This window comes from Humulus lupulus, chromosome 6 (genome assembly GCF_963169125.1).
Source record: "Humulus lupulus chromosome 6, drHumLupu1.1, whole genome shotgun sequence".
NCBI lineage: Eukaryota > Viridiplantae > Streptophyta > Magnoliopsida > Rosales > Cannabaceae > Humulus > Humulus lupulus.
In genome coordinates this window covers 185,457,700-185,510,091 of record NC_084798.1, presented here as the reverse complement: position 1 = coordinate 185,510,091, position 52,392 = coordinate 185,457,700, and the positions used below count along the sequence as shown (strand labels likewise).

The window sequence follows — 52,392 nt, the reverse complement described above, 5'->3', positions numbered from 1 at the left end:
AAAAAGAGGACCAAGCCCAAGGCCGGTCCCACCCCGGACGAACGATGTCCGGGGGTATATAATAAAAGGGACCAAGCCAAGGCTCGTCCCGCCCCGGACGAAATGGTGTTCGGGGTTATATTAAAAAAGGGACCAAGCCTAAGGCTCGTCCCGCCCCGGACGAAACAATGTCCGGGGATATTAAAAAAGAGGACCGAGCCCAAGGCCGGTCCCACCCCGGACGAACGATGCCCGGGGGTATATAATAAAAGGGACCAAGCCAAGGCTCGTCCCGCCCCGGACGAAATGGTGTCCGGGGGTATATTAAAAAAGGGACCAAGCCCAAGGCTCGTCCCGCCCCGGACGAAACGACGTCCGGGGATATTAAAAAAGAGGACCAAGCCCAAGGCCGGTCCCACCCCAGACGAACGATGTCCGGGGGTATATAATAAAAGGGACCAAGCCAAGGCTCGTCCCGCCCTGGACGAAATGGTGTCCGGGGGTCTATTAATAAAGGGACCAAGCCCAAGGCTCGTCCCGCCCCGGACGAAACGATGTCCGGGGATATTAAAAAAGAGGACCGAGCCCGAGGCCGGTCCCACCCCGGATGAACGATGTCCGGGGGTATATAATAAAGGGGACCAAGCCCAAGGCTCGTCCCGCCCCGGAAGAACGATGTCCACGCCAAGGCTAGAGACTTGGAAAATTTAGTTGGGCCTGGTCCCGGCCGTTGGAACCAGGACTAAAACCCCTTGCAATCAGTTAGTCGCGGCAACAAATCGAAATCTCTACTGAACAATGGAAGGAAGCTTTCTTAAAAGACAAAAGAAAGTAGCAAGGTTTTAAGTTTAATAACAAGCCAAAAACAGTAACAAAAGTACAAGGCCAGGACACGGGCCTACAACGCATCCGCCCGGAGGTCCGTATCCTCCCTCTCCTTGGCCTCGTATTTGGCACGCTTCGATTGCGGGTCAGGGAAGACGAGGAGGTTCATGTTCTTATCCTTGCACCAGGCCATATAGATGGCCTCGTCGAAGGTAACATCCACCAAGTTATCGGCCTCCTCCTTCTCCTGGCGGGTCGTCTCATGCGCCGCCTTCTCCTGAAGCAGGGAGTCGCCCAATTCGCGGACTCGGTCTTTCAGGGCCAGGATCTCCTCCTTGTCCAGGGCGGACTGTGCCACGGCCGTCTCCAAGAGCGTCGCCCTTTCATCGGCGACTCTTGTCTTCCGGGACAGCTCCTCTTCCAGCCCAGCCTTGGCGCGGCCAATATCCTCGCGCTCCGCCTTCAGGCGGGCCGCTTCTTCCTGGAGATGGGCCATTTCCCGGCTGAAGGTCTCCTTGACGGCCTCCCTCTGGTTCACAGCTGCCTCCAGCTCCAGCTTGGCCGTCTCCATCTTTATGGCAAGCTCGGCTACTAGGTCGGCACTCCTCTGGGACAGTAAGTCAACCTGGAGCAATGAAAAGTTAGAAAATAAAACAAACAAATGAAGGAAGGAATATAAGTGAAGCGAACATTACCGCGGTGGCCTGGTGGCGGAGAGCCTAAGAGATGAACAGCACGTCCGGGTTAGCTATCGTGGCGTACCTCTTCAGTTGAAGGTTGGACATAGTGCTCCCAACCTGATCCAGCAAGTCAGCAGCCATGGGGGCGATGTCTTGGCCCAGCTTGGGGCGGAAGCCCGCCTCGGCGGCTAGCCGGTCCACGATCGGCTGAGGAGCGCTGAACTCGGCAGGACGGTCCGAGAATTCGACCTGACGACGGATTGTCAGGGCCTTGTAAGCGTCGTCCCTCCAGCACCGACCATTTTCCCAGGTCCGGTTGATCAGCCGGGACTGTTCGTCCCGCAGGGCGATCTCCCCCTCCTTGAGAAGAGTTGGGCGGAGGGGAAGGACTGGCGGAGCAAGGATCTCCTTCGTGGTTAGCCGACTCTCCCCATGCGACTCCTCAGTTGTTTCCGACCGTGTCGTCCGAGGCCTCTTCCCGCGTTCGCCTTCCCTGGCGTCGTCTTCCGGGCCCCTCTTTCCTGAGCTCCGGCTTACGGCGTCGCCCGCCTCCAAATCAATCACCGGGGGCCGGTCCGAAGGGACGTCTGCGGCCGGCTCCACGGCCTGGAAGGGGACCACTGCCAGAGCCTCGCTGGGACAGGGTACTGGCCCGGGTATTTCACTGGTGGGGAGGGGCTCTGAGCCTGCCACGACGTTTGACCTCCTGGCCGCTTTCTTTGCCGACCTTTCCTTGATGAGCCTCCTCATCTCGCTGGCTGGGTTAGACATATCGGAATCCTCTGCAAAAGTACAGGAGAAAGGAGTTAGTATGATAAGCCAGACAGGAAAACACAGCAGTAAAAAAGAACAGCCCGGGACGAACCCTCATCTGGGCCCCGGGCGAGACTCAATTCCCTTAAAGCGAATGAGTGTATCCGGTCTCCTACGTCATCCGGGGTTAGAAACCCCCCATACTGGAGGAACCCAGACAGGAACATTAGGATCCCTGATCCTACAGGGACGGGAGATGAAGGCCTCATCTCCCCATCAGCCCCAAACGCGGGGCCCGGCGGCTCTAGCCTATCCCTAGCTAAGTCCTCGACTTGGGGAGCATAAGTTAAGATTAAAGGGGAGTTACCTCCCCCCGATACACTAGCCCCGGGAGTCCCGGCGTTTGGTAGGGCATCTTCGAAAAGCTCCTCCAGCTCTTCCGAGGTGGCCTCTTCCGCCGGAAGCTGATTCTTCTTACGCTGGGCTACCGTGGCCCGCGCCGCTCTCACCACCTCGGCGATGTGGTCGAGGGCCAACTGCTCCTGGACCTCGTTGTCCTTCTCGCACGGGATGCCCTGGAAGCTGGGGACGACAATGGTCTGGGTGGCCGCCAGCAACCCTATTAGCCGGAGGTTTTTATCATTGACGTAGCCCCCAACGTCCAGCTCCTCCGCGGTCAGCTTGGCATAGAACCTCCTCCTTTCCAGGAGAAACTCGGTAAGGGGGGTTTGAATGAAGGGACCTGCGACCTGGAAGATACGATAAGAGGTGGAAGCAAAAGATGAGTAAAAGAGAGGGTCCAGGGGAATACTTACCCACTCACTGGAAGTCTAGCAGCAGCGTGGGGTTCTTGTCAATAAGGAACCCGGATGTCATGAACCAGTAATGCCTGACATCCGGAGGGTGCTTCCAGGTGCTGGTAGGAGCAGGGTAGCCACTCCGCGGCTGCAGCCTGTGAAAGCCGTCCAAGCTCTTGTTTTTAACATTGACTTGCGGCACCAACTTGTAAAAGTACAAGACTTCCGCCGGAGTGGGTTCCGCGATCTCCTTCGCGACACAAAACACCTTCCACCCAGCAAGCAGACGGTACACTTGCGGCAGCAGTTGGAAAGGTGCGATCCCCACGTACGTCAGGAACCGCACGAAGTAGTCATGAAGCGGGAGTGTGGCTCCCGCACTAATATGTCCGGCGCTCCAAGCCCCGAATCCATCCACGGACGTATGCGCCCGTTCCTCTAGCCTAGCCATGCGATTGTGGAAGAGGCCCGGAGTCGATTCGATGCCCAGCTTCGTCTCCAGGAGCAGCATCATCCGGTAGTTCCGGAACGAGTTGGCCGTTACGTCCATTTCCCACCTGTTGCCTGTGGGCGTCTTGGATCTGGGAGCGACTACAGGGGCCCTATTGACCTCTTCTTCTGAATGGAGTGTAACGCCCGTGGCCATGGTTGACGATCTGGGAACAGAGAAAGAAAAACCAAGCAGTCAGTACCTAAACCCAAAAAAGCCGGTCGAGGTACAGGGAGTCTCCTAAGGACTGCTTGGAGTCCCGTCGGACCAGGCCCGGGACCCTGATCGGGAGAGAAAGCTACTAAGGTCCACCCCTTGTCCGGGAGGCATCCGAGCACGGTGCCACCCAAACCAGGCAGCCTCCCTAACAAATTCTAAAGCACAGGGCCTAGGTGCATGCATCTAGAGAGCATAAGTTCACAAAGTTGGTAACGGAATTAGAAAAGACTTACTGTGTGGTGTCGACCGCTGAGGATGGTGGCTGTTCGACCGTAAGGATGGCAGAACTTCGTTCTTGAAGTGGCACAGCCGATGCAGTAGTTCGTCGACGGGACAAACCCGAGAAACGCCGTCAGGTTGAGGAACGAAGGTTGAGGCTCTGGGGAACAGGCGGTGGCGCAGAACTAGCAAGCGGCGGAGTAGTTCTTCGGCGAGGTCGGACATGCAAAGCTCTAACAAGCGTTTGGGTTTTTTCTTAAGCTGGTTCGAAAATGGAAAAGTGCCAAATGTTGTTCTCTGGGAGTCTTTATATCAGCCCCCAAATTCGGGCCCACGATCCAACGGTCAGGTGCCTCTCCATCCGACGATCAAGAATCGCGCAGGGGGCATTTATGAGTCCTTTTGGTCTGGATCCTCGACGTCTCAAATCCGACGGCCCAGGAGTGGCGAATGCCAAAGGACGCACCATCCTACGGTCCACCTCGTTCCAGGGACATTAATGATGACTCCCCCCCCCCCCCCGTGCGGATGTGACGCCTCGTGACGTGCGCTGACCCCTAGTCTAGGCCTAGCGGTCTCTGGGAGGCCTAGGCAACTCTTCGAGGCCCTTGCAACAACCACATGGCGACACGTGTGTCGTTTTTCTTAAAGCGGGCCAAGGGTAAACGTCCCCGGATCACGGTGAACGATCCGGGCTGAGCAACCTGCCACTGCCACGGCCTTTCGGCCAAGCCTCCTAGCTTGGGCAGGAATGGGGGAGACAACTTGGCGAGCGCCGCGAGGATGATGCAACCCTCCTCCCGGCAAGCCCGGGTGAAGGCTTGGGGGGTAAGTGTTATCCCCATTTCCTGGAAGGGCTTTGGGCCTTCGCCCTGGCCCACGGTCAGAGGTCCGACTCGGCATATGGGCCTAGCCCAAGGTCCCTTGGTCTGAGTATCGCCCAAGGGAATTGGTACGGACCGGGGACTCTAGACTGGGCCCATCTGGAGGGGTCCGGGACGTACCTCCGGGTTCGTCGTCACCTTGAACGGTCCCGGAGATGTCCAGAGCGCCCTGACCGTCGCGGCCTATGCGTCCCTATCCCGGAGCATGGTATGGTCCGGGCCCGAGGTAAACGGAGCGGGCCAATGGTAAACGGACCTGGATCACCTCCTCCCCAGTTGAAGGGCCAGGCGTCTAGAATCCTTAAACCGCCTCATTTCGCGTGGGCATTGTCCCCCACTTTTCACCTGCAGAAAAGGTCGCCTCGGGATTGCCCACTGGTGTGTCAGGACTGCGCAGCCAAGTACCCTGACCGGTCTTGTCTCCTTAATCGGCCTCGTGACTCGAAGTGGTCAGAGCCAAAGCGCCGTTTTGTCGGGCGAAGGCTTGTGTCACAGATCAACTAATTAGGCCTTAGCTGGTTTGAATTTTGTGTATTGTATACCTTTTTATATTGAGCCTCCGCTAGAAAAGCCCCTGGTGCACATTCCTCTGATGGGCCCAGGTCGGATCCGGCCCAGACCCGGTGTCCCCCTCAGCTTATAAATATAAGTTGTAGAACAACGTAAAAGGGGGGAAGGAGATGGCAGAAACTTTGTTCAGATATAATTAGAGAACTCCATTGTAAAAGCTTCTTCTAGCTCTAATATATGGACTCGTGGACTAAGGCTAGTTAACGCCCCAACCACGTAAACACCTCGTGTCGATCTTCCATTTTTGTTATTATTACTAGTAAATATCATTCATTAATATAGTTGCCGAAAATCTCGGTTAACAATAACAGTGAAGTATATATATAATAATATATATTATATAGTTAGATAAATGAACTAAAAGAAAGCATAGATAATCAATTGGATAATTTATCACAAAATATAGTAAACGCTTTTGACGAACATCATATCCAGTTATTAAACGAAGAATATAATATTAGCTATAAATTTATATCTGGTCAAATAACTTTATTAGAAAGTATTAAAAGTAACATTTTCAAAAGTAGAAATCAGACAGTCATAAATATTATTGATTATTAACCTACAATAACTAACATCTGATATGTACAACGTATTCAGCTACTAATATTATATTATAACGTAACATTTATTATAGACTACTATATTTGACATTTGTAACTATATTTACTTGATTCATCTACTAACATAATATTTATTACAAACTTACTATATTTAACATTTGTAACTATATAATATATATATTAACATTTGATATATATAACGTATTAATATTCTAACACTATAACATAACATTTATTACAAGACTACTATATTTGACATTTCTAACTATATAATATATATTATTATATACATATTTCACTTATACGTATTAATCTTCTAACACTATAACATAACATTTATTATAAGTCTACTATATTTGACATTTCTAACTATATAATATATATTATTATATATTAATCTTTATAAATTTTCTTTTTATTATTCTTATAATATAATAGATCTTGTCTTGTATAAGATTTTGAGATTTAGCTAACTTATTTATCTCACAATCTTTACTAGAAATATGATAAGTATGACAGTTATTAGAAGAATCTTTACTATTGTTATCAAGTAAGCAATATTTTTTAATTATATTGTTTGTATCTGTTTTCATAAATTAATTTTATATTATTAAAAATTAATAAAAATTGGACTTCTTTTCTTTTTTAAAATTGTAAGCAATAAATTTGGAGAGAAAGAAAGAAAATTGAATAATTTAAAAAATATATATTTAAAGGAGCTATAAAAACTATAAATGTAGAGAAGGAAATTATTAATATAAATGATTTAATAATTTCCTTATCTACATTTATAGATTTTTTAGAACTTCTTTAAACATTTAAACAAAATATTTATTCAATTTTATTTCTTTTTCTCTCCAAATTAGCTAGATATTTAATCATTATATTAATATAAATAAAATGTTGTAAAATATTTTTATTATAATAATATATAATACATAATTTTAATTTTTATAAAATATTGGTAGAATAAATTTTTAATAATTATATTATAAATTCAAATATTATAAAGTATTATAATAATAATATTATTTAATACACGACTACATATTTAATAATTATATTAATATAAATTTAAATGTTATAAAATTTCATTATTATAATAATATATAATACATAATCTTAATTGTTATTTGAAATTTAATTATTTATATTTAAAAAAGAAAATATGGTACTTTTTTTATTGCTTAATCTATCTTATATAAATATATATGCATTCAAATTAAATAACAACAAAGATTATAATTACATTATATATAGGTTTTGTGTGTGTACAAATAAAATGATTGTGTAACTATGTAAGAAAATAGAATAACATTTTTATTTTATTAAGAATAAACAAGTTTTTCTCTCCATTGAGGCATTAACTTATCATAAATGTTTTATACATTGAATATGGTAGTTTGTGATATACAATGTTTTGGTTTAATTTTCTTTTTTAATATATTTATGTCATTCTTATATATATAATATTGTTTATTTTTAAAAAAAAATTATATGACAATCATAAAAAATAATAAATAATTTTTTTAAAATAAAACTAAACAAATATGTGCCGCTTATATAAAACTATACATGTAATTCACTTTTATATGCTAAACTTACAGGCCAAAAGTTGTAAGAATTTTAAAAAGTAGTAAAGAATTTCATTAATCTATTAAATAATTTCATTAGTGTCCAATTATGATACATTGAGTAATTAGTGGGAAAAATAATAATTTATTTTTACACAATTTCGAGAAAACGTAAGAAATTGAAACTTCTACATGTAATCCTAGATTACAATATAAAGAACATGTAAAATGAAATTTTCTAAAACAAATATTTACTGCTATACATATTTGAATTCTAAACAATTAAAACAAATTGATTTGTTTCCACATGAGAAATTGACCCAAAACTCGCAATTACGAATCTACTAGTCAAAAGAGTCGTCTGAAAATTAGCAAACCAAACCTAACGTTTTTTTTTCTTTTTGTTGCGACTACTTTTCTATAAAAAAAAATATATTTAAATTTTTCTTGGTCAACTTAGTTAATGGTCTTTAAGTATGCCAATATACATAAAAACGGATCACCAAATAACTTGGCCAAATAAAATTTTGTTATACTAAAATTTCAAGAATAAAATAGTGGTCTCGAAATGTAGGCTTGCAAGTGGAGAGATCGAAATTAAGAAAAGTATTCAGTATGATTACTTGCGTATGCATTGAAGATATATTTAATTGTCACACTGCGGCACTTAAGCATGCAATGTGAGCTCGAAAGTAGCGGTTCCCATCGAAGGACACTCTCGGAGGACTGACCAATGAGGAGGTGATGTTAATATTATGTTGAGCTCGAAATATCATGCAGGCTCAAAAACGCGTTGGATCAGCAATGTGTATACGGTTATAAATCCCTACTTTTAGTTGAAGCGTATGTAAACAACTATATTCTTAAGGGATGTTTGTTTAAGTAATACATTTAATGGTATTTATTTAAATTCATTTCTATTTCAAATTCAAAGGAGATATGTTGTAACTTCCCTAAAATTAAGAGAATAATATTCTGTAAACTAGGTCTATAAATAGCCTGGACTATAGTCATTTAGGGGGAAGCACAATCTTGTACTTAGAAACTTTGTGAAATTGCTCTCAAAGCTTTGACACATGTGGACGTAGGTAGATTTTAACTATTGAACCACGTAAAAAATCTCGTTCTTTTCTTTTATTCCTTTATTTGTTTATAAGTTGCTTAATCGCTCTTATTCTACTTAGTTGACGAAAAACAGTGTCAACAGTTTGGTACTTTCATTGAGAGGATTAAGCATTCTTTCAAACTTCCCGTTTATAAAAAAAAAAAAGAAGGATGTTGTGAACATTCCTTGATCTAGTGGACGCCCATTACCATCGAATCCATGAGGAGAACATTCTGTGCACTGAGGAGCATCATCGAAGGCCCGAAAAACAGCTAGTCAATGATCAAACTCCCGATGAGGGAGTGCCTCATCAACACTAGGCGAGTGAAATCCACCCCATGACCCTGGACAAAGTTCTAGACCAACAAATCAAGATCACTATAATCTTGACAAATACGTACCAATGGTGGAATTAGAGAATCAAAGGTTGCGCGAGAGGTTAGCCAAGGCTACTCTACTAAATGAAGTGATGGTGAGACGGGCAGCTGAAGCCCAGACACCCCCACGAAGGACTAGGGGGCGACCTCGAGTAAGTACGAATGCTAGGATGGCTGAGTAAAGGGCCCAAAAAAATTGGCCAGGAAGGTCCAAGGCTAATGTTGGAAATAACCAGCCAAGAGTTTCATCTCAAAACCGTATGAGGACCAATCAAACAAGGGAGATTCCTACAGACAGTGGGAATATTAGAGCTCCCCCACAGGCAGCTAGGAGAAACAACCTAGAACCGGCCAGGAATAACAACGCAGAACCTGTCAGGAGCAATAACCCCGAGCTTGCAAGACCCAATAATGAAAGACTGCCTCCATCTCCAATTAGACATCCATCGCTCCAATAAGGCATTCTTCACCAACTCAAGACATACCACATCAAGCTCCCAGTGCAAATCGAGCTGGGGAAATGACACCTCAGAGGCCTGTCCGTAGTGCCAAGAGTGAAAGCTGAGATAGAAAATCGCAAGCTCAAAATGAGTAGAGGTACAATCGCGAGGTCCCAATAGGGGAAAATCAGAGGCATAAACAAGCAAGATAACCCCAGCCATCTGGGAGTTATATGTTGAGGTCGCGTGCTACCGAGGTTAGAGTACATTTGAATAATCCACCTCGAAACTATCCTCAGCAACATCAACAACAGCCTTAGAGGACTGTTAGTTTTTTCGAAGACAGTCAGGATTATAGTATGTTAGTGAGTGTCTAGAATACCGAGCCTAGATATTATGAGAATTACTCAAATGATAGTCCCGATCTTTGAGATCACCTGAACAAAAACCAGGGGCACTTTAATCAGCCAAACCTGGACTTGAGGGCACATTTAAATGCCCAAAGAAAGCGCTTACAACCTGTATACAAGAATAACTACAACTCGATACTACAACAAGGAGCTGGAGTTCCTTTGAGCAATAAACATCTCCCAGTAGTGTAGGCTCCGCCACAAGTGGACATTGTCCAGGAAAGAATCAACCAACTAGAGGAAGCATTTAGGCTCCAATGAGAAGGAAAGGACAAAGAAAAGGCTTATGACTGAGATGAGGAGCTTGAGCCCTTCACTCCTCATATTTCAAGCACACCTTTCCTGATTGGGTTTAAGATACCCCACTTGGCACCATATGATGGGACTAACAACCCTGGAATCCACTTAAGCACCTTTAACACTATAATGAGAGCAAGTAATGTTGGCCTCGAGCTAAGGTGCATGCTTTTTCCAATTACCTTGAAGGGGCTTGCCAAAAGTTGGTTCGACAAGTACATTTGATCTCATCATGGGAACAGTTGTCTAAAGACTTCAAGAAACAATTCCAGGCTGCAAAAAGCATCAAACCCGAGGCTTCCTCCCTGGAAAATATCAAACAACATCCAGAGGAATCACTTAAAATTATATGGCCACATTCAACATCGAGGCGGCCCGAGCCCGCGATGTTGACGATAGTGGTCACATGACGACAGTTTGAGTTGGAATCCTACCAGGTGGTCCTCTTTGGGATGACATATAATGAAAGCCCATGTGTACCATAGCCGAGTTTACTCTTCGAGCTCAGAGAATTGTCAATGTCGAAGAGGTGAGGTTGGTGTTACAATTAATGCCTTCCCCCCTCAATAACTACAACAACAAATGTTAACTCAGCTACGAGCACATCGGCACCATCTATGGCTCAACCATTTGGATATAACTCTTTTAAATGAAAGAAGAGTGAAGGAAATAACTCGGAGAGTGGAGAAAATAAAAAGAAAAAGGGAGATAAATATTTCTCCATTTACACAGTATATATCGAGCTCACAAACATTTGGGAAAATATATATGCCGCAAATGAGAACCAAGTCCCATTTAGACGTCCTAAGGAAATGCATTATCAGCTACTAAATGGGATGCAAATAAATACTGTCGATTCCACAGAGATATCTGTCATACAACTAAGGAATACAGGCAGTTAAAAGACGAGATAGAAGGATTGATCTCGAGAGGCTACCTCGGACAATACGTCCAAAATAGGAACAATAACCAGGCGCAAGCTCCACCTAACCAAAGGGCAGCTCCTGCCCAGCTTGTACAACAGCCTCATTCCGCAGCACCCCCTACAAAGGAGGACAATTGACCTCTTGAAATTGATGGAGAAGATGTAATAACCATCACAGCAGGACCTCATATTGCTGGAATGAGCAAGAATGCTCAAAAGAGATATGTCTAGGAGTTGAAAAATGGGAAATGGATCTCCCTATGTTCCAGAGCCTCGAGCTCGAAAAAAACAAATGATCGAATCCCAACCTATAACCTTTACAAAAGATGATGCCTCTCATGTTCAATTTCCCCACAATGATCCATTGTTTGTCACCGTCCAACTTGCTAATAAGAGGGTTCACCAAGTCCTAATTGACAACACGAGCTTAGTAAATATCCTCTACAAGGCGACACTAGAGAAAATGGATATATCTGTTCGAGACTTGAAAGCATGTGCAACCACCTTGTACGGATTCTCAGGAGAAGGGATTTCCAGCACAGGGTCAATCGAGCTCCCAGTAACATTGGGAGATTATTCAGTCTCAATAACTAAGATGTCTGAGTTCATAGTTGTCGACACCCCATCGACCTACAATGTATTTCTCGAGAGACCAGCCCTGATTGGGCTTGGGGCAGTGATATCAGTAAGGCACTTGGATTTAAAGTTCCCAACACCAAGTGGTATTGGGACATTGAAAGGAGATCAACTAGTAGCTCGAGAAGGATACAATATCTCCATGAAAGGAAAAGGTCAAGCAAGTGCACAAGCATTAATGATTATCAAAGAAATTGAAAAGATGATTTACGAGGTCGAAGATGAAATCAACCCCATAATGGAAGAAGACAGGACTGATCTCGGTCCTATAGAAGAGCTAGAAGATATTCAGCTCGACGAGAAAGACACCACTAAGGTTGTGAAAATAGGAAAGAACCTCACTAAGGAAGCGAGATACAAATTAATACGCTTCCAAAGGGAAAATTGGGATGTTTTCGCATTGTTGCATTCAGACATGATTGGAATTAGCCCCAATGTCATAAGCTGTAACGCCCTGGATAGCCAAGACCGTTACACTGTGTGTTTATAAAGTGCCAGACTTGCTAATCAAGTCATTAAAGTAAAAGCGTCCTATTGAAACAGTAGAGGAACTAGGGTTAAAAGTGTTTTGGTCTCAAAAGTTACGTTTTCATTACTAAACATTGTTTATTTACATGGGATCCCAAAAATGACAGTTTAAAAGCTATTTACAAAAGTTACAAAGTTTAAATACATTGACTGGCCATATTAAGGCAAAAACGAGCAGTTAGGTAATTCCCTGTCCTGACACACTCCTCGACCATGGTGATCGAACAGCTGGCTATGTACATTTCACCGCTGAGCTCTCCACCTCAGGCCTGGTCCAGCTTGCTCTTGCCCTTACCTGCACCACGAAGCACCCGTGAGCCAAGGCCCAGCAAGAAAACATAGCAACAACAGAGCATGAACAACTAGCAAACAAGTCAATTACACATATAGCATCTCATAAACTCAAGTATATCATCAGTCAAGTATTTCATATACTAAGCATCTCAGCTCATAATACATAATGCACAGACGATAACCAGGGCTAGCGCTCACAGGCTGCTCCCTCTGTTATCTTATTGTTTCTGGCTCCCAGTGGCCAATTCGCACCCCGTGCGCTAAAATCATGTACGGTACTCTTAGACCGCTTTTACGTGTCCCTTGGCATAATACCAACATTGACACAATACAATTCTCGGGAGCACTTAGTCCCATTACAATCATACATTCGGGTGCAGTTTTCTTACCTTTCAATTCACTGGTTTTCGATGCCACGTAGCCGCAAGCACGGTCCTCTACCCCGAGCCTCTCCAAAGTCCTAATCACAACACAAATAAAACATTCTTTGTCACTAACCAATCCAAAACTACCTTCCCGGAACCTAACCCACACTCTCGGAACCCCCAAAACCTTAAAACTATACCCCGGAGATATCCCCCGAACCCCCGGAGCAAAGGGCCAAAATTGCCAAAATTGATGTCCTGAAATTGGCCTTGTGCCGCGGCACAGCTTTATTGTGCCGCGGCATCCAGCAAGTCAGGGGCCCCGTGCCGCGACACACAAAAACTGTGCTGCGGCGCGCCTTCGCAGGCCAAGAATTCTGGGTTTTCCTTCGCGTTTTTCCCGAGCCTAACTCACTCCAAATCACCCCAAACTCCATCCTAAGTCCCAAAACCAACTCTAGATTCTTAATAAACCCCACAGCAACCTAGAAACATCATACCCAAGCCCATTCACACAACTATTCCCAAGATTCACTCTTGAGTTTCATGCTTTGTAACTCAAACTAGAGAATTAAAAACAACTTGAACCCAAACACAAACCACACTCCAAACTCCCTGAATCTTAACAGAAATAAGCCTAATAATTACACAAAGACCTTACCTTGAGTGGTGAGTCCAACCTCTAGCTTTAAACCTCCTTCCCCCTTGATTTCCCAATTCTGAATTCATACAAAACCAGCCACCAACTTGCTTCAATTCACATTCATTATCTAAAAATTCAGACTTAAAACTTAGATATACCATAACCAAAATCTTACCTCTGAGTATTCTTGGTCTAAGCTTGCTTGACAACTTCAATCACTCCTTAATTCTTCTTCCAAAAGCTAAATTCAGCCTCTCCCTTCCATCTTAGTTTTGCTCTTCCTCTAGGTCTCCAATATTCAACATAAAGCCCCTTTCTCCAAGTGTTATACGTATTGTATTTTCCTTCAGCTCCTACTCATCTATTCCCTGCCAAAAGACTAGTTTAACCCTCCATTTATATCCCTTACTAACTAGACCTCAAGGGCTTACTTGTCCTTTTCCTAACTTTACAATTCTACCACTTTCCCAATAAAACCTGTTACTCTCTATGGTTACTAGCAGTTACACAGGTTACCAAATCACCAGTTACCATTGTCTAGTTTCCTAGGACCGTCTCGGCACGTGCATCACATTGGTATCACATCACCCACGTGGTACGATTCACACATCATAATTATCACGAAACATAATTCACATAATCATATAACATGCTTAAAATCATAATCATGCATCTTAATCATAAAAATCACACATAACTCCCATCATGCCCTCCCTGCACACTAATCAAGGCCCTTAAACCTTATTAGTGAATTTGGGTCGTTACAACTATCCCCTCCTAATGAGAATTTCGTCCTTGAAATTTACCTGAACAACTCCGGATACTGATCTCGTATAGCTGTCTCAAGCTCCCAGGTCGCCTCCTCGACCTTACTGTTTCTCCACAGCACTTTAACCAAGGGAATCGTCTTATTTCGCAACACCTTGTCTTTCCGATCTAAGATCTGAACTGGTCGCTCATCATAAGCCAAATCTGCCTGTAACTCCAGATCTTCATGCCTCAACACATGAGTCACATCTGAGACATACTTCCGGAGCATGGAGACATGGAACACGTCATGAACTCCAGACAACGATGGCGGCAAGGCTAACCTGTAAGCCACCTGACCAATCCTTTCTAGGATCTCGAATGGTCCAATGAATCTAGGGCTTAGCTTGCCCTTCTTACCAAACCTCCTCACCCCTCGCAGAGGTGAAACTCGAAGAAAGACGTGATCACCAATGTGAAACTCCACGTCTCTACGCTTAGGATCAGCGTAGCTTTTCTGCCTACTTTGAGATGCGAGCATCCTAGCCCGGATCTTCTCTATGGCCTCACCTGTCCTCTGAACCATATCTGGCCCCAAGTATTTCCTCTCACCCATCTCATCCCAATGGATAGGCGATCTGCACTTCCTCCCATACAACATCTCATAGGGAGCCACTCCAATCGTTGACTGATAACTATTGTTGTACGAGAATTCAATCAACGGAAGGTACTTACTCCACGAACCCTCAAAATCAATCACACAAGCTCTGAGCATATCCTCCAGCACTTGGATCGTCCTTTCAGACTGTCCATCAGTCTGAGGATGAAAGGCTGTACTGAACTTCAACTGAGTTCCTAAAGCTTTCTACAAACCACCCCAAAACTTGGAAGTGAAGATAGGATCCCGGTCTGACACTATAGACTTAGGAACCCCATGGAGACGTACGATCTCCCTCACGTACAGCTCAGCGTACTGATCCACAGTATAAGTTGACCTCACTGGAAGGAAATGGGCTGACTTGGTGTATCTATCCACTATCACCCATACTGAGTCATGAAATCCTACTGTCCTGGGTAACCCTCCTACGAAATCCATAGTAATATCCTCCTATTTCCACTCAGGAATACCCAATGGCTGAAGCAACCCCGCTGGTCGCTGATGCTCAGCTTTCACCTGTTGACAGGTTAAGCATCTGGCAACGTACTCTACCACATCCCTCTTCATCCCGGGCCACCAATACAAAGTCCGTAAATCCTGGTACATTTTTGTGGTACCCGGATGAAGCGAGTACGGCGTCGTATGAAACTCATCTAGTATCTCCCGTCTGATCCCCTCATCAGCTGGAACACAAATCCGCCCCTGGTACCGAAGTAAACCAACCTCTGAAACAGAATAGCCCTTAGCTATTCCTGCTAAGACATCCTCTCTAACCCTCTGTAACTGAGCGTCTGTCAACTGCCCCTCCCTGATCCGCTCTAGCAGGGTCGACTGTAGAGTAATATTAGCCAATCGGCCCATAACCAATTCTATCCCTGCTCTAATCATCTCGTTAGCCAACTCTCTCGAGATCTGAACAACACTATATAACTGACCTGGACCTCTGCGGCTCAACGCATCAGCCACCACATTGGTTTTCCCTGGATGGTAAAGAATATCACAATCATAATCTTTCACCAACTCTAGCCAACGCCTCTGTCTCATATTCAGGTCCTTCTGTGTAAAGAAATATTTCAGGCTCTTATGGTCAGTGTACACCTCGCACTTCTCCCCATAAAGATAATGCCGCCAAATCTTCAAGGCAAAAACCACTGCTGCCAGCTCTAGGTCATGAGTAGGATACCGCTGCTCATACTCCTTCAGCTGTCGTGACGCATAAGCTATCACCTTCTCATTCTGCATCAACACACAGCCTAAGCCCAACCTCGACGCATCACAATAAACAACAAACTTCCCCTATCCTGAAGGCAAACTCAACACTGGTGCAGTAATAAGTCGTTGCTTCAATTCTTGGAAACTGCCCTCACACTTGTCTGACCAAATAAACTTTAGATTCTTTTTTGTCAATTCTGTCATCGGTGCTGCTATCTTCGAGAAGCCCTCTACAAACCGCCTGTAGTAGCCTGCCAAACCAAGGAAACTTCGCACCTCTGAGGCGTTCCTTGGCCTCGGCCAATCTCTAACTGCCTCTATCTTAGATGGATCCACCTTAATCCCATCTGCACCTACAATGTGTCCAAGGAATGTCACTTCAGGTAACCAAAACTCGCACTTCTTAAACTTAGCATATAACTGATGCTCCCTCAATCTCTGAAGAACCAGTCGAAGATGAAACTCGTGTTCTGCCTCCGAACCGGAATACACCAGGATGTCATCGATGAAGACTATAACAAACTGATCTAGAAAATCTTTGAATACCCTGTTCATTAAGTCCATAAAGGCTGCTGGGGCATTGGTCAAACCAAAAGACATGACCAAGAACTCATAATGCCCATACCGCGTCCGGAAAGCTGTCTTAGGTATGTCCTCATCCTTGATCCTCAGCTGGTGATAACCAGATCGAAGATCAATCTTTGAGAACACTACCTTACCCTGCAACTGATCGAACAAGTCGTCAATCCTCGGTAGGGGGTACTTATTCTTAATGGTCAACTTGTTCAATTCTCGATAGTCGATACACATTCTCAGAGTCCCATCCTTCTTCTTAACAAATAAAATTGGAGCACCCCATGGCGAGTAGCTAGGTCTGATGAACCCTAAATCTAGAAGTTCCTGCAGTTGTATCTTTAACTCTTTCAGTTCCGCCGGTGCCATCCTGTATGGTGCCCTTGACACTGGCTCTGTCCCTGGTGCCAACTCAATAACAAACTCAATCTCCCTACGCGGCGACAACCCAGGCAAATCCTCAGGGAACACATCTAAGAACTCACAAACCAGTCTGGTCTCCTCCGGTCCAACTGGTGAAACTTTGGTGGTATCCACCACACTAGCCAAGAAGCCTATACATCCACCCTGTAACAAATCTCTGGCTCTCAACGCAGATATCCTGGGTACGCGGGGTCCACGCACTGCTCCCACAAAAACGAAGGGATCCTCGCCCTCTGGCTCAAAAGTCACTATTTTCTTTCTACAATCAATGGTAGCTCCATATCTAACCAGCCAATCCATACCTAGAATCATATCAAAGTCCTCCATACTTAACTCAATCAAGTCCACTAACAACTCCCTACCATCAACTAACACTGGCAATGCCCTAACCCATCTCCTAGACACTACCAGCTCTCCTGTAGGCAATATAGTCCCAAACCCTGAAGCACTAAACTCACTAGGTCTACACAGTCTATCAATCACCCTATCAGATACAAATGAATGCGTAGCACCAGAATCAATCAAAACAGTAAAGGAAGTGCCAGCACTAGAAAGCTGACCTGTCACTACCGAGGGACTAGCCTCGGCCTCTGCCTGCGTCAAAGTGAACACTCGAGCTGGAGTCAAGCTGTCCACCTTCCCTGTCTCCCCCTTCTTCGTGGTCGGGCAATCTTTCCTGAGGTGTCCCACCACCCCGCATACATAACAGGCCTTAGCCTGTCACTCGCCCAGATGGCGTCTCCTGCATTCTGGGTAAGTCCTCCACGAATTACCGCCTTCCCGACGGCCACCCTGAGTACCCCGACCTCCTCTATCAAACCTAGGAGCAATTGGGACATCAGGAGTCTTTCTCTTCAAATCACTGATACCTCCACCTCTACTAGAACCAGAATATGGAGGCACCGGCCTACGGCCCTCCCTTCTTGCTGCACTATCCCTCCATATCCTATTCTCTGCTTCCTCAGCAGTCAGAGCCCTCTCCACAGCCTGGGCATAAGTAGTCACCCCAGGAACTATGGTAATCCTCACATCTTGAGCTACCATAACATTCAGCCCTCTAACAAATCTGTCTAGCCTGGCTACATCGGTAGGCACAAGATCTGGTGCAAACTTTGCAAGTCTGTCAAACTTCAAGGCATATTCTGTAACGGTCATACTGCCCTGAACCAGTCCCACAAACTCATTCACCTTCGCTGCCCTGATAGCAACGTTATAGTACTTCTGATTAAACAAATCTTTAAACTCTTCCCAAGTCAACGTGGCGACATTTCTAGCCTGTGATGCCACCTCCCACCAGATTAGGGCATCCTCTCTCAGCATATAAGTGGCACAGGCCACCCTATCATGTCCTTCTACTTTCATAAAATCAAGTATGGTGGTAATCAGGGTCATCCATTGCTCAGCTTTTAGTGGATCCGGTCCACCCTCAAAGATCGGGGGCTGCTGCTTTCTGAACCGCTCATACAACGGTTCCACTTTATTGCCAACATCAACGGGCTGTACCACAGGTACCAGTGCCGGTGGTCCAGCAGGGGCAACACTCCCAGATGGAGCCTGCTGCAGAATTCTGATCAATTCCTCTTGGCTCTGAACCCTAGCTTGCATTTCTGCCATTAACTGTTGCCAGTTCTCAGGGACTGGCGGAGGGGTTGGGCCCTGGTCATCCTCTCTAGCCCCAGACCTGCCGGCTTGTCGTGTGGATTTCCTTGAACGCATAACTATTCAAGTCAATCTGCAAACAACGACTCGGAAATTAGGCTATGATGACAGGGTAATAATCTCTCCATAATCCACCACCGAAACTCCAATCATTCACAAGCAAACAAGTATAGCAATTTATCCAGATATTCATCCACATACACAGCAATGCTAATAAGCACGCCTCAATAGCATCATGCAATAGTCAAGGGCCAGGCCCTATCAAAATCTCATGCTCCCTATTCATTAGACAGATATCAACATTCATATCTCAATAGGCACATAATCATGCATATACAATTACCAAACCCTGAGTTGAGCTTGTCTCCCGCAGCGAATGTACATACCCAGCCAGTCTTCAAGACCCATAAACCTAGGACGCTCTGATACCAAGTTGTAACGCCCTGGATAGCCAAGACCGTTACACTGTGTGTTTATAAAGTGCCAGACTTGCTAATCAAGTCATTAAAGTAAAAGCGTCCTATTGAAACAGTAGAGGAACTAGGGTTAAAAGTGTTTTGGTCTCAAAAGTTACGTTTTCATTACTAAACATTGTTTATTTACATGGGATCCCAAAAATGACAGTTTAAAAGCTATTTACAAAAGTTACAAAGTTTAAATACATTGACTGGCCATATTAAGGCAAAAACGAGCAGTTAGGTAATTCCCTGTCCTGACACACTCCTCGACCATGGTGATCGAACAGCTGGCTATGTACATTTCACCGCTGAGCTCTCCACCTCAGGCCTGGTCCAGCTTGCTCTTGCCCTTACCTGCACCACGAAGCACCCGTGAGCCAAGGCCCAGCAAGAAAACACAGCAACAACAGAGCATGAACAACTAGCAAACAAGTCAATTACACATATAGCATCTCATAAACTCAAGTATATCATCAGTCAAGTATTTCATATACTAAGCATCTCAGCTCATAATACATAATGCACAGACGATAACCAGGTCTAGCGCTCACAGGCTGCTCCCTCTGTTATCTTATTGTTTCTGGCTCCCAGTGGCCAATTCGCACCCCGTGCGCTAAAATCATGTACGGTACTCTTAGACCGCTTTTACGTGTCCCTTAGCATAATACCAACATTGACACAATACAACTCTCGGGAGCACTTAGTCCCATTACAATCATACATTCGGGTGCAGTTTTCTTACCTTTCAATTCACTGGTTTTCGATGCCACGTAGCCGCAAGCACGGTCCTCTACCCCGAGCCTCTCCAAAGTCCTAATCACAACACAAATAAAACATTCTTTGTCACTAACCAATCCAAAACTACCTTCCCGGAACCTAACCCACACTCTCGGAACCCCCAAAACCTTAAAACTATACCCCGGAGATATCCCCCGAACCCCCGGAGCAAAGGGCCAAAATTGCCAAAATTGATGTCCTGAAATTGGCCTTGTGCCGCGGCATCCAGCAAGTCAGGGGCCCCGTGCCGCGGCACACAAAAACTGTGCCGCGGCGTGCCTTCGCAGGCCCAGAATTCTAGGTTTTCCTTCGCGTTTTTCCCGAGCCTAACTCACTCCAAATCACCCCAAACTCCATCCTAAGTCCCAAAACCAACTCTAGATTCTTAATAAACCCCACAGCAACCTAGAAACATCATACCCAAGCCCATTCACACAACTATTCCCAAGATTCACTCTTGAGTTTCATGCTTTGTAACTCAAACTAGAGAATTAAAAACAACTTGAACCCAAACACAAACCACACTCCAAACTCCCTGAATCTTAACAGAAATAAGCCTAATAATTACACAAAGACCTTACCTTGAGTGGTGAGTCCAACCTCTAGCTTTAAACCTCCTTCCCCCTTGATTTCCCAATTCTGAATTCATACAAAACCAGCCACCAACTTGCTTCAATTCACATTCATTATCTAAAAATTCAGACTTAAAACTTAGATATACCATAACCAAAATCTTACCTCTGAGTATTCTTGGTCTAAGCTTGCTTGACAACTTCAATCACTCCTTAATTCTTCTTCCAAAAGCTAAATTCAGCCTCTCCCTTCCATCTTAGTTTTGCTCTTCCTCTAGGTCTCCAATATTCAACATAAAGCCCCTTTCTCCAAGTGTTATACGTATTGTATTTTCCTTCAGCTCCTACTCATCTATTCCCTGCCAAAAGACTAGTTTAACCCTCCATTTATATCCCTTACTAACTAGACCTCAAGGGCTTACTTGTCCTTTTCCTAACTTTACAATTCTACCACTTTCCCAATAAAACCTGTTACTCTCTATGGTTACTAGCAGTTACACAGGTTACCAAATCACCAGTTACCATTGTCTAGTTTCCTAGGACCGTCTCGGCACGTGCATCACATTGGTATCACATCACCCACGTGGTACGATTCACACATCATAATTATCACGCAACATAATTCACATAATCATATAACATGCTTAAAATCATAATCATGCATCTTAATCATAAAAATCACACATAACTCCCATCATGCCCTCCCGGCACACTAATCAAGGCCCTTAAACCTTATTAGTGAATTTGGGTCGTTACATAAGCCATGCCTTAAACATTGATAAGAACTTCCCTCCAAAATAGCAAAAAAGAAGGCTCCTTGACAACGAAAGGAAGATAGCCTTGAAAGAGGAGGTCGACATATTGAAGGTGAATCAGTTCACAAGGGATGCATTTTATCCAGAATTTATAGCCAATCCGGTGCTGGTCCCAAAACCGAATGGCAAGTGGCAAACCTGTATCGACAACTCGGATCTAAACAAGTCATGCCCAAAAACTGCTTCCTACTGCCTCGAATTGATCAGCTCGTAGATGCAACCTCGAGACATGACATCATGTCATTCATGATGCATATTTTTTATATAACCAGATAGCAATGCATGCACCCGACCAAGAACACACGAGTTTCATGACACACAATGGACTATATTGTTACAATGTGATGTTGTTCGAGCTCAAAAATGCTGGAGCTACATACTAGAGACTGGTGAATGGAATGTTTTCAGAACATATTGGAAATAGCATGGAAGTTTATGTGGACGATATGCTGGTTAAGTCCAAACACAATAATAACAAAATGAACGACCTCGCAGAATGCTTCACCGTACTATGAAAATATAACATGAGACTTAACCCACAAAAATGCTCTTTTGGGGTATCTTCAAAATAATTTCTAGGATATAGAGTGAACGCTCGAGGAATCAAGGAAAACCTGGATAAGATCAAGGCTTTAATGGATATGCCTTCACCTTGAAAGCATAAAGATGTCCATAGTTTAACTGGGCGAATGGCAGCCTTAAATAGGTTTATTTTGAAATCCACTAATAAGTGTCTGCCTTTCTTCAATCTTTTGATAGCGGGAAAGAAATTTGAATGGATAAAAGAGTGCAAGCTCGCTTTTCAGGCTCTCAAAAAGCATCTCGCTTTTCAGGCTCTCAAAAAGCATCTTGCCGAGCCACCAATCTTATCCAAACCAGCAACAGGAGAAATACTGTACTTATACCTATTAGGAAAAACAGTTTTGCCTCAATGGAAATGGTAAGATAATTACAACTCTAAATTAAATATTACAAATAAATAATTATTGATTAAATAAAGTTACAACTCTATGACTGAAAATACAAATAAATAAAAGAAGAAATAGAAGAAGAGAAATAGAGAAATACAACTATATGCAAAATAATACAAATAAAGTAAAGTGTTTAAAACAAAAAGAAAAGAAGATTACAACTCAAAACAAGAAATACAAATAAACAAAAGAAAATAATATGAAGATGAAGAGAAATAGAATAAAATTAAAGAACAAGAAAACAAAATAGAAAGAACTCTCACTCACACTACCAAAGTGAAGAGTGTTGGGCATCACCAACTTGAACAACGTTTGAAACCTTTGTCCAAAAGCTTATTTCCCCTAACTCAAGCACTAAGGGATCTCTCTCAGATTTTTGGAAATGCTTTATGGAATAATCAAGCCTCAAGGTGTTTCTAGCCAAGTGCTCTAATGGATAGAAATGTTGTGTCTTACAAGTGAGCATTAGGCTCCTATTTATAGAGTTTTGAGACACCTTTTGAAGTTCAAATTTCACCGACCCCCATGGCTGTTACCAATGATTAATTGGATGTTTATGGAATTAAAATAGAGAATTTTGGAGTTATTTGGCTGTTGGAAACGTTCAAAATTGGATAAAACCGAAAATTGGAATATGTTGTCAGCCACTTGGGCCGCGACCCTCAGAATGTTTCTGCCACTTGGGCCGCGGCCTGACGAACAGGTGTCGCGGCCCTAGACCTTTTCCAGCAACCAATTTTTCAAATTTTTCAAAACGTTCCAAATTCCCACTTGATTTTGTAACTTCCATACACAATATGGGAGTTAAAATCACATCTCTATCAGCCATTTCTCATATGGCTTTAAGAAATTCATCTCAATATTGTGTAACAACAAATCTACACAATAATGGGTGATATTTGGAAGTTACAAATTTGTAACACCAAATATGTTACATATTTGGATATATCTCATATATCTAAATATTGTAACTCTCTATTATATATTACAATATGTGACACTCTTTGTCACATTTATTTAATCTAAGATATTATATTATAATATAATATAATATTACATTATATTATAAAATAATATAACAATACCTCGCTACAACTGAGCATGAAATCAGCGCATCATTAGTTTGGGAGGACAAAAATGTAGAGAAACCAGTCTACTACATCAGCAAACGACTCTTGGGAGCTGAGTCGAGGTACCCATTGATGGAAAAGCTCACCCTATGCCTAGTACATGCATTTCAAAAACTCCAACCCTACTTTCAGGTGCACTGCATGTATGTGTTGACTGATCAGTCATTGAGACAAATACTGTGAAAACCCGAAGCATCCAAATGACTACAAAATGGGCAGCTGAACTCGGGCAGTTCGAGATCATGTATCACTCGAGAACAACGATAAAGGGCCAAGCATTGACATATTTTATAGTTGAATGTACAGGAATAACCAATGAATAAGTCATAACCCCAGCTCGCGAGCTGTGGAGACTTTATGTCGATGGATCATCCAACGAGAACAGATCGGGGCATGTATAATACTTATAACCCCATCGGGACACAAATTTCATTCAGCGTTGAGATTTGGCTTTGAAACGTTCAATAATGAGGTTGAATATGAGGCATTATTAGCAGGGCTCATAATTGCTTTCGAGCTGAAAGCAAGGGCCATACACTGCTATAGTGATTCTCAATTAGTATTCAACCAAGTGCTAGGAGAATACCTGGTTCGAGGAACTAAAATGGCGGCATACTTGGAAAAAGTCAAGTCAGTGCTCGAACAATTCAAATTTTATATGATCGAATAGGTTCCACGAGAACAAAACTCGAATGTTGATGCCTTAGCTCAACTCGCAATGACCAGGGAAGCTAACACACTCAATGTGCCCCAGTAGAGTTCCTAACAGAACCTAGTATAACCGAGCCTAAAAAAATTGAGGTTGATATGATAGACTCGCAACCTACTTGGATGACACCCATTATCGATTACCTCGAAACCGGGGGCCTTCCTACAAACCAGAATGTGGCTCGAAAGTTGATGTACAAGTTACCAATATACACTATCTTGGAAGGGAAATTGTACAGAAGGGGATATTCGATGCCATTATTACGATGTGTAACTCCACCTGAGGCTAAGAAAATCCTTGAAGAGATTCATGAAGGATTTTGTGGAGATCATGTTGGGGGAGCATAGCCTCTGTATAAAGGTGATAAGGAAAGGATATTTTTTGCCTACACCAAAGGAAGACACGTTTTAATACGTAAAGCATTGCAACACATTTCAACGGTTCGCATCAATACCTCGCGCTCCACCAACCTAGCTCGCTATGATGAGCTCCCTTTGGCCATTCGCAGTATGGGGCATCGACCTCATAAGTTATTTACCAATGGGAAAAGGTTGAATTAAATATGCAATAGTTGGAGTCGACTACTTTACTAAATGGATCGAGGTGGAACCTCTAGCCACGATTACCTCAAAAAAATTCCTCGATTTTGTGGTAAAGAATATAATTTTTCGATATGGAATACCAAGGAAAATAGTTTCAGATAATAGAACCCAGTTTGATAGCAAGTTGTTCACTCAGTTTTACAAAAGAAATGGGATTATTAAAAGTTTCTCCTCGGTGGCCCATCTGTAGGCAAATGGTCAGGTCGAAGCTGTAAACAAGAAACCTTAAGAGTTCTATGAAGAAAAAGCTCGAAAAGGCTAAAGGTAAATGGCCAGAAGAATTACCACAAGTCCTATGGGCTTATAGAACGACAACTTGAACCTCAACTGGGCACACACCCTTCTCACTAGCCTATGTTTGTGAAGCTATGTTACCAATTGAAGTCGAAGTGTCGACAGTAATATGTGAGGCATATACACCAGAATCAAACCAATCCATACTTGAAGAATCCCTGGACCTTATCGAAGAAAAGCGAGATGAAGCTCAGCTTAAGAATGTTGCATACCAGCAACGGGCAACAAGGTACTTCAATAAGAGGATTTGACATAGACATTTTTGATTGGGAGATTTGGTGCTTAGACGAGTATTGTTGGCTCTACACAAGATGCATCTGTAGGCGCTTGGGCCTAATTGGGAAGGACCATACCAAATTGAATCCATCATTCGACCTGGAGCCTACAAACTTGCGAGATTGAATGGAGAATTGGTTCCACGAGCTTGGAACGGTGAACATGTACGACGATATTATCAGTAAAATTTGAAAGGATGTTTATTTAGTTGTAACCAAGCTTGTATTTAGTTTCTTTCAGTATTATTAATAAATTACTTTTTTCTTTTCTTTATTTTTGCTATAATTTTTGCTTGCTCTCAATAATCAATAACCTAATATTTACAATCATAGGATTTTAAGGGGGCATAAGTGGTATACCATGATACCATAAGCTCGAAAAAATATAGCATAAACAAAAATAATTTTGAGGTGCATGGATAACAAACCAAGCACAAGCCTGATTATTTACAAGTCTAGATTAACCAACATAAACAATCAATATAATGTTAAAGTTGGAATTTTTCTTGCAAAATAGTTTCAACCTCAACCTCGAAGGATAAGGACAAAAATTGTCACTAAGCAAGAAACAACTAGAAAAACGAGACTACATGCCATTAAGTATTTTTAAGAGTAAAAATGTATGGTATAAGTAGTATTCGATCTTGATTATAATGAGATTGAAATTGGAGCAAATGAATAAACCATATATGTGGAAGGGGGTTCGAAGTAAGCTCAAAATATAATTGTATAAATAAACAAGTATGATAAAAGCCACATATGAGAAGCTCAAAATATTTTGATCGAGAAATACGATGCATAACATTAAGGAAAAATTATAAGTAGATAATATGCATAAGATCTTTTAGACTGAAAATTAAGTATAAAACTACTTTAAAAAGGAAAATATTCACAAAAAACAAAAGTAAATAGCTCATCAACTCGAACTATAAATTGTCTCGACCCCAGGGGCCTTAATTAATTACAAATCAAAAATAAGGGACGCAACCCTTGTAAAAGTATAAAAATAATTACTTGTAATGACCCAACTACTCTAGACTTTGGACCATTAACGAAAACTATACATATGCCCTAATCTTTAATAGAACTTACAAGTGAAAAAGATCATACTTTATTAAAGACTTGTAAAAACAAATTGTTAAACTTACATAAACTCAAAGTAGGATATGGGATCCCATTGTTTTAAAACCAAACATAACATAATTGTAATTAAAAAGGATTACATAAATAAGTGCGGAAAAATACACATAAAAACCATAAGTAAAGAATTCATCCTCGAATCGAAACTCTCGGCTCTTTGAATCCATTCCGCCTCAATACACATTCCCCAACATCCAAGAACCTTTCCCGCCACTAAAGCTATTTTCCTGCACATATAAACAAAAAGGAGTGAGCCTAATGCCCAGCAAGGAAAATCTAACATATAACCATATACATAAAATTCATAATGCAACATACCATAACACTTATGTCACATACATACTATAATGGCCATTATTACTTGGGGTCCCATAAACTAAACAAGTCATATGCCCATTAGATTAGTGGGGTCTTGCTAGCTAAGCAAGTCATATGCCCATAATCTATTTGGGGCTTGTTAGTTGTATAGGTCATATGCCCAAGTCTACAAGCATACTTAACATAGCATTTTTTTCATAACACATATTCATAAGATAACATATAAATCATATAACATATATATCCTATCCTATTTTCCTTACCAAAAAAATCGGGATATGAGAACTGATTTAGGACCTTGGAACACTCCTAAAAACCATTTATAAAATGACGAGTATATTGAAGAAAAGGGATGAAAGTGAAGAAGGAACTATACTATCAAAATATACTTACCAAAAACCTTGTGCTTAAGAACTTGGATTTCCTAACCAAGAATAGGAATAAGGTTAGAAGACTATGAGAACTTTAAAGAAAATAATACAGAAATGGACTAGAGTTTGGAAATACCTTGAAGACTTATATGATCAATCTAAACCTTGAACTGAAATGTGAATAAACCTTACTTCCCCAAGTGTTTGATAAGCTTATAGTGATCAAGCTTATAATTCCCAACCCAAGTGTTTACACTCTCACACTAACCTAGCAACTTGCAGCCTCTGAACTTAGAGTAATAGATGAATAAATGGCAGGGTACTAGGTCCTATTTATAGAGTTTAGGAATGAAAAGATCTTCATTAACTTGAATAAAAATAATGGCTTTGTAAGTGAAAATAATTTGAATTATCATTCAGCAGAGGCTGAAGACTCGTTCAAAAAGGTGCTGGACTTATCAAGAGGTTAAGGATTTGAATGAGAACGTTTTTGAAAACTTTCAAAATATGCTGAAGGAGGCGATATAGCGCCCCCTATAGGCGATATATCGCCTGGGCCATTATGCTCGAGGCAATCGTGCAACGTTTCGTGTTTTCCGTATCTTCGTACTGCGATATATCGCCCCCTATAGCTGCGATATATCGGCATACGCTGAATATTTAAACACGAAATTACACATTTTTAGCTTAATTTGAATTGAGTAAACAGCCTTGACTAAGCCCTCTAACGTTTTCAAAGCTGCTGACTGACCTTAGGGCATTCAAATTTTAACCTTAATAAATTTAATCCTCAAAATACTTAATCATTAATAAACCTATACATGACATGTGTTATTATCTTATTGGTTCTTATCTAAACCTTATAGTATAATAAATAATATCCTCAATATCAGTCATATTAATCAAACCTTAGGTTAAAATTAATATTCCTAAACTATAGGTTAAACTTAGAAAATCTACAAGTACTACTATGAGTGTCCAAATAAATCTCGGTCTGAACCAAAAATCCACAGTCATAAAGATAATGCTATTATACTACTATCTAACTAACTAAGTAAAATTCTTTGGACTCGACATTACTCCTTATCAACTAGGGAAGACTTGGCATCCTCGCCTTTTTCATCTGCGCCTCCATCATCGGTGACAGTCACTTGGGTCACTTCCTCCTCCGCAAGACGGGCCTGCCACATGGCCAAGTAGCCCTCCTCCTTATCCAACAAAAAAGAGTTATCAATCTCCAGGTTCAGTGGCCTCATACGGTACATGTCCATGTCTGTAGCAAACTCCTTTTTGGTAATGAATTTCTCCAGGAGGTGCTTCTCCTCATCCTCGAGGATGTCTGTAACGACCCACTAATCTAAACTAATTGGACCATTATCGAAACTATACATAAAACTTACATTTTTATGAAAATACCATAATTTATTGAGTAACTTGAAAATAAGAGTTATTTACAAATAAACAGAATACTAAGAAGGATTTTGGGATCCCATTGTCTTTAAAACAAAACAAGATTTAAAATAAAAGACATTACATAATAATGCGGAAAATACACATAAAAACCATAAAAACATAAAAGGAAGACTATATCCTCGAATCGAATAACGCTCGGCCCCTTGACTCCATTCATCATCGATACACATTCTCCAAGCGTCACGAATCTTTCCGCCTCTAAACTTATTTTCCTGCACATAAACAGAAAGGAGTGAGCCTAATGCCCAGTAAGGAAAATCTAACACAAAGTCACATACATAATTTCATAAGAAAACATAAAGACTTAACATAATACATATAACATACACTTATTATAATGGCCATTATTACTTGGGGTCCCATAGACTAAACAAGCATATGCCCATGGGATTAGTGGGGTCCTACTAGCTAAGTAGGTCATATGCCCATAACCCATTTGGGGTCTTGTTAGTCATATGGGTCATATGCCCAAGCCTACAAACATACACATATATCATAACACTTTTAATAACATAAAACATATAGATAACATAATCACATAACATGTTGATTCTAGCCTATTTCCTTACCAAAGTTACCGGGATTATGGACTGAGTTGGGACTTTTGGAACACTCCTAAAACCATAAGAAAGAGTGAGTCTAAGAAAGGAGATGAAATGAAAGAGATGGAAAGACTAAACCATGAAAAAAAACATACTTACCGACTTATATGCTTAAGAGCTTGGATTCCCTAACCAAAATAAGAATAAGATTAGGGGACTGAGTAGAAGGTTTTGAGAAAGGAAATAACATAAAATACAGAAAGGAACTATAGTTTTGGGTTTACCTCAAAGATTTCAAGATCAATCTAACCTCCACCGAAATACTATAGAACTCACTTCCCAAAGTGTTTGATAAGCTTATGATGTTTAAGCTTATAGTTTTTCCCCAAACCAAGTGTTTACACTCTCACACTCACTTAACACTAGCAGCTTCTGAACTTAGAGCAAATGGTGAATAATGGCTGGGTACTAGGTCCTATTTATAGAGTTTGGGAATGAAAATATCTTGATTTTACTTGAATAAAAATAATGGCTTTTTAGGTGAAAATCATTTGAATAATCGTTCAGCAGAGGCTGAAGACTCGTTCAGAAGATGCTGGACTGTTGAAGGAGTTTGAATGGCTGAAGGGAAAAGAATTCAAAAGTATTTGAATTCATGCTGGTGGAGGCGATATATCGCCTGGACCTTTGTTCCCGAGGCGACCGTGCATCGATTCGTGTTTTCCGTATCTACGTGCTGCGATATATCGCCCCCTATAGCTGCGATATATCGGCATACGCTGAATATTTAAACACGAATTTACACATTTTTAGCTGAGTTTGAATGGAGTAAACAGCCTTGACTAAGCCCTCAATGTGCTCAAAGCTGCTGACTGACCCTATACATTCAAACTTTTACCCTTATTTAATTTAATCCTCAAAAATACTTAATCCTTAATTACCATTCAAAACATGTGCTTAAAATCCTATTGGTTGATGTCTAAACCTTATAATATAATAATATAATCCTTAATATCAGACACATTAATCAAACCTTAGGTTATACTTAATATTCTTAAACTATAGGTTAAACTTAGAAAATCTATAAGTACTACTATGAGTGTCCAAATAACTCCCGGTCTGAACCAAAAATCCATAGTAACAAAGATAACACTTAAACATACTATAATACTACTAAACAATTAGCTAAGTAAAGTTCTTGGACTCTACAATGTCATAGGTGGCCCTCTTCTCCTCCTCGAGCTTAATCGCTTGTTCCTTGAGGCGTATAATCTCGGTGGCGCTAGTGGCCAACTCTGCCTTTGCATCATCAAAGTCTTCCATCTTTGTACCAAGCTCGGCCTTCAGATGACCGACTTTAGCTTCTAAGGTAGCAAGCTTGTCCTGGGCCTCCTTTAGGACATCCTTGGCCTTGGTTTTATCTCCCTTGGCCTCTTTAAGAGTATCCTCTGTTCGAATTGGGATTGTTTAACATTGAAGTCATGCTTTTTGCTTGACCCCACCTTGGACGACAATAAAGAGCCTTGGTGCAAGAATCCAAGAAGGGCCTGAATGAATGGAAAAAAGAGTTAGAAATAAAAGTAAGAAACTAACAAAACAAGGAATTCAAGTAGTAGGAGATCTTACCGAAATAGTTGTCGAGGTTGCAAGAGAAGGATTTTTAGTGACCTTAGAGAGAGGAGCGTCCTTTTTAGAGGATACCCGACCTCGTTTACTACACTACTACAAAAAAGAGCATTTGCGTCAGTTTCTAACTGCCATAATTGAGTTTTTGCGTCAGTTTTATATGTGAGGAAGAATCCCATAACGCAAACTAGGATGACATTTGTGCAATGGGGAACTGCCATAAATGTCAGCTTGAACTTGTCATATAAAATTGCAGTAGAAAAGATGGGTCTCTCAGTCCACGACCTTAAACCTTGTACCACCACTATGTACATGTTTACAGAAGGCAGAGTAGCCAACACCGAACAAATCGAGCTTTCGGTAAAAGTTCTCGAGGCACCTCGCTTTGTTACAAAGATGTTCAATTTTGTGGTCATCGATTCACCTTCAACATATAATGTCATCCTAGGACGACCAACAATTATTGGAATGAGAGCAGTTACCTTGATTAGACACTAGCTTAGCCATGAAATTCCCTACTCCAGGTGGATTGGCATTGTAAAAAGAGATTAGCTCACTATTCGAGAACGCTACAACAACTCGATGAGAGGATGAAACGATAAACTAGGACTTAATGGAGGTTGAAGTACAGGAAAGTGAGGAAATCAGTCCATGAATTGGAAATGATTGAGCATACCTTGGATTGGTTGAGGAACTTGAAGATATTGTCCTTGACACTGAAAACCCAACTCGAGTAATTAAGGTTGGAAAAAACTTCAAAAACGAAGTAAAGCAGCAACTAGTCCAATTCATGAAAGATGATCAGAAAGTCTTTGCCTGAGCTCATTTTGACATGGTAAGAATAAGCCCTAAACTTATAAGTCATGCCCTTCATGGTGATCTTGACATTCCCAGAAAGCAACAGAAGAGAAGATTGCTAGATGACGATAGACAGGAGACATTAAAAGAAAAGGTCGACAAACTACTCGCAAACAAATTTGTAAGAAAGCTCTTGTTATCCAATCTGGGTTGTGAACCCAATGTTAGTTCAAAATCCAATTGGGAAATGGTGGACATGCATTGAATATACAGACCTAAATAAAGCATGCCCGAAGGACTGCTTTTTCTTTACCTCGAATAGATCAACTAGTTGATGCCACCTTGTGACACAAGCTAATGTCATTTATGGACGCATATTTTAGATATAACCATATTGTGAAGCATGGACCATGCGATTATATCACTTCAATGAGATTGAGACCACATAGATGAACTTAGAAATTTTCTAATATTTACTTAATATTATTAACAATAATATAGTACATAAGCTACATATACACAATAATTCAATTCATTCATTTATTTCATTAAAACCATTGTCAACTATAATTACTTTAAGTGCATTATTCCCAACACTTTGGACTAAAAATGCAAGTCGGACTAATCAACGACTTGTAAATAAAATGTTCGTCAACCAAATTGAATGTAACATAAAGGTGTATGTAGACGACATCTAATCTCGACCCACCGCCAACCAAGCACCGCTACGAAACTGGTTTGGAGGAAATTGCATCTACATTACTTTGTTCCAGCTGGGAAATCGTATTTGTTAGTTTTGGTATTGATTGTGTATGGGTTTTAGATCAATGTCGAAAACTATCTTCATTATTATTCAAGTTAAGATGTAACAAGTCATATTATATTACTTATTACGTCAAATAGATACATGGCATAATATTTGGGATTTTACCTGTGGAATTTGTTGGACCTAATAAACTTTTTATATCTAACATAATTTTTTTTAGTAGTGACAATTCAATACTCTTCTCAGGGTCAATGTTGGTGGCCGACAATTGCCGTCCACATAAAAGTGACATCTAAACATAATTTTCTTATTAAAAGTATAGAATGACTTTTCTTTCTTTTCGTTGTATGATTATCTTTTTCCATTCTTTCTTTATTTTATTTGTGAAAAATCTATTCATATCACTGGCGTGGTGTGATATATGAGATTATTGAATCTTATGCATACATTATATATCAAATCAAAGTTTAAAATATCAAACTTTTATTAGAATGAGATGTGGGGTGATGAAAGAATTAGACTGAAGGAAAAAGCATATATACTTTCTTAATTATAATTACTAATTTCTCGTCTTAATTATATTTGTTTTTCGAAGAATATATACTTAACAGTTTTATATATGATTTTTGAGAAAAGACATAAGTAGTTTCAGTTTAGTGATAAAATATTATGAATTATATTGTCATATATAATATAGTTGATAACTTCGATTTTCTGGTCATATATAAAATTACTGCTCTTCTGGGTCAGTTTTGGCGACTTACATTATCGTCCACAGAAAGAGTAGCATGACTTTTCAAATTATAAATATCTCTATACCTTTCAATTATATAAATAAATTAGTTGAGAGCAATAATTTATTCACAATTTTTACATATTCTATATATATATATATGTGTTATTATTATTAGGCATGCCTGTTTTTGTTGTGTACATCTAGTCTCAGCCACTCAACAACTATCAGAAACTTTGTAAGAGCACTACTCTCAGCTAAGATGATCTTTTTCAGTTATTTTACTGATTAATACATATATAATCAAGCATTTATTAAACTCTAGTTGATTGCGTCTTCACAAACAGTCTTCTCAGCAACATAAGATATTTATGTAGGTAAGATGACCTTCATAGATGATCTTCATATATATACATATAAATATACATGTCTGCCTATTCTTATTTATTTTATTTTGAAGGTGTTGAGATGTATAGACTCATGTTGTTTGTTTGTTAAGTATTTAATAAAAAAAAATGTATCAATTAAGCTTAAGAAAAACAATTGAACACCTACTTCTAGGCATTTAGTGTATAACGATCGAATTTCTTTAATAGTTCTTTTTTAGTTAAAATGGAAGACTTAACTACATCTAAAAATGTTAAGAAAGCTTTCTAGAAGGACAGTGAAAAAAATTGGCATTATAGATACCCTTTTGAGAATACTTCTTGATGTTACGGAAAAGCTTTTGCAAGGACATGGAAGATTAATTAAACAAAACTTTCTTTCATTTTTTTATTCACTTTAGAATATGAAATAGGTTTTAGTGTAGTGAGTACTTTTAAAATGTATCATTATTTGACAGTACTTTATACTCTAGTCTCTTTTTCTTTTGCTTTTTCCAATTTAGTTCTTGAGTTTTAATTTTCTTTTTTAATGTTCAGTCTTTTTCTTAATATATATATCTATATTTTAATCTTGTTCGTAGATCTTCTCTGAATCTTTATTTGATTACCGACATTTAACGAGCTTTCACATTGTCTTTGAATTTTTCTTGTTGGGATATTGAAGGATGCGGATTGGAACTTGGAATCTCAGTACCATTGACTAGTCGTCTTTGGATATTACTAAAAGGTATGTATTATATAATTTTGTTACTTTTTTTAGTTTATATTTATACAATTTTGGAGTAATTAATTAGCACTAGGCATTTTGGACCATCTTATTTTAGCTCCAAATTACATTCTCGTCATATGTTATTTATTCAACAAAAAAATTAATTTTTTCAATAAAATAAAATAAAAGCAATCATATTTCAAGCTGTAGCTCAAAAAATAGCTAAATAAGTGTAAATAACTGCATCAAATCAGGACCATGATCAACATATATTCAATTGTTATAGATTTTATTATATTTATACATATTTTCTTTTAACAACTCAACATAAATTTGTTTGAGCGGAATTGCATTGAAAAAACAATCATGCAAAGTTAATTGAAGTATATATATACTTCCACAGCAGCTCCCTCGATCTATATATATATATATATATATATATAGAAAGCAATTTTATACTTTTTTACTGCTATACATATGCCTTGTTCACAATAGAGAACTATTTAATTACGAATGATAAAATGGGCCTTTAAGAGAAGTATATATAAGAAAAATTAATAATATCTTATTATGGTAATATAATAAAAAAAAATAAAGGAAATTTTACATTTATATACTTAGAATCTAAAGTAACTACAAAAATACATTCAACCAAATTAATTACACAAATATCAGTACCACGTCAACATAACATACTAGATTTTGAAAGGAAAAAAAAAAAAAAAAATCCTACTTTCTGATTTTTTTTGTTTTTTCTGGGTTGTAAAAAGTTACATTTTGGTTACTTACGATACCGATAAGATACCAATTTGTCACTTTTTTTTTTATTAAATGCTTTATTTTTTTTATCACATTATTTCAGTGCATTTTGGTTACCTACAAAACACATTTGTAGACATCTTAATATACAAATTAGTTATTTTTCTGTTATATTATGGTATCAGATTATTTAAGATACATTTTGGTAACCTTCAAGCTTATTTCAAAAACTAATGAGTTGACATATAGTATAATAACTTACCATATAGTTTATTAATAAAAATTAATTTAGTATACTAATAAATAAAAACTTTTAATATACTTCTTTTAGTTACTCATGTAATTTACATATTTTATTATTTAAGATACTTTTACATTACCTTCCAAGACTATTTTAGAAACTAATTAGTTTACATATAGTATAAAAAAAATATTCCTATATAATTCCAAGTTACCATAAATAACTTATTAGAAAATGATATTATTTAGTATACTACATAGTTACTTATAAAAGCTACATTTTCGTTGCTTTTAAAATCATTTGAGATACCAATTGGTTACCTTTTGATGTATGACTAAATTTTTCGGTGTTCTGCAAATTTAAAGCGACAAACACACTTAGTGAGTTACCAAAAAGAGTCTTCTTATGTTCTGTTTAAAAGTTACTAAACAAATCCTAAAGAATCTATTTTAAAAAAATTACTTGAAATGTTTCTATAATAGCTTTAAAGTTGTTTCTAATACCATATAGTATATTTAAATGTAAAATAAGTATACAAATTTTGGTATATTAAATTTGTTTAAGTTTACAGTTTAGTTACATTTTTGTTAACAAAATATAAAAAAGAAACTAAAATATTACTTTTTATTTTAGTCATCTTCTCCGGAGACAGCGAAAAAAAATATATGTTTCCAACATATAAAAATGATCACATTGAATAGTAGATTGCAATGGTACCACTCTTGAGCCCAATCAATTATCGGTGTAGCCGAAAAAGATTTTTGAAGTTAAGGAGAAGAGAAAGAAAGTAAGTAACATTAAAAAAAAAAACAACATCTTCAAAACGGTATGGTTGGACAAGAAATAAGACAAATTAAGTTTAAAAAGGTATAAAATTAAGGTAGAGTTGTCAATTAAATAACTCATGTTATTATTGTAATTAAGTTACAAAAAAGCGTACTAAGTGTAAATTTTTCAAAAATAAAATGAATTAATTTTTAGATTAGTTTTTTCATAATAATAATATATAATTTATTTTCCTTTCTCCACTACTATAAATGTGACTTTTGTCGGCAGTTTTTCCCGCAGGCAAAAGCCTGATACCTTTTGCCGATGCAATTTGCATCAGGAAACATATTCGAGGAACAGTGGCCGGGGAATCATCTTTTGCCAGCGACTTCCACATCACGCCGACAAAAGCTTTTTCGACGGCAAAAATAATTCACCGGAAAAACAAATCTCGCCGGCAAAATATTTTCCTACGAAATCATGGGGCTATCTTTTGCTAGCGAATAGCGGTTTTTACCAGGGGAAATTTATTCGTCGACAAAAGTTTGGTCGAAAAAATTTGACTTTTACCGGCGCAAAAAATGCACCGGTAAAAGATTTTGAATACTTTTTTAAAATAAATTTATAAAATCAATATAAAATTTATTATTATTAATTAATTAATTTTATTTTATTAATATAAAAAACTATGCACCGGTAAAAGATTTTGAATACTTTTTTAAAATAAATTTAAAATTAAATAAATTTATAAAATCAATATAAAATTTATTATTATTAATTAATTAATTTTATTTTATTAATATAAAAAACTACATAATTGTTTTGTAAATATAATTGACAAACTAATAATACATAATAAAGTAAATGTCATAAAACATATAAAAATACATAACAAAATAAAACAAATTGTCTTGAAATTAAAGGTGAAAATAAAAGTATATCAACTTGGCTAAATCATCCTCATCATTGTCGTTGTCTTCTTTGTGGACTGAATGGGATGGTTGGCTAGCTAAAACACCATCGAAGTTAAATGTTGGTGGGGGCGGGAAATTTATTCCTGGTACCATGGCTTGCATCTGTTGCATGAAATTTGCCATGTATTGGTTGTATTGTATTATGTATTGGTTCTGGGCAATCAAAAATTGTTCATGGGCTTGCTGCTTCATTTTGAGTTGCTCATTTTCCTCCCGAAGATAGCCTACATCCACAGATGGTTGACTACCGGACATGGAGGACAAACTATGTGCTCGCTGTTCTCCAGTTGCCTTAAGCCTAGGCAAGGGACCAAATCCTTTCTTATAGCGGGATCGAGGACCTAAAATATCACACACTACATCCAAGTCCGGAGGTAGTGAGACATCAGAACCGCCAACACAAGATGTAGCTGATGAGGCAGTAGGTGTACTTTGTGATGCTCGCCTTTGAGTCATCTCCTCCTGAAAAATATTAAAGTTAATTGATTAATATTATAAGAGACAAAATTTAAACTAAATAATGATTAATCAATTTAAAAGTAATTAAATCTTACATGCGCCTTCCCAGCTTCCTCGCTTAGCCAACCTTTCTTATTTCTGTGGAGTTGTTTGAACATGTTGATGAAGCTCGAAAATTGGCCAGACTCATCAACCTAGAAATGAAAAAATATTAGAACATACACATAATTTCTTTATAAAACAATAAAAATGTATAATTCATATAACGTACGTTATCATGAACATGCGACACAATGGATCTGGAGTTGTGTCCCCCCGGTGTAGGCATTTTGACCCGATTTTCCCTGTTCCTTCGAGACCTTTCCTATTTTACATGAAACAATAATAATGTAATTAGTAGTTGCGTAATTTAAATTGGTATAAATAATTATAGTTTTACCTGTTGTTCCTCAGAAGACCAATAATCACACAACATCGCGTAGTCAGTTTGAGAAACACCTGTATATGGTTTTGCCTTTGTCGCTTTGTTCTTCTTCTCCCCTCCAATTTCAACCTAATCACTTCTCATATTATACCGCCAGTAAGATAAATACTTCATCATTTGTTTTTCCATATGGTCCTTAACAACTTTATCCACCAATGGAAAAGTGAACTTCTCCTTCAATTAAAATTGGGAAAACTTGGATAGATAATATATACTTTTAAAGTTAATTAATTATTTTAGTGCTATATTAAAGTTTAGTGAGATACTTACAGATTATCTCTGGTAAATGGTCGCAACATCTGTCTGTGGCACATCACTCCAATGAAACAAAGTAGGGGATAAGATGTCATGCACAAATCGAGCAATGGTGTTGTTGAACCATTTTCCATACTTATGTATAGATCTTCCAGTCGTTGGATCAAACTCCACTTTCATATGGGTAATCCCCTTGGATCGTAACATCGCGATCTCTCTCTCAACATTAGCATCGTAGTAAGATCCCTTTACTTTTTTCTTTCCCTGGTTGTTGCTAGATTTCGGAGCTGACATGGTATATATTTAAATTGGCATTAAATTTAACGAAATTAATATGTTGGTTTTTAGTCATTTGTCTAATAAATGATTAAATAATTAACACCCAAAAAAAATTAGAAATGTTATTTATTAAAAAACAAGTTACAAGATTTGTTTCTATATTACAAGTCATCATCCTCATCCTCATTCTCATCATCAACATCAACTACATCATGATCATCATCGCTATCACTGTCAACAAGTAAATGTTCTTCATCATCTCCACTGTCGGATAAACCCTCTTCATCAGATTCATCATCATCAACAATAAAGTTATTAGAGGTTGTGCCACCTAACCCATTAAAATCTCGTACTTCAGTTGGATTGACATCATAACGGTTATATTGAACATTGTCTAATATTGGAAGCTCTACCCATAACTGAAATCCAAAAGAATTATCTTCTTGGTATATCATTGGCATTATCAATCTGATCGATATCTATGTTTGAAAAATATCACACATTCCTTGGAATATAAGTGTTCACGAGTCTCCAATCATCCCCGTTTTTATCACCTTTTAGATAATATACCAATTTTGCTTGGGATGCAAGTATAAAAGGATCAGCCTTGTAACATTCATCCTTGACGTAAACGCTTGTGAAAATTGGATCTTCTATTGTTCGAGTTGTGTCAAACCAATTACACTTAAGAAGCACAATGCTGCAGCCCATCATGTACGAAAATTCAATTCTTTCATCCAACACCCCATAATAAGTGACATCATCAACACTTAGGACCATAAAACCATTGTTCTGTATTTTCAACTTTAGATCCCGACTATGAACAATATATTTCACTCAATTCACAATTATACCCGGATAGGAAAAGATAGTAGAACTTGCTTTGTTTGCAAGAGCATATAATTCATCGGATACCTCTGAAGGCGTTAACTGTTGTAGTTGATTGTTCTACAAATAAAACAAAATACAATTAAATTGATCAATATTTATTAATTAATTTAATTATTTCAAATTGTTGAAATACTAACTCGAGTTTTGAACCACTTAGGAAACTCAACTTCTTGTTTATGTTGCAGATTCAAACTACTTTCTCTTTCCAACTCATTCGTATGCTCATTCATATAATCCTCGATTTCAGTATAATTGTTCAAGATGTACCATTCAACTTTTCTCTTCAACCATGATTCCATCAAAGTAACTGTTCCTTTGCCAAAAGGACGATCAATGACCTTAAATATAGAATATTCTCAGTCAGGCCGAGATCCAACCCAATCATTATTCCTTATGAGTCGGTTGAATCGAGTTTCAATACCTCGAAAGTACATTGAGCAAAAAGTTAATGCCTCATTCACGACGTAAGCTTTAGCAATTGACCCTTCGAGATGTGCACAACTTCGAACATATCGTTTGTACACCGCCATAGACCGTTCAAGTGGGTACATCCACCTAAAGTGCACAGGGCCACCAAGAGTTGTCTCTTTCAGAAGATGAATAACTAAGTGCACCATTTCATCAAAAAATGCAAGAGGAAAAGTCATCTCTAATTTGCACAAGATAATTATAATATAATTTTGCATCTTCTTGAGATCTTTAACATTCACAGTCCAAGAACATAGTTGCTTGAAAAATAGGCACAACTCAGTAATGGCCTTCCGAACTTCTGTTCCCAAAAATGGTCGGATGCCAGCTGGCAACGACCGTTGAAATAATACATGACAATCGTGTGATTTGAGCCCTGAAATCTTACCATCAAGAACGTTTACATTCTTCGATAAGTTTGCCACAAAACTATCTGGAAATTTAACTGATTTCACAAAATAACGAAATTGACGTCGCTCCCCGACACTGAGTGTGAAAGACAAAGGGGGTTTCTTCCACTTGTTCCCATCCTTATAAAAATGAAGATTACTCCTAATTTTCATATCAGCTAGATCAAGTCTTGCCTTATCTGTATCTTTCGATTTTCCATCGATACTTAACAAAGTACCCAAAACACTATCACAGACATTCTTCTCGATATGGATTACATCCAAATTGTGTCTAAGTGACAAGTGTTTCCAATATTCAAGCTCAAAAAGTATGCTTCTCTAAGACCAATTAAGATTAGACGGAGACTGCTTACACTTCACACCCCCATATTCTTCGTGTTTCCCTGGTTGTCGAATTTGAATATTTTCCATTTGATCCACGATGTCATCCACCAAGTAGTCTTTGGGTGGAGGTCGGAGATCATTGCTACCGCCAAAAAGTTTAGGTTTATTCCTCCATTCATGATCCTCATCAAGAAATCTTCTATACCCAATATATGCAATTTTACTTTGGATTCCTACTGAAGGAGTTTGCTCGTTACACGTCGGGCATGCATTATATCCTTTTGTACTCCAACCAGACATCATAGCATAAGCTGGAAAATCATTAATAGTCCACAGGATCGAAGCACGCATACTAAATAATGAATTATTGTATGCATCTTGCGTCTCCACACCGTCCTCCCACAATTCTTTCAACTCATCAACTAGAGGCCTCATATACACATCAATATCTTTTCCTCGTGAGGTAGGACCTAGAATCAATAGTGACAATATTAAAAACTCTGGTTTCATGCACTTCCACGACGACAAGTTGTATAGGACCATGATAACAAGCCACATACTATAAGAGTTGCTTTGATTAACAAATGGATTAAAACCATCTGTAGCCAAACCCAATCTCGCATTTTCGGGTTATGATGTGAAATTTGGATAATCCTTATCAAACTATTTCCAGGCATCACTATCAACATGGTATCTCATCACACCATCTTCATTAGGCCTCTTAGAATAGTTCCACCTCATATCCTCTGCAATATATCGAGTGCTATACATCCTCTTCAAACATGGTGTCAATGGAAAGTAACGCAACACTTTATGGGGAACTTTCTTCCCTTTCCCACCAGATTCTTGCCAATGACATTCACCACAAATAGGACAAAATCCCAAACTCGAATTCTCCTTCCAAACGAGTGCACAATCATGTTTGCAAGCATATATCGTCTCATATCCTAATCCAAGACCTTGCAACTTATCTTTGGACTCGTAGTGACTCTTAGGTAAGATTGTTCCCACAGGCATTGCATCAATTAATAATTCTAGCAAACTATCAAAATAATGGTTGCTACACTTATGCATCACTTTCAAATGCATGAGCTTCACTAAAAAGTTCAATGTCGAATACTTTGTACAACCAGGGTATAGCTCAGGGTAAGATTGTTCCAATGGGACTGCATCTGGTTCCCTACGTACCGCTCTCCATGGCAATACCATACTAAGTAGGATGGTTGGATGCCAGTGTTGAACAAATGCATTCTAATCGCATCAGGGGTGTGAAAACGAGCATTCCCACATTTCTTACACGGACAATGACTTAGACCCCGATAATCAACATGATTCTTAGCTACTTCAACAAACTCTGTCACACCATTTTTATATTCAACTAATAGGTGATTCCGAGCACTTAGCCAGCTTCGATCAGGTGGCATCATTTATACAAAAAATTTCCAAAGTATCAACCAAATGTATGTGTGTCCTAAACCACCTTTTCACTCAATTTCAAAATACTAATTTAATTTTTAATTAATTTTTATTAATTACTCAAATTACTAAAAAGTTACTAATTTCAAGGATTTAAGTCGCTAAAAATTTACACCCACATTTAATAAATATTTTATAATTAATTAATAGTTACTACAATTATAACATCAGTATTTAATTAGTATATAATTCATGTGTGTAAAAAAAAATTATAATCTATGTGTCGATATCCTTATAAACGATGGGTATGATCTACACCCATCAATCATAGGAATACCGAGACAGATATCATAAATTAATTACTAGAAATTGATTATTTTAACATATAATTAAAATTAACACAGAAATTTAATTCAACTTCAAAAAAAAAAATCGACAGCATAATGCCTTAATATTGAATATTCCAAAACTTTAAAATACCTACACACAGAAAATCCCAGAACATTCACAAAAGCACATAATTTATTTTTAACAGAAAATACAAATATGCGAGAAATTTCTAACACATATTAATATTTTTCTAATACATATACAAAAATTATACACATAAAAAAAACAAAAAATATACTTTTTCACAAATAAAGACTTTGTGATACCTCCAAATCAAAAGCAGCAGCAATGATGGGCTCAGACCAGTAGTGGAGGACCTACGAGCAATTCATTAACCACATACACAAGTTATGTTACAAAATTAAATAAAATTTTAAAAAAATACAAAAATCGAAATAATTACTTGTGGGGGTTCAGGAATATGGGTTTGGGTTTGGGTTTGGGTGTGGGTGGTCTGGGCCATGGAGGCTGGGAGGAGTGGTGGGGGCTCGGGTGGTGGTGGTTGGGGGCTCGATTGGTGGCGATTGGGGGTTCGGGTGGTGGCCTTGGGGTCGTGGGGGCTTGGGCACGTCTGGTCGTGGGGGCTCGGCAGTAGGTAGCTAGGAGGAGGCGGAGGCAGCTATGGAGAAAGGAAGAAGAAGAAGAAGAAGAAGAAGAAGAAGAAGAAGAAGAAGAAGAAGAAGAAGATGGGGGAGGAGACGGCTGGAAGGGGTGTATCGCATAGACTTTTGCCAGCGCATTTCAACGCGATGACAAAAGTCCCTAGCTCGCCCAGAAACCCTAATCAAAACGCGTGTTTAACGTATTGAACTTTCATCGGCGCATAATAAACTTTTGTTGGTGCATAATGGCTCGTTGGGAAAAGTATTACCGCTGGCAAAAGTCCCATCAACCCTAACAATTTACTCCTGATATTTGTCACTTCAAATATCTAAGGATAATCGTATGGCTGATTAAGTTCAAAAAGACTCATCAATTATTTTTGCCGGAGTAGATCGTATAATTATCGTGAAATTAAGATCAAATATGGGAAATCAGAACACTTTAACGTTTAACATTCAATAAAAACAGTGTTATTTACTTCTACTATTGATATTTAATCACTCATGACTCAATCGAACCATTTATTACATTTTATCTAACTAATAATTAGCTAACGTTACAATAAATTACTAATTCGTAGTTTGATTAACAACGTTACACACATATCATATCACTTTAAGCACTAACAGTTAATAAGAACAGTTATTAATGTTAGAGAATATGTCTCTTAAAACACTATATGTACAATCAAACCATTGATTAGTTGTAAAATGACATTTAATCACCAAATGTTACCACAAACTATGATATCATGTTCATATCAACACATATCAAATCGGTTTAACTTCAAATTGTTAAGAAAATACTATTCGTAAGTTTATATGCTAATCTCAAAATAATCCAGAATAAATCAAATCGTTAATTGTGTTTTCCAAACTCAAAACATATAGAACGATGCAAGTTAAACTTAAAAAAATTGTACAACTAAAAAAAATTGATAATTCCAAACTGAAAAATCTTTGTCGGCGCATACCAATACTTTTACCGGAGAGCTTAAGAAATTTACCGGCGAATATTGGGGACCTTTCCCGCCGGCATTCACAATCTCTCCACCAAAAGCCTACTAAAAATCTCACTAAAAATTTGATCAACCTTTGTCGGCGCGTTTGATGAAAGTCGTCGGCAAAAGTTGCTTTCACCAGCGAATAAAGACGCCGGCAAAATAGTGCACTTTTGCTAGCGAGTTATCCTTAAACCGCCAGTAAAAGTGGACCTTTGCCGGCGAAATACTAACACGCACCGGGAAAGGTCCACTTTCTTGTAGTGCTCAAACAAGCAGTCAACCAAAACTCTCATTCTCAATTTTGCATTGTGCATTCTAGTATTGTCAATGAAGTGATTATATATAAATATAGAAAGATTATTGGGTAATGATTGTTTTTTATCACTACCCCTAGGTAGTTTTAGTATTTTCAGTACATGGATAAGTTATAAATTTTTTTTTTGCATGATATTGTATAATGTAGTTACAAGGGACCTCTCATAAATTTTCAAGAAATTCCAGATAATTTAGGATACCAAAATCATGATTCAAATAGCTTGTTGTACGCGCGTATAAATATCAAAACAAGCACGGATGCTATTAGCTATTTGGAACCTGATTTCGGCATCCTAAATTTTTTGTATCACTGCCTATAGGTACTTTTAGTATTTTTGCTACATGGATAAGTTGCAACTTTATTTTTTTTTACATGACAGTGTATAATGTAGTTATAGGAGACCTTTCACAAATTTTCAAGAAATTTTGAATAATTTAGGAATTAAAATCAGGATTCAAAGAGCTTGTTGCACGCGTGCTTGTTTCGATTATATACGCATGTGCAATAAGTTATTTGAAGCCTAATTACGATATCCTAAATTATTCGAAATAACCTTAAAATTTATGGGAGGTCTCCTGTAGCTACATTGTACACCATTGTTTAAAAAATAGAATTACAATCACTACCTAATAATTTTCCAATATATATAGAATTTATACACTTACATATTTTTCGGTTATAAGAAAAAGTTTACTAATATACACTTAGTATAAAATAAAGAAAAGAATGAATTTAAACACATAAATATTTATCGGTTATAGTTTTGAAAATATAATTGATAGAGTAATTTAAATACTTTAATAAGAAATTTTAAAATATATGATGAGAAATTATTAGGACTCATTTATTACTTTTTATTTTTATTTCTAATTTACTTATCTTATTTAGATGATTTTTTTTAATTTGTTTACTTTATTTAGATGACTTTAAAACTAACAGTGTTAGAAAATAATAAAAAAAAAAATGTTAAATCTAACCGAAACCAACAATTTTCGTTATACTCATATTTATAAAGATAAGAAATTAATAGGATATCATTTCATAGTAGCAATTGAAAAAAGTCATCAAGTGTATATATAGTGAAAATATTCTTAACCAATAAATCAATATCAACGAGTTTACTTAAACAATTATCACTATATGTATGCATAAATCAATACCCCTACTTAAACAATTATCACTATATATATGCATATAAGAAAACGTATACTAATATGTATGCAAATATACTTTATGGCAGATATGATTGCTAGATAGACACTTCATAGATGGCAGAGATTGCTGTAGGCCTAGTTGTAGACAAGTTGATTCCGTTGCTAAGTGAGGAGGCATATTTGTTGAGAGGTATTCACAATGATGTTGAGGGAATCAAATGTGATCTAGACTTTCTGCTCGCTTTCCTTAAAGATACTGATGCAAGAGTTGATACAGATCAAAGCAACAAAAGTAGCCATAGCATTAAAGTGTGGGTGGAGAAGCTTCGAAAAATAGCATTTGAAGTGGAAGATGTTATTGATGAATACACACATCTTATGGTGAAACAACAGCTAAATCATCCCCATATCCAAAGATTTATTGGCTTTTTTCGTAAAAGCGCTTGCTTGGTTATCAAACTAAAATCACGACATGACATAGCTTCTAAAGTAAAAGATATCAGACAAAGGATTCGGGATATAAATCAAACAAGTGCATCTTACGACTTACATGACAACTCTTCATCTGCTTCTCAATCAAGTAAATGGTATGATCCTCGAAAAGGCTCATGCCTAATTGAAGAAAGTGATCTTGTAGGCATTGAATCTTCTAGAGATGAATTGATTACAAAGGTGGAATGTGGATCTCCAATGCGGACTGTAATCTCTTTATTAGGGATGGGTGGACTTGGCAAGACCACTCTTGCTAATCGAGTCTATGTTCATACAAAAGATAGTTTTGATTGCCATGCTTGGATTGAAGTTTCTCAGTCATACCAAAGGGTGGAGCTGCTACAAATGCTAGTGAAAAAGTTCTATGAGTCGAGAGAAGAATCTGTTCCGAAAGGACTTGATGCAATGGATGAAATCATATTGACTACAAAGTTAAGAGACTACTTGCGAGAAAAGAGCTATCTTGTCATTTTTGATGATGTTTGGAAGACGAATTTTTGGGGTGATATACAAGATGTTTTACCTAATGATGGCAACGACAAAAATAAAAGAATAGTCATCACAACTAGATATGTTGAAGTCGCAAATTTTTGTAAAGTATCATCATGTGTTCATATCCATAATCTGCAACGTCTCTTTCCAGAGAAGGCATGGGAGCTCTTTTGTAAAAAAGCTTTTCGCTACGAACTTATTGTTGATTGTTGTCCACCCCATTTAGACAGATTGTCACATGAGATTGTTGAAAGATGTCAAGGATTACCACTTGCTATTGTTGTCATAGCTGGTCTTTTATCAACAAAAAGCAAGACTACTGATGAGTGGAGAAAATTACTTACAACTCTTAGTTCAGAGTTGCAGAGCAATGAACATCTAGAAAGCATAACGAAAATTCTTTCCCTCAGTTTCAATGACCTACCTTATCATCTTAAATCTTGCTTCTTGTATTTGGGATATTTTCCTGAAGACTACGAAATCAGATGTGGAAGATTAGTTCGCCAATGGATTGCTGAAGGCTTTGTAAAGTCGAAAAAAGATAAAACGTTAGAGGTGATTGCAAAAGAATACTTGGTAGATTTAATAAATAGAAATCTCATTCAGGTGTCAGAGGTAAATTTTGATGGAAAAGCTAGAACATGTCGAATCCATGATCTTCTTCGTGAGATTGTCCTCAACAAGATGGAGGATTTAAGCTTCAGTCAAGTTTTGTCAACAAAGGTTTCAAACTTCAACGGATCAGCTCGACGCGTTTCAATAATCAATGGCTCTTATGAAGTTATTAAGAATAATGCTTATGCGATTTCTCAGGTGCGATCTATTTTTATCTTTGATAAAGGCAAAATTCTTAATCATCATATACGTGAAATCATCATAAATTTTAAGCTCCTAAAAGTTCTTGATTTTGAAGATGCTCCAAGTCTAGATCTCCTTCCCAAAGATATTGGAAACTTATTTCACTTAAAATATTTAAGTGTTCGAGGCACAAGGGTTGCGTTTTTGCCTAAATCAATTGGAAAATTAATAAATTTAGAGACATTAGATTTGAAACAATCATTGGTGTTTACGATACCGGTTGAGATCAAAAGGCTTCAAAGATTGCGATACCTTTTAGCTTACCATGCAAATATGAATGAATTTAGTTCATTTAATTTAGTAAAAGGAGTACAAGTACATATTGGAATCGGACGGTTAACAACCTTGCAGAAATTATATTTTGTTGATGTCAATGTTACTGGATTTGACCTGTTTAAAGAGTTAAGCAAGTTGACTGAGTTAAGAAAATTAGGCATCTTAAATTTAAGAAGTGAAGATGGAATGAAATTATGTGATTGTATTCAAAGGATGAATCACCTTGAATCCCTTCACGTAAGTTCAGTAAGTGAAGATGATACAATTGATTTGGAATCCATATCTTATCCCCCTCAATTTCTTCGGTGTCTCCACTTACAAGGGCCTTTGAAGAACTTGCCTAAATGGATCCCAGAGCTTCAAAACCTAACTAGGATATCGTTTTTTTGGTCAAAGTTAGAAATTGATCACTTGAATGTCCTTCAAAACATACCAATTCTTTCGGAGCTTCAAATATTTTATGATGGGTATGTTGGTGAGAAATTGCACTTTAAGGAAAGAACTTTTCCAAATCTTAAGGTGCTCATGCTCTATTCCTTGAGAAAATTACAATTCATGGTAATAGAAGAAGGATCATTGTGTAATCTTGAAGAGTTGTTCATTGGGCCTTGCCCTCAACTAAAGGAGCTTCCCTCTGGATTTCAGCATTTGACAAACATCAAAAAAGTTCATTTGCGTGAATTGCCAACAATTTTCTGGATGTCCAATACATTTCAAAGCTATAGAAATATTGGAGTAGACATTCAGCTTCTTTACAGAATTCGTGATGAATTGTGGAGCTTCAGATTGGAATGGGTTATGCAATTCGTGGAATATTTGCGAGGTAAGACCGAGTGTCTAATTCTTTTCAGTTATCATTAATTACTATTTCTTTTATTTCAATACATTCTGACTGCTATGAGTTTATGAAAGGAGTACAACTTGGAAGATGTATAAATCTGTCTTTATTCCATCCTTACGAAAAATTAATGCAATAACAATAGAAACTGAAGTAAATAATTGTAGAACTGCTTATTATAATTAAATTTTATATTCTTTACAGACCATGTCAGCAAAGAAGAATGGGAGTCACAATTGGATAATTATTTCAGTAAGTTATCTTTGTTATTAGTTTTCTCAAATATGTATTTATATATATAATTAGTTTGTTCATTCTAATGTAAAATCATTGTATTACTTGTCATAGGTGAACGAGCTTATAACGACGACTAGGTATATCTCAGAGTACCAAGCTTGCGGTCTTTCGTTTGTTGTGGGTATTTTATTTTATTGTGGGTTTGTGCTGCCTTTGTGGATGTGAGATTTCAGTTATGGGATAATGAGCTATTATGTGTATTTAATGGAACTGATTATCATTTTACCATATGTAATGTACTGCTACAAAATGTTCTTGAATTCGGTGTTGTAATTATTTCAGATCATTTTGCTCTCCTACTTCTTGTCCTTTTGTTTCTCATTCAATTGACAAAGACTTGAGAGAATCAATATGTCATTAAAGGACATTGAAAGTAGTCGGATTGTATCATCAGTCTATATAAATTCATGATCGCATTGATCGACTGGACTCAGTTATTTCACCATAAGTCTCTTTCAATCATATTCAACCAATCAAATTGGTACAATAAATGAGCAAGTGCTATATAGCTACGTCAATGTAAGAAGAAGCAATGAACTTCTAGTATTTTGTGTCTCTTCTTCTTCTTATCAATTTTGTTTTTCAATTCATGATCGCCTTAATTAACATGGATTAATAGTCTTTTGTAGTGTTCTATGTTTTATGTTTTACGCCCTTTCATTTTATGCAATATTTATTTGACGGGACAATTATTACTTGAAAAGTTTTTAATAGATCACCATATTTAATTAAAGCTTTTTATGGTTTCAAAATGTTGGATATTGTATCTAACTATGGTTAGTTGTTCGTTACAGTAGTTAATTCTTTTAATTAGGTTAGTTGTCTAAATTAGAGTTGTAAATATGGATTGGGCTTTTTGGCACGCACGAAATTGGCTCGAACCCAGAATGCACAAGCACGACATGGCACAAAAAAATAGTGAAAATTACACCTAATACCCAATTTAAGTTAACCTTTTTAATTTTTACCAACCTTTTAAAACTCTTTGATTAATACCCAAACTATTAATGACTCTACCCATTATACAGTAGTCTAGTGGAACTCACAATGGAATATTATTTAAAGAGGGAAGTAAATGACACGACAGAGGCAAAGATTGAGATTTTTACATTGGACTTCTAGTAGTGTTTTAAAGGTAATATGAGAAATGTGCTTAATAAAGTGAGTAATATTCAACTAAATAATTTTAGTAGCTATTTTTAGTTAACTAATCCTAAAACAGGGTATTTTTCAAGTAATCCCAAAAAAATATGAGTTTGGGCCAAGCACGGTACAATGTTGAAATTTGAACAAAAGTCACACGACATGGACCTACTAGATTAGTGGGATTAGTAATTATAACAGAGGGAGATGAAGGTTTTAATTCCTTTTGGGTGGTTGGTGGTTCTTTAATCTGTGCTAATCGCTTCTATACGGTCTCAATTTTTCTATCTTTGGTTGTCATATTTAGGGGGGGTTTCGATCTCTATTGGCCCTGTGTTACATGTCATTCTAATGTCTAGTGTCGGGGCTAATGAACATGGTTGGTCGTTGTTTTATTTTTCTTATTTCCAGTTTGAATAATGGAGTTGTTATCTCATGCCTTCTATTGGAAGATTATTGGTTGATGGACATTGGTGGGGTTGATCAATCATATGCCCATTTGAAAAAGAAATCTAGTTTACTTTGCATTTGTTGGAAGCTTGACTGCTTATGGATAATTAGACATTTACCTTTTGTTTGGTATGATGGATTGGATGAAGAATGGATTAAGGGTTGTGGAATGAAGCAATCCATCCTTAGCATATTTTTGTTTCGTAAGAGGGAATGGGAACAAATGTTGGAAATTGCTAAAGATTGCAAATCCCTTGGGCCCACAAAAATAAATCCTTCCATATATGGGTGGATTGTAGAACAAAAAAAATAAAAAATTTCTTAAATAATTAAATGATTAATTTTTTAACATTATTATTTATTTAAAATTATAAAATAATTTATTCCTTTGTTTCCTTCTTATTATACCAAATAACTCTAATAATTGCCACTTTCCTCTCTTCCCTCTTCTTCTCTGTCCTTCTTGATGTTTCTGTTACAATTTTCTTTCTATTGAATATAAATATAAAATCAAGTTTCTTGTTTATTTATAAAATAGCATAGCAGAACTCCACTACCTTCAGGTCATCCCCATATGTACAGTTATGTTGGCTCCACGTATACTCATCAACGATTTATATTTGGGGCCTCTTACCTACAATACAAAACATTATCTGATGAGCTAAGGCCCAGTAAGCAGAATAGCTACCTCATATGCATTAAAATAAACGTGCAACATGTTATGTATTTTGTAACTTTCACTTTCCTTTCTTTTGGGCCCTAAAGGATGCTGTTGTTCCCCCCTGAACATAAACATGATAATAGGGAATTCCTCCCTCATAAACATTCATTATATAGGGAAGTACATCTCCCTCCTTATATTTTTGGGACGTAGGTCTCCAAAGCAGTATCTCTGCTTTAACGCTTTCAATAACTTGTTTGTGAACATTAAGCGTGCTTATGCATAAGAAATATAACATTCTTAAAAATAACTTATGCATAACAACATGGCAGGATAACATATAAAGCATATAAATGCACATAAGACACATAAAAGACTTGTATTGTAGATGAGGATTCTACTTACCTTGCGTCTTGATAAAACAACCGAAATTGTTAGCTTCCTGATAAAAACACAAACTATTAACTTACATAAAATCTACATGATGTAAATTTTAGTTTATAATTGTTGTTATTCTATTTTTCTTATTTTATTGTTTATTTTATGTCCAGGCGTATGGTCATAGTATAATTGTCCATGGCAAGATCCCGGTCTAAAAGTCGTGGTCGTGGTCATGGTCATATGGAAATGTCCAGGTCATAGTATCAGTCCATAATAATAGGGAATACGGTCATATAATAAAAGTCCATAATAGTCCAAAGTGTGATCATAGCCTATATAAGTTTAGTATTATAAATATACAAAAAAAAAAAAAGTTTATATTTCAATTTTGGCATTGTAAGTTATGACGTCATGGTAAAATAATCTATATATAAATTTTGGCATTTTAATGACATGGTAACATAATCTATATATATAAATTTTGGCATTATAACGACATAGTAAAATAATCTATATATAAATTTTGGCATTATAACGACATAGTAAAATAATCTATATATAAATTTTGGCATTATAACGACATAGTAAAATAATTTATATATAAATTTTGGCATTTTAACGGCATAGTAAAATAATCTATATATATATAATAACTAAATAACTGAAATGAAAGGCTCGGGAAAGAGCTTACCTAAAAGGTTTTCGTAGGCTAGCGTTACGGACATAACTTTTCCTAGATCTTCGAGGTTTAGAACTTTAGAAGGGTGTTAAGAAGATTTTTGGGTAGAGTGAGAGAAGGAAAATGAGATTTTTGTGATTCAAAATGAGTTTTGGAAGAGCTATTTATAGGGAAAACTTTGGATACTATGCTAATAAAATATTTAAAATATCAAGCATAGTGGAATAATAAAATATTCAAAATATTAAGCATGGTGGTTTGCTAAAGTCATCATTGTGTCACTACTGCATCATCATGTGGGAACCATGGGGTGGACCCTGC

General features: G+C 38.0%; 2 protein-coding genes across 5 annotated transcripts; one reads left to right on the top strand and one right to left on the bottom strand.

Moving 5' to 3' along the window:
• The first annotated feature begins 33,335 nt into the window (after positions 1 to 33,335).
• LOC133782819 (disease resistance protein RPM1-like) lies at positions 33,336 to 49,199 on the top strand. Of its 4 annotated transcripts, none has more exons than XM_062222217.1 (6): positions 33,339 to 33,453; positions 33,541 to 33,592; positions 34,266 to 34,328; positions 45,591 to 48,445; positions 48,665 to 48,712; positions 48,809 to 49,199. In XM_062222217.1, exons 4-6 carry the CDS (start codon positions 45,619 to 45,621, stop codon positions 48,832 to 48,834), a joined length of 2,901 nt encoding a protein of 966 aa, XP_062078201.1. In that variant the 5' UTR covers positions 33,339 to 33,453; positions 33,541 to 33,592; positions 34,266 to 34,328; positions 45,591 to 45,618; the 3' UTR covers positions 48,835 to 49,199. The 4 variants fall into 4 exon arrangements, with proteins under 4 accessions (XP_062078204.1, XP_062078201.1, XP_062078202.1 ...); XM_062222218.1 differs by having other exon boundaries at positions 33,352 to 33,453; positions 33,563 to 33,592; XM_062222220.1 differs by lacking the exon at positions 33,541 to 33,592 and having other exon boundaries at positions 33,336 to 33,453.
• On the bottom strand, positions 38,691 to 41,165 carry LOC133785739 (uncharacterized). Its single transcript, XM_062224954.1, has 6 exons — positions 40,624 to 41,165; positions 39,842 to 40,503; positions 39,558 to 39,733; positions 39,412 to 39,477; positions 39,100 to 39,321; positions 38,691 to 38,948 (listed from the first exon to the last, which is right to left on the bottom strand). Exons 1-6 carry the CDS (start codon positions 41,163 to 41,165, stop codon positions 38,691 to 38,693), a joined length of 1,926 nt encoding a protein of 641 aa, XP_062080938.1.
• Positions 49,200 to 52,392: the final 3,193 nt, after the last annotated feature.

Bases quoted from the DNA above. Each gene is read 5' to 3' on its own strand.
- LOC133782819 (XM_062222220.1), top strand. From the start codon at position 45,619: ATGGCAGAGATTGCTGTAGGCCTAGTTGTAGACAAGTTGATTCCGTTG. The intron at 48,446-48,664 runs GTAAGACCGAGT...TATTCTTTACAG, and splicing joins ATTCGTGGAATATTTGCGAG to ACCATGTCAGCAAAGAAGAA. The intron at 48,713-48,808 runs GTAAGTTATCTT...TACTTGTCATAG, and splicing joins ACAATTGGATAATTATTTCA to GTGAACGAGCTTATAACGAC.
- LOC133785739 (XM_062224954.1), bottom strand. From the start codon at position 41,165: ATGGTCCTATACAACTTGTCGTCGTGGAAGTGCATGAAACCAGAGTTT. The intron at 40,504-40,623 runs GTCTTAGAGAAG...TACTTTGTTAAG, and splicing joins TCTCCGTCTAATCTTAATTG to TATCGATGGAAAATCGAAAG. The intron at 38,949-39,099 runs GTATATTATCTA...TTTGGATTTCAG, and splicing joins TTGCATCCCAAGCAAAATTG to TTATGGGTAGAGCTTCCAAT.